This window comes from Notamacropus eugenii, chromosome 2 (genome assembly GCF_028372415.1).
Source record: "Notamacropus eugenii isolate mMacEug1 chromosome 2, mMacEug1.pri_v2, whole genome shotgun sequence".
Lineage (NCBI taxonomy): Eukaryota > Metazoa > Chordata > Mammalia > Diprotodontia > Macropodidae > Notamacropus > Notamacropus eugenii.
Window position 1 is genome coordinate 14,217,925 of NC_092873.1, and position 71,089 is coordinate 14,289,013.

At 44.7% G+C, this 71,089-nt stretch overlaps 3 protein-coding genes across 9 annotated transcripts in view; 1 reads left to right on the plus strand and 2 right to left on the minus strand.

The window, feature by feature from the left end:
* Positions 1-15,291: 15,291 nt before the first annotated feature.
* LOC140522141 (inner centromere protein-like) lies at positions 15,292-33,733 on the minus strand. Of its 4 annotated transcripts, XR_011973226.1 has the most exons (8): positions 33,664-33,733; positions 33,452-33,568; positions 32,621-32,766; positions 29,453-29,516; positions 29,129-29,263; positions 27,390-27,540; positions 22,484-22,577; positions 15,292-17,277 (listed from the first exon to the last, which is right to left on the minus strand). XR_011973226.1 is itself a non-coding variant. In XM_072637244.1 (7 exons), the coding sequence occupies exons 2-7, from the start codon at positions 33,500-33,502 to the stop codon at positions 22,561-22,563; spliced, it is 564 nt and encodes a 187-aa protein (XP_072493345.1). In that variant the 5' UTR covers positions 33,503-33,568; positions 33,664-33,733; the 3' UTR covers positions 22,013-22,560. The 4 variants fall into 4 exon arrangements, 3 of the variants coding, with proteins under 3 accessions (XP_072493345.1, XP_072493344.1, XP_072493343.1); XM_072637244.1 differs by lacking the exon at positions 15,292-17,277 and having other exon boundaries at positions 22,013-22,577; XM_072637243.1 differs by lacking the exons at positions 15,292-17,277; positions 22,484-22,577 and adding an exon at positions 24,470-25,741.
* Positions 33,676-41,735, minus strand: LOC140522144 (inner centromere protein-like). Its single transcript, XM_072637246.1, has 8 exons — positions 40,888-41,735; positions 40,564-40,675; positions 39,271-39,473; positions 38,998-39,049; positions 37,719-37,839; positions 37,499-37,633; positions 33,863-33,972; positions 33,676-33,760 (listed from the first exon to the last, which is right to left on the minus strand). Exons 2-8 carry the CDS (start codon positions 40,665-40,667, stop codon positions 33,739-33,741), a joined length of 747 nt encoding a protein of 248 aa, XP_072493347.1. The 5' UTR covers positions 40,668-40,675; positions 40,888-41,735; the 3' UTR covers positions 33,676-33,738.
* Positions 41,736-70,993: 29,258 nt separating this feature from the next.
* LOC140522154 (inner centromere protein-like) overlaps positions 70,994-71,089 on the plus strand; it is a 14,828-nt gene continuing 14,732 nt past the window's right edge. For 2 of the 4 annotated variants that reach the window (XR_011973231.1, XM_072637262.1), the window contains exon 1: positions 71,045-71,089. This exon is cut by the window's right edge and continues 285 nt beyond it. The gene's annotated coding sequence lies outside the window, so the exon portion shown is untranslated. The other 2 variants (XM_072637263.1, XM_072637264.1) reach the window with 2 other exon arrangements.

A 71,089-nucleotide genomic window follows, 5' to 3' on the forward strand; every position in this document is an offset into this window, starting at 1 on the left:
TTTATGATGTTTTTGGATACAGTCCTAGTAGCGATATTGCTGGGTCAAAGGGTATGCACATTCTTGTAGCCCTTTGGGCATACTTCCAAACCTCTCTCCAGAATGGTTGGATCAGCTCACAGCTCCACCAACAATGAATTAGTGTTCCAACTCTCCCACATACTCTGCAACATTTATCATTTCCCTGTTCTGTCATGTTTGCCAATCCTACAGGTGTGATGCTGTACCTCAGAGTTGCTTTGATTTGCATCTCTCTAATCAAAAGTGATTTAGAGCATTTTTTTCATATGGCTATAGAAAGCTTTAATTTCTTCCTCTGAAAACTATCTGTTCACATCCTTTGACCATTTATCAATTGGGGAATGACTTGTAATTTTGTCAATTTGACTCACTTCTGTATATATTCTTGAAATGACGCATTTATCCCCGACATTCTGTCAAAATCCTTTCCCAGTTTTCTACATCTCTCCGATTTTTGGTGCATTGGGTTTGGTTGTGCCAAACCTTGTCAGTGGAAGGTAATCAAAATTACCCATCTTGCACTTCATACTACTATCTATCTCTTCTTTAGTCAGAGAAATACACTATTCCTTCCTCCATGAATTTCTCCATAGGATCAATCTTTACGCCTAGATTGTGCACAAATTTGGATTTTACTCTTCTATATGATGACAGGCATGGGTCTATGCCTAGTTTCTGCCATAGTCTTTTCCAGTTGTCCCAACCATTTTTGCCAAACAGTGACTTCTTATCCCAGAAGCTGGGTCCTTGGGTTTATCAAACAGTACATTGCTATATTCGTTGTCCACTCTGTCTTGAGTACCTAGCTCATTCCACTACTCTACCCTTCTCTTTCTTACTACGTATCGAGTGATTTTCATATTTGCTGCTTTGAAAGACAACTGGAGATCTGGTAGCGCTAGGCCACATTCCCTGGGATTTCTTGTCATGGATGTTCTGGACCTTTTGTTCTTCCAGATGAATTTTGATACTATTTTTCCAGCTCTAGAAAATAATTATCACACACTTTGATTGATATGGCACTAAATAAGTAAACTAATTGAGGGAAAATTGTCATTTTTATTATATTGCTTTGGCCTACCCACAAGCAACTGATGTTTTGCCTCTTCCTTAGATCTGACTTCATTTGTGTGAAAAGTGTCTTGCAGAGGTGTGCATATACTCAACTCCATCTCAGAAAAAGACATTGAATAAGTCTCAATGATTTCCCTAGAAAAAGATATTGCCAGGGCTGGACGGATGTACCAGTGAATTCCATCAAACGTTTAAAGAACAGTTAATTCCAACACTATGTAGACTCTTTGTCAAAACAGAGGAAGGAGTCTTCCCAAACACTCTTAATGATACTAATATGGCTTTCATACCTAACCCAGGAAGAGGCAAAACAGACAAGGAAAAATATAGACCAATTTCTCTCATGAATATAGATGCGAAAATTTTAAATAAGATTTTAGCAAAAAGAATAGAGCAGGTTATCATGAGAATAATACATTATGATCAGGTGGGATTCATACCAGGAGTGAAGGACTGGTTGAGTATTAGAAAAACTATTAGCATTATCCATCATATCAACAAGAAAACCAACAGATACCACAGGATTATCTCAGTAGATGCTGAAAAAAGTTTTTGACAAAATACAACACCCATTCCTATTAAAAATATTGGAGAGCATAAGAATAAAGGGAACTTTCCATAAAACAATAAGTAGTATCTCCCCAAAGTCTTCAGTAAGCATTGTGTGCAATGGAGATAAGCTAGATGTATTTCCCATAAGATCAGAGGTGAAACAAGGTTGTCAGTTATCACCATTATTATTCAGTATGACACTACAAATATTACCTGTAGCAATAACAGAAGAAAAAGAGAAGCCAAATGGGCAAACGAGACACTAAGTTATCCCTCTTTGCAGATGATACCAAGATATAGGCCGAAAATCCCAGAGATTCAAGCAAAAAACTTCTGGACATAATAAACAAGTTTGGCAAAGTTGCAGGTTACAAAATAAACCCACACAAATCTTCTGCATTTCTATAGAGTAATAAGAAAGCCCAACAACAGGACATAGAAAGAGAAATCCCCTCTCAAGCTGGAGTAGATACGACCAACTCTCTGGCAGTTTACCAACGAAAACAAACTCAGGGACTAAAGGACACAAATCTTGAGAAGTCAGGATAATTTTTTTCAGCTATAGAATCACATTAGGCTGATTATCAGGCTGGGAAAGAAGGGGATCCAGGCTCAGTCCTGGTGCAGGGAAGGAAATACAGCTCAAGATCTCATCTAAGGAAAGGAGCCATGCTCAGGGATCTTACCTCAGGAAAGGGAGCTACTCTAAACATTGGCTGAGACAAAGTGGCCAGGCTCAGCTCTCTAACCCACAGTAGAGAGTCTGGCTCAGCTTATGAATCCAAGAAAATCAACTGGGTTTGGTTCTCTAGGCTAGCTAAGAAATAAAAGGACTGGTCTAAGAATCTAGGACATCTACTCTGTTATTCCTTACATCTGGTACTGGGCTCAAAAATAGCAGCTAAACATGAACAAGTTCTAAGAGGATTGGCAAAAGATATGACTACAAACTCACTGAAGAATTTCCATTTTTCCTCACTTAGTTGTTTGACACATTCATTCTTATCTATTATGGTCAGCATGAGATCTCTCAGAAAACTAACGCGGTCCAAGGTGAACTTTCTCGTCATATTCATGGAAGTGGATGAAATACACAAAGAGAAATTATGACAGTTAGAGACACTGCTTTGGGCTGTTATATAATCTTTCTTTGCTGCCTTTTGATCCTTTCCCCATCCTTGATATAATTCCTGACTGAAGACACTCCAGCACAGACAGCAAAGGCTGAAGAAACTGGAGAGAATATGGCAACTCATTTTTTTGTTAATTCAGCCTGGAGAGGCAGGGAAATGGACTACAGGACCTCTCATGGATTCTCCATACCTTATACTTTGAGTTCCTTGAAGTAGAGTGATCCAGAGCATGAATACCCTGAGACCTAAAATGAATGACCCAATAGGTTCCCTGCTGTCAGGGCCAGATGAGTGGGGAATGCAACCCTCGCAGGGAGGGATCAGGCAGGGCAAGGTGACTCACCTTCACAGTAGTAAATCACCAAGCTAGCAAGCAGCAAAACGACAAGGAAAGGTCTCATCATAAGAAAATAAGGTTCTAAGGTACTGGGCTTCAGGAGGCTGGGAGTGCTTTGGAACTTCCAGAGAGCACAGGGATATGTGTGCCTTGCAAGGCTGCCCAGACCTCCCCTAGGAGTGAGTCATGTGATGTTATGATAAAGCCTGGAGCACACACACACCCCTTCCACCTCTCTCCAACAAGACTCCTGACTTCTCTTAGTGAAGTAATTCCTGAGACTCTCAGTTTCCTCAAAGTGTTCAGGCTAGATGGCAACCTCCCCATCTTTACTTCACGGGACTTGCTCATGAGACTGTGTCTCCTCCAGACATGAAACCCAGGTTGAAGTCAGCTTACATCCAAATGACTTCTTATGGTATCAGTTCTGCAAACGTCTCTTTCTTGGACGTTGGAGGCCAGGTAGTTCCTGGCAATGGGGGTTTGAGGCAATTACCCGTATGCTACTTCAAGGTAGAAGAGGCTGCACAACACCAAACGAAGTCCCAGCTTCTCCTCTGCTAACTGGAGAGTTCTGCCATTTAACCATGTATATTTACAAAATGTCCTTAGAGTCATCTGAATCACCATCCAACGGGTAGTGAAGCTTAATCCCAGTTCCGGAAAAATGCTCGTCACTTTTCTATCAGAGCACCACTAATTTGTCCCCAACTGCATACATCACTGACTTTCTGGATGTTTCTTTTCTCTAATGGGATTCCCAGAAGGATTTCACAAGATCCTGACTCAGGTAGCATCCTCTGTTGCGTATATAGGAACAACAAATGGTTCTAGCTTCCATAATTCTCTGAGGAAAGTAGATTCAAGAACTGGAAGAGAACCTAGAGAATGTCCAATCCAATCCTCAACATCTAACATAAGTAATTGGAAGTACACAGAGCCTCAAAGATTGGTAAGGTCAAATCGATCTGCAAGTCAGGGGGGAAAATTGAACCCATGCTCTGGACCTGAGAGCCAGTAAACTTTCCATTACATCTTACTGCCTCGATTATCTTACCTGCTTTATAGATTTGGAACCCAAAAGGATAAGGGAGCCAAGGAATGAAAGAGTGAAGTGCAAGGACAGACTGGATTCCCCTGTCCCTGATTTCATAGTGTTAACTTTCATGGTTCTCTGTGGTTTATCAAATTTCACTACAAAGAATTCAAGGTTGGAGATAACACGAGAAAAGGATCTATAAGCCAGGTCATGATTCACATTCTGCCATTTGTACCTGGAAGTGAAACAAAGAAACACATTCTTTGTTCCCTGATGTTGAGGGACACGTTCTGCACTCAGAGGCAGGAAAAGTGGTTTTGAATCTACTCTAAAACACTCTTCACTGCAGACTTATCACACTGGCAAGAAGCCTCTCTGAACCTCAGTCAGTCAATCTGTAAGAAAGAAACACGAATATTGGTACTTCCTCCTTTAGAGGGCTCCTGTGAGTGTGAAAAGTGTGTTGGAAATCTGCAAGCACTATCAAATAGGATGGATTTGATGTTGAATTACAGTGATTCTGCTGTACCTTCTCTAGCCTGAAACCAATTTATTCAGTAGCTTGCACGACTTGGGAAAAGTCAATGGCTCCTTGAGCCATAGAGACTTAGCATCATTCTGACACTTTCATGCCACTCTTCTGGATTCCAAGGCCTGCGCATGGGTTTTCAGACTCCCTGATGCTGCTCCCCTGCCCCAGCCTCTGTCCTTGGAGCTTGTTAGCATCTGAGTCTTGCCTGCCCTCCCTTGCACGTGGTGACTGGTACAATATCTGTGACCAATTTTCCTCTTAAAATCCTAAGGTTCACAGTTCTACTCCATTCAAACCAAAGGAGGTGAAATCTTGGACCCTCAGAGTCATGCCTTTCCATTTAGAAGGGAACTTAGGGATTATGAAGTCCCATTACCTGGTTTCAGCAAAGAAGATCTGGGTTGCAGTGCTGGGTGGTGGCCCTGGAGTAAGGAGGAGCACTGCTCTGGTGGTGTTTGTGGCAATAATGGAGAGGAAGTCCTCGTCACAGTTCCAGGGCAGAAAAGAATGTTTGGGATGGTTCACAGATCAAAGCACAGACCAGGAGAGGAATGAACATCTTTTCTTGGATCATCAAAGCTTGGAAGAACTGAAAATTTACAGGTGCCCAGAAATATCTCTGAAAACAGCTGCACAACACCCCTGAAGTGTGGGCCAGGACACCCTTCACACTGGAAGCAGAGACCTAATTTAACAAAGAGCCTCAAAGTCAAGGAAGTGGCTGGGAAAATAAGCAAATAATGGGGAAAAATCGGAATATGAAATCTCACTTAGGTAACAAGAAACATCAAAATATACAACCTGAAGAAGGAAACAAAATCAAACCTCCTAGACCTAAAGTCTCCAAGGAAAGTATGAATTGGCCACAGCACGTGGAACAACTCACAAAGAATATTTCAAGTCAAATAAGAGAAGTAGATGGAAAAGGGAAAAGAAATGAGAGTGATGCAAGAAAATAATGAAAAACAAATCAACAGCTTGCTAAAGGAGACCCCAAAAATAATGAAGAATATAACACTTTAACAAATAGACTAAACAAAATATCAAAAGAAGTCGAAAATACCAACGAGGAAAAGGCATTAAGAAACAGAAATTGCCAAATAGAAAAGGAAGTCCAAAAGCTCATTGAGGAAAATAATTCCTTCAAAATTAAAACGGAGTAGATCGAAGCTAATGACTTTGTGGGAGATCAAGAAATTATGAACAAATAGAAAAGAATGTGAAAATAGAAGAGAATGTGAAACACGTCACTGGAAAAATAACTAGCCTGGAAATTAGATTTAGGACAGATCATTTTAAAATTGTTGCAGTACCTGAAAGACGTGATCAAAAAGGAACCTAGACATCATGTTGTAAGAAATTATTAAGGATAATTACCCTGACACTCTAGAATCAGAGGAGAGCATAGATATTGAAAGAGTCTTCTAATCACATCCTGAGATCCCCAAAGGAAAAGTCCTAGGAATATTGCAACCAAATTCCAGAGTTCCCATATCGAGGAGAAAATATTGCAAGCAGCCAGAAAGAAACACTTCAAAAATTGTGGAAACACATGTAGGATAAGACAAGATTTAGTAGCTTCTACTAAAAGAGATTGGAGGACTTGGAATACGATATTGCAGAGGTCAAAGGAACCAGGATAAAAATCAAGAATTACCTACCTCGCAAAACTGAATATAACACTTCAGCGGGGAAATGAGCTTTCAATGAAATAGAGGACTTTATTTATTTATTTTTAGTTCTCAACATTCACTTCCATCAATTTTAAATTTTCTCCCCCTCTCTGCTCTCTTCCCTCCCAAAGATGGCATGCAATCCAATTTAAGCGAAATAGAGCACTTTCAAACATTCTTGATAAAAAGACCAGAGGTGAGGAGAAACTTTCACTTTCAAATACAAGAATCAAGAGAAGCATGAAAAGGTAAGCAGGAAAGAGAAATCATAAGGGGCTTATTAAAAGTTCAACTGTTTACAGTCCCACATGGAAAGACGCTATTGGTAACTCAGGAGACCTTTCTTAATATTAGGGTAGCTGGATGAAATATACATCCATCCGTAAATCCATCCATCCATACACATACACACACTCACACACTCGCACACACACTCACACACAAACCCGACAATGAATGAGTTGCATATGAAGGTATCGTATCTGCAAAATAAAACTAAGGGGTAAGAGAAGAATGTACTGGGAGAGGGAGAAAGGTAGAGGTAAAATGGGGTAAACTATCTCACAAAAAGAGGAAAGAAACAACTCTTACAATGGAGGGCAAGAAGGGGGAGGTGAAAAGGAATGAGTGTCCCTTACTCTCATCAGATTTAGCTTAGGGAGGTAATATTTGGGTATTGGCACACTCAGTTGGGTATGAAAATCTATCTTACTTTACAGGACAGTAGGGTGGACGTGGATAACAGGAGAGGATGATAGAAGTGAGGAAATGGGAGGAAATGTTAATCAGAAGGGAACACTGTAGAGGAAGGACAGGGTCAAAGGAAGGAAGAGAATAAATGTGAGTGGAATAGGATGGAGGGAAATACAGTTAGCCTTTCCCAACATGATGGTTATGGAAATATTTTGCATGAGTACACATGGATCACCTATATCAAACTGCTTGCCTCCTCAGTGAGGGTGAGTATGGAGGAAGGGAGAGAGAGAGAATGTGGAAGCCAAAATTTGAAAAATAAATGTTAATAATAATTAATAAGGAACATGGAGGAAAGAAATTAAAGTGCCCTGGTGTTATTATGAAAGTAATCTTGAAGAGAACAACCTACTGAAAGAGCCTTGGGCACACTTGGGGGTCTCCAGACTACACTTTGAGAATTGCAGCATGATATCAATCTGACCATATCATTTTCTAACCTGAAGGCAGAAGTGTCAGACATGTAGTACATCAACGCAGAAAAAATTGCACAAATTCTTATTCTCAACCTTATAGGGCATGTACATCCCTGTTCCATATTTTCTCCTTCACCCTGCTTTCAATGGTCTATAACCAGCTTATCTGAGTAGTTTACCTCTTCTCCCAGCTTCTCCTGCTCTGCATAGTCTATATTCTCCTGTTCTGAATGCTGAGGTATGAAGCTTTCCTGGCCACCTTTTCTGTGGCCAGTCTAAAGTATATTGAAGCCTGATTTCATTGCTTTCCTTCGAGTTGCTGTCTGAAAAGTTTTTCATTCATTTTCCCTAAACTCCAATCCCCTTCCTGCTGAGCACTTAGTGTTTCATATCCCAGTGAGATAGATCATCTTTATTGTCCAGCTGTTTTGCCTTTGTATTCCTAGTGACTGTAATTTAGCAAAACTTCTTTGTCTATTTCTTTGTTTAATTCTCGCTTCCTTCCCTCCCTCCCTCCTTCCCCCTTGCCCCCCTGCCCCCCTGCCTTTCTGCCTTCCTGCTTTTATCTTCCTGCCTTTCTTCCTTTTCCTTTCTTTTTAAACTTGCCACCAGAACACAACATTGTGTTAAGTCAAGGAGGAAAGTGGGCAGTGTCACCTCCTACAAGAATTCTATCTTGCCTACTCTCGTACAAGTGCACTGTCCCTGATGCTTACTCTTTATTTAATTTCCAAATCATTTTTTAATTTAATTGTTTTCACACCAAGAGAGCAACAGTTTCTTAAGGGTGGAGACGGCTTTATCTTCAGTGAGTAAATAAATGAAGAAATCAGTGAGTAAATAAATCAAGAGCACAGGCTTTAGCCTTTACACAGTCATTATTAAGTCTGTGACAAATGGGTAAATGATTTCCCTTCTCAGACTCTTTTTTCCACCTCTGAACCTTGAGTCAATACTCTCATTCCTGACCACAGTCTCCCAAAATACCTCACTGCGATCTCCAAGCAATCCCATAAATATAAACTTCATTTTAAAATAGAAGAGTCCCATTGAATACCCAAAGGTTGGTTCTATGTATAGGAGAAGATTAGACTGTTTTGAGGACTGTATTTTTGCATCTGGAGTTGAACTCAAAAGACTTCCTTAACGATAATGGGAAAAAAAACCTTTAAAACTCATGCAGAAATATCACACACTTTTGCACACACACTATTTTTAGTCCTCAAATGAACATCTTACTTCTGCACAACATGAATGGATTTGGATGATAAGCCCTTAGGAGGCATTATCTGAAATACAGAAAAAGAACGACCATATAGGGAGGGTCTGCTTTTGGATAAGTCCCAAATTGACCTCTACTTAGCCATGATGCTGTGCTCCTCTTTGGCATGATTCCCCAATAAAAACACGTAGGTAGGGAAGGGAGAGGCTACTGGAGCAACGATGCATTCTTCTCTCTCTCTCTCTCTCTCTCTCTCTCTCTCTCTCTCTCTCTCTCTCTCTCTCACTCTGTATGTGTGGGTGTGAGAGTACGTGCACTTACCAACGGCCTACTACGTGCCAGATTCTCTGGTAAGCACTTCACAAATACCATCTCATCTTGTTTGATATTCACAATAACCCTAAGAATTAGGCATTATTATGATGCCCATTTTACAGCTGAGGAACTGCAGCAAATAGAGGTGAAGTGACTGGTCCAAGGTCACGTTGCTAGTCAGGATCTGAGGCCAGCTTGGAATTCAGGCCTTCTGGACTCTAGCCTCAGACACTTGCTATCAGTGCGACTGAGCCTCAGTTTTCTTAAATGTAGAGCAGAGATAATAGCATCTACCTCCTACGGTTGTTCTGAGGATTAAATGAGATATTTATCACGTGCTTAGATCATTGTAAGGCACATAGTAGGGGTTATACAAATGTTAGTTCTTCCCTTTCAGGTCTAATTTTGGTACCTCTGACCCTGTCCATAAGGATATATTTACTATTTAAGACTTTTGTGCGTGAGAGAGTGAACGGGAATGAATTCACATTGCTGCTGGGCAATTGATATTGACACATATTAGTAATTGCCTGCTGCTCCATCTTAGAGCTACAAGAACTTGAATGTAGGAAACAGTGGACAAAAAGTCCTGAATGAATATTAATCATTTTATAGCAAGCTTTCGAATCTGGATCCTGGCTCGGGAAAGTTGAGAACTGCTCCCCTCTCCCCCCCGCAATTGATTACAGTTTTTAAACATATCGCATAACAGATCTGGGAACGCTGAGATCAGATGACACCTCACTTCCCCACCAATCACTGCCGTGGAGCCTCTGCAAAGTGAGGAGGACTGGTATACAAGTCAAATAATGAAAGGGGAAAATGCCAAATAACGTTTGAAGACTTCACCTCCCCACTCCTCATGAATCAGCCCAGTGAAGACAGACAATTGCCTCATTCTCTGGCTCCAGCCAACCTGAACCCTCAGGTGAATGTCAATAATGTTCTTTAACAAATCCCACGTAGATGTGTAAGTTGGTTTGGGCTGAAGTTTTCATCTGTTCCTTTCCTAATATGAATGGGGATGTCCCAAAGCATTATTCATTTAGAGAATAATTGTGTACTACACGTAGGAATTAAAATGTGCAAGAGAAGATGAACAATCATTCTTTTAAAGAAAATGACACATGAACTCAGCCATCCTGATGGCTTTCTCTCTCACTTATGCACCAATGCCCTAAGCTTTGAGCTGTTTGTTGGATGATAAACGGATAGCCTCATGTTTCCTATTTTAGTTCTCCTATTTCTTGGGGGAAGTAGATGTAAATCATGACCCTCTTCCTAAGGAGAGCTCAGCTGGTGCAAGATTACTCACTTTCACAGCAGGAGATGGCTGGGGTGATCCTCAGCAGAGCATCAAGGAAAGGTCTCCTGGTGGAGATGTTGGCCCGTGAGTTTAAAGAGGCTCAGAGTGCTTTGGGATTAGCAGAGTTCACAGGGATCTTTGTGTCCTTCAAGGCTGCCCACTCCCTCCCCAAAAGTCAGTCAAGTGATATCATGGCAAATCTTGGCACACCTTCCATTTCTACCCCTGTCCCCATACCCTCTCCTGGCGTCTCTCAATGAAACCCCTCCCCAGGGCCTCCAACCTGGCATGAAACCTCTCCCATGTTCCCTAGCATCTCCTCACTGGCAGGGAAGGGCGTATCCTCAGGGCATGGAGCCCTGGCAGCTGGAGCCCCAGCTCTGTGAGATCCAGTCCTTCCTCTTTCTTGCCAGTTGGTGGTTGTGGTGGGAAACTGGGTGCCTTGGACGCCTTTTCAGAGTTTGGGTGCTTGGAGACAGAACTAAACCTGATGGGAAGTCCTAGGGTTAGAAGAAGAGCTGACTGCAGCTTCTAAGCACTTTACAAGGGACATTCACAAAGCCACTCTGGGAGACATCAACACCTGCTCCAGTTCCTCTGACTTTGACAGCATGTGATATTTCGCTGACCATTTTGGGTACATTTCTCACTGATTCTTCCATCCACAGGGATCATGGAAATATCCTAACATGGGTGGCTTTCTTTAAGGGGCACAGGAAGGTGGAGACCAAAATCCATATTGCCAGTGACTAGGAGATTCCATTGAGAGACCAGATGGCATGATGGATAGAAGGCAAGCCTTGGATTCAGGGGAGATCTGGGTTTGAATGTCAATTCTAAGAGCAGCTATCTGTCCATGGAGTGTCATTTGATCTCACTGAGCCTCACTTTCAAAATAATGATACTTTTCGCGGTCACCTCATGGGATTTGTGTGTGATTCCAAGGAGATAAGGGCTCTCTAAATCATAAGGTAATGTCTGAACACGAGCTAGTATTGTTATTATTATTATTGACTTCTTGTGCCATGGGTAGCATCTTCACCCCTGTTTTGTCAAAATGGAGCCTGTAGGAACACAACTAAGGGACTCAATCCCATTGCACCACCCTTCAGGTAAAGAATCCCCAACTCCTAAATTTACAGTGTGACCTCACATGCTTTCCAATGGTTTGAGAATTGTCAACACGAGAAAGCAATTAACAAGCCCTTATTAAACCTATATTACATGCCAGGCACTGTGCTGGCTGTTCAAAGACACAAAGGCAATAGTATCCATCTTCGAGGAACTTCCATTCTGTCTGACAACAAAAACGCATTCACACACAGGCATATTCAAAATCGATCCAAGAATCTAGCACCTCCCAGGCGGTGGTGTGGAGGTGGGGAGGCGAGGGCAGGTGGGAAAACTGAGTCCTAGGGAAACAAGGAAGTCTGAGAATACAGTTTCTGATCTATATTTTACCCTTGGTGACTGGGAGGGAAAGGGGAAAAGGAGCCCTTGGAGACTGGCACAGATGAAGCATTAGATTCAGGGTCCAAGAAGTTGCTCTCACAGCCAATGAACTCAACAAGCATTGACTTATTGTCTGTTACTTGCCAGATCCTACACAAGGTGCTGGGAATATGAAGACAAAAACAAATAAGCCCCTGCCCTCAAGGAACTTACATTCTACTGGGCAGAAACAACATATACAAAGAAATTGTTCAGTCATATCGCACTCTTCATGACCCTGTTTGGGGTTTTCCTGGCAAAGATATTAGTGTGGTTTGCCGTTTTCTTTTCCAGCTCATTTTACAGAGGAGGAAACTGAGGCAATCAGGGTATAAATGCTAAATATAATCTTCATTTTAATGCAAAATTTTTACTTTCATGAAAAGAGAGAAAGAGAGAAACACACAGAGAAACATAGAGCGAGGGGAGAGAGACAGAGACAGAGAGACGGAGACAGAGCACACTGACAGTGTGGGAATAACATCCTCTCTGGGGTGGTATCTAAGTTCTGCTTTGAAGGAATATGAGGATTCTCTGAACCACAGGTGAAGAGAGCATTCTCAGCACACAACACTACCTGTCTACAAAGGCCTGGAGGCAGGATATGGAATGTCTTGTAGAAGGAACAGCTGGAAGGGAGCATCTGTGAGGGGCAGCAAAGTGAGATGAGTCAGGAAAGGTCAGAAAGGTTGGAAAGATCATGATGGTGAAGGACGCTGTATGCCAGAAAGAGAAATGTGTATTCTGTCTTCGATAAAATAAAGTCACAAAGTTTTGGAGTTGAACACTGACACAGTCAGATGTGTGATTTACCAATATCAATCAGACAGCAATCCTCCTTACACCATGAGCTCCTTGAGAGCAGGGGTTGCTTCTTGGTTTGGTTTTGTTCCCCCTTCCAGCCTCTGTGTTCATCTCAACAACTGGTATGTAAGAGGTACTTCCTAATGCTTGTGGAAGAACGGCTTTAGGAAATCTTAGTTGGTAACTTGATAAAGAAAAGGAAAGACTGGAGGTAAGGAGATGGATTAGGAGGCAGCTGGATGATAATACATTTACTGAAACTCTCTGAGCCTCGGTTTGGTAAAATAGGCAGAATTGGGAATGGCACATTCCGAGATTTCCACTCATGTAACTCACCTGGTAGAGGAGGCTGGGGAGAGTCACAATGAAGGGTCATCAATGTGGCTTGGAGAGACTTGGGATCATGTGTAGTCATTCTATTCCTGGTTTCATTCTGCAAAGGACATGGTAGATGATGGCATCTTAAGGAACTTGGGGTTCCTTCAGAAGGTGCTACCAAACCAGAGCCTTGACCATTCTCCTTGGCAGTTCTTCCTTGGTCCATCTCTGTCTCTTTCTCCCCCTGTCTCTCTCTGTCTCAGTGTTTCTCTTCTCTCTCTTTTGTTAGTAGCTACTAAGAGATAATGTCATCAGGGGGAGGCCTTGGACCTTCTCTCTCTTTAACGTTGACATGTGGGTCCATGAATACGGCCTTCATTCTCTGTCTGTCTTGGTGTTTGTTTATTTTGTCATTGAGGTGAAAGAGATGACTTTGAGACTGCAATCTTGTGGATTTTCAAAGGCCAAAGAAGTGAGCCTCTGGAAATCTGTGAGTAGGCAAGTCCAGCTTCAAAGTCCTAAAGAGGAATGAATGGGACCCATCTCAGAAGTACCTGACACACTCACTCATGTGCCATCCACCTCATTCACCCACCTTCAATCATTTGACAAATGAGGCAGCCTACAAAGGTTCTGTCCCTTGCCCATGCCCAGAAATTTGCAAGGCCAATATTTGAACTCAGCTCTACTCACTCCCAAGGAAGTATTCTTTTTCACTATGATATCCGGCCTCTCTGCACCTACCTGTACTTCTGCAGTTCAGGTCTGTGTTCTGCCTTCCATCCTTCCTTTAGTGCTCAGAATTCTTTACCCAGAATCTCAGCAGTCTCCAGATGGTGAGGACAAGGTTCTGAGTGTCCAGACCTCAGGCCATTGCTCTCTCTTCCACCAAAGACACGGGACACTGGATAAATCCTCAGGACCTAGCCCTCTCCCCTTGATTCCGTAGTTGGAGCCCAAAGGCAGGGAATCTCCATATTTTTTCCTATTGGGGTCTTTCCCTAGAATGAGATACCACGTGATAGTGTCTAGATACTGGCTCTATTTGATCTCTATTCTGAAATTTCCCAAGAGAAACTCCTGAGTGAGGGAAATGAGCCAAAGAGACGCTGTTTTAGAGAACTCGTCCTCAAGATAGTTGCGGATCCATGGAAGCGCAGAGGAGAAATTTAGATAAAGATTTTAAGAAAAAATGGAGGAGAAAGAGAGTTGGTGGTAGGGAGAGGTAATATCACCCCACACAGGTTGTCAGGCTAAGGCCGAATATGACCAGGTTGCAGGCAACAGTCTAGCATGGTAGAAATTCAGAGCAGGTAAAGGGGAATGGTGTGAAACATGGCTAGAAAACTAGACCAGCATGGATATGGAGGGTCTCACATTCAATGGAGACAAGAAGCAGCCACCGAAGATTTTTTGCGCGAAGAGTGTTTTGGTCAGACCTGTGCCTTGGCAAGATCTTTTTATTTATTCAAAGATACAGAGAGGTTTGTTTGCCTCTGAGCCAAGCCTTCACATTTATGAGATTCCCAGGCTTCTTTGCTGAGGGGCGATCAGCTTCTTGGCACATCTTATGCACCCAGAGTGTGTGGGTGCCTCCCACTGATGCAGACGAGGTGCTGGGGGTGTAGGAAAGGGGAAGAAAACAGCAACTGAAGGGACTGACTTGGCAGCTAAAGGGGCAAATCTGCAGGAAGCTGTTTGTAGGGAAGGACTCACCAGCAACGAGTTAAACAGGCTGTGACCTTGTGATATCTCTCCATGAACTTGGATATGACCCAGATTTGTGCAGTTCTACTTTAGGACTGCTGTCCCTAGGTAAGCAAGCTTCGCTGAGCACACACAGACTTAACAGCTCACATGTTATGCATTTCAAGAAATTCTTTGTGGACAAATCCGGAAGTGTCCTAATTAAAAAAGACTGTAATCCATTTGCTGCAAATTTCCAAGCTTCCAAAACAATACCAGGTGACTCCATCCTCTTTCCCCAGGGGTGTTGGGATATTTCCTTTGGCCTAATGCCTAGCAGAGATGGAGAGCTTAATCAATTTTCTGTCTCTCTATCCATCTATCCATCCATCCATCTTTATCAACTATCCATGCATCTATATATCTCTATCATCTACTCATCCACTGACCTATTCCTCCATCTATATCATCTCTTGCCTATCTAGCCAACTATCTACTATTCAAATATCCATCCATCCATCCATCCATCCATCCATCCATCAATCTCTATCTATCTATAATCATCTGGATTCTCCTCCTCCACGTTTTTCTTTTTTTAAATGAGAGAACTTTTTCCATATTGCATTTTAAACATGTATTGATATAGATTGTTTTGACATCCTTGACATTTCCCAAGGTATCCCTTCCCCTTTCTTTTCCTTTTTCAGAGAGCCATCCCTTATGAAAAGAAAGAATAAAAACAAGAGTTCATACAACAAGTCTGATATAAGCAATGTTCACCCCCATAGTCTCCCTCCTTTGTAAAGGACTGAAGCAGGTGCCTTCCCCTATCACTTCATTGGGGCCAAAGTTGCTCAGAATGGGAATCTGAAGGCAGGGACCTGGCACAACATGGAGTCAGTGGGACTGCACTGCTCACTGAGGTTTAAATCCGAGCAAGAGTAGACTGATGGAGCAGGTCCAGCAAAACCACTCAGACACAAGGAGAGCCGGTGGGCTGGAGTTCTGAGCCATGGCTCTTCCCTCTTCCTCCAATCGCTTGCTGACCCAATCTCAGGGTTGTACAAATCTGCAGTTCCTTCCCTTATTTGTTTCTGAAAACTCAAACTCATACTGTGTTTTATGAATAATGTTGATCAAGAGAGCAAATGTCCCAGGTATGGGGTGGAGACTGGAGAGCAGAGTACATGCCAGAAAGATATTGAGGCCAACAGCAGCTGCCAAGCATCAGGAGTTCAGGAAACTCCAGGTAGTGGGAGGAAGGAATGGTGTAAATATATGTGCTCAGTTCCCTCCAGTGGGCACTTATGATACTGAAAGCTGGAAGGAACATTATTCCATCATGTCAGAGCAGTTAGGCACCCCAGGACAGAGAATCCTGCAACTAGAAGGGTCATGTGGACTCTTTTACAGATGAGGAAACTGAGTCATACGGAAATAGAGCCAGGAAATGATATAGCCTACACTTCGACCCTGGCTGTCCTTGCTCTAAATCTAGTGACACTGTGTTCTAGGACGAGAGCCATGACTTCTATCCTTACAGGTACTAGGAACTAGGAAGGATTAGTGCCTTATTTGGGTATGACAGACTTAGTGCCATCAGACCCCTAGAGGTAATCTCAGCAATGCACCCATTTATTGATCATGAGGAATGGGAGAGATGTCCTCTATGAATGGAGAAAAGCCAATGTTGAGAAATTTTTTAAAATAAGGGAAGCAGATGTATATCTTGAAACTCTAGGTGAGTGAAGGTAATTTTGGTTTCCTGGGACAATTCTAGAATAGATAATCATAGAGAGACTTTGGGGACATTGAATCAAGAATGTTCAAGAACCAGCCTGGTGCTCTCTGGAACCTCCTGCACAGGATACATCTGATTAAATTTTTGTGGATCAAAAGTCACTTTTCTCATCTTCAGAACAGGAATAAAAATAACCCACAGGTTTTGAATTGGTATGAGGAAAATGTGAGATAGTATTTGTAAAGTGTTTTGCACAAATATTAAAGTAGAATATAAAGGTTAGCTTTTCATTAAACAGCAGGTTTTCTGAAAAGCATCCGGGATTCTTAGTGGTTTTCCAGTGACTGTTCAATGATGATCCATTAATCATCATTACAATTACAGCCAAGATTGAGATGACACTGAAAGTTTTGTGTGACATTTTCCCTAGGTGATCCTCCTGAGATGCAGTCTTTGGGGTAGGAGCTTTTATTATCCCTGTTTCACCAATGAGGAAGGTGAGGTTCTGACATATCAATGATTGTTTGAGACAGCGTTTGAAGTCAGGTCTTCATGACCCCTGATTCTGGGCTCTCGAGGATTGCTCAAAAGCAGTCACCAGGTCACACACCAGAAACTCTCTAACCCCAGAATTGTATGGGTAAGAAAGCTGATGCGCCAGGAAAATGAGTGACTTGCTGAAGGTCATGCAGCTGGTGAAATCCAGGTCACTTTACCCCAAACTTATTTCTCCTTTCACTCCATCCTGTACCTTTCTCTACCACACTGTTGACATCAGGGTTCAGCACAAGGCTTGGTGTGTAGTAGGTGCTTATTCAAAGCCAGTCAACTGACTGACTGACACCCCTGGCGTTCATGATATATCTAGACAGGCAAAAATGTTAGAAGGAAAAAAAAAGATTAAAAACACTGTCGGGACATGGAAGCACGATGGCAGAGTAGAAAGACAAACATACTCTAGCTCTTCCCCCACAGCCCATAAAAGCACTTGTCAGGAATGACTCGACAAATTCTAGAGCACCAGAAGCCACAGAACGATAGAGTAGAGGAGACTTTCAGCCCAGGGTGACCTGCAAGGCCTATGGGAAAAGGTCTGTCTCGCCAGACTCAGGGGACAGTGCAGCCCAGTCCTGGTCACTAGTTGCCAGGAGGAGCAGAGCTGGCGGAGGCCTCGGGGGAGCAATCCCCAGGGACAGCCCAAATCCCTCAACCCACAGGCGCCAAAGGCCAGTGAGAGGGCTTTTTCAGCTGTCTGAGAAGGGAGCACAGTCCCCTCACAGCTCTTGTGCCAGGCTGAGGCAAGAGAGCCCGCAGCCTGCAGCTCTCACGGCAGGCAGCAGCTGGCATCTGTTGCAGGAGGACCCATTGTAAAGCCTCTGGGGGCACTGACCAGTTGATTTGAACTTCAGGCCTTAGTGGGACCCTACCCTCACCTCAAGCTCCTCGGGGAATTGAGCATCTCATCTGAAACTCGGCCCCCAGGGCTGGCATGGTGTAACTGGAAGCGAGGTATATGTGGAGAGGAAATTCTACCACTCACAGATTCTGGGCACAAAACTTTTCTGGTTGCTCCCAGACCAGTGTGCAGGCTTGCTTGGGCCACCTTGGAGGAACTAAGATCTTACAGGGTCCCACAGTACACCCTACTCTTGAGAAAAAACCCAAAAGTCAAGTATCTGGCTCTGAACTTGTCTCTGAAAGGGAAGAAAAATGAATCTATAGAAGGTGACATCCTTGGTGAACAGATATCTTCTCTCATCTGTTTGGATGAGGAATAACAATGCCTACCATCAGGGAAAGACATAAAAGTCAAGGCTTCTGCATCCCAAACATCCAGAATAAATTTTTAATGGTCTCAGGCCATAGAAGAGCTCAGAAAGGATTTTCAAAATCAAGTAAGAGAGGTGGAGAAAAAATTGGAAAGAGAAATGATAGAGATGCAAGAAAATCATGAGAAGCCAGTCAACAGCTTGCCAAAAGAGACACAAAAGTGCTGAGAAAAATATCATCTTTTAAAACAGGGTGCTAACTCAATTGGCAAAGGAGGTTCAGAAACCCAATGAGGAGAAGAATGCTTGAACAACACAGAATTAGAAAAATGGAAAAGAAGGTTCAAAAGCTCACTGAAAAAATAATTCTTGAAAATTAGAATGGAACAGATGGAAGCTATTGACTTTATGAGAGACCAAGAAATCGCAAATCAAAACCAAAAGAATGAAAACGTGGAAGACAATGTGAAATATTTCACTGGAAAAACAAGTGACCTGGAACATAAATCCAGGAGAGTCAATTTAAAAATCGTTGGACGACCTGAAAGCCATGGTCAAAGAATGAGCCTAGACATCCTTTTTCATGACATTATCCAAGATAACTGACCTGATACTCTAGAAGCAGAGGGCAAAATACATACGGAAAGAATCTACTGATCACCTCCTGAAAGAGATCGATAAAGAGCAACTCCTAGGAACATTGTAACCTAAATTCAGAGTTTGCAGGTGAAGGAGAAAATATTGCAGGCAAGGAGAAAGAAACAATTCAAGTACTGTGGAAATATGATCAGCATAACAGAAGAGTTAGCATTTTCTACATTAAGGGAGTGAAGAGCGTGGAAAGGATATTCCAGACGTCAAAGGAACTAGGATTACATCCAAGAATCATCTACCCAGAAAAACTGAGTATAATACCGTAAGAGGAAAATGGCCTTCCAGTGAAGTAGAGGACTTTCAGATATTCTTGCTGTAAAGAAAATTTGACTTTCAAATACAAGAATCAGGAGAAGTATGAAAAGATAAACAGGAAAGAGAAATCATAAGGGGCTTCCTAAAGCTGATCTTTTTACATTCCTACATGGAAAGACAATATTTGTGACCCTTGAAGCTTTTCTCAGCATCTGGGTACTTGGATGGATTACACACACACAATCACACACAGACACACACACACACAGACAGAGAACACAGCTTGAGTTAAAGAGGAAGAGGTCATATCTGAAAAAAGTAAAATTAAGGGGTGAGAGAGAAATATACTGGAAGAAGAAAGGGAGAAATGGAATGGGGAAAATTATCTCTCATAAAAGAGGCAAGAAAAGCCTTTTCAAAGGAGGGGAAAAGTGAGCATATGAGAGGGAAAAAGTGAAGCTTGCTCTCATCACATTTGGCTCAAGGAAGGAATAAAATGCATGTTCAATTTGGTATGAAAAGATATTTTACATCATAGCAAAGTAGGGGAGAAGGGGATAAGCAGGGTGGGGGAATGATGGAAGGGAGGGCAAATGGAAGGAGGGAGTAATTAGAAGTAAACACTTGGGGAGGAACAAGGTCAAAAGAGAATAGAAGAAATGGGAGGCAGGATAGGATGGAAGGAAATAGAGTTAGTGTTCCACAACATAACTATTATGGAAGAGGGGCAGCTAGTGAATAGAGAACCAGTGCAGGAGTCAGGAGGAAGTGAGTTCAAATTTCACCTCAGACACGTGACACTCACTAGCTGTGTTACCTTGGGTAAATCACTTAATCCCAAAGACCTCATGCTGGGTCATCTCCAGGCATCCCGATGAATATCTGGTCCCTGGATTCAGGGGACTCTGGAGGAAAAGTGAGGCTGGTGACCTGCACAGCCCTCCCTCACTCAAAACAAAGTCAAGTGCAAGTCATGTCATCATTTCTCTGATGGCATGCTGTTCTTTGGCAATGAAGGATGAACACACACACACACACACACACACACACACACACACACACACACACTGGAATTATGTAGGTCATTTGCCAAACTGCACATATATAGCATATTTTCAATTGCTTGCCTTCTCAGTGCTGATGGGTAGGGAGGGAGGAAGGAAGAAAAGTTGGAACTGAAAGTTGGAGGACAAAATGTTGAGTATTATTCTTGCACACAACTGGAAAATAAGAACTACAGGTGGGGTATAGAAATTTATCTTGCGCTACAGGACAAAAGAGAAGATAGGTTCAAGGGAAGTGGAGGAATGTTAGAAGGGAGGGCAGATTGGTGGTAGGGGTAATCAGAATGCTTGGTGTTTTGGGGGGGAGGGGAGAGAGGGGGAGAAAATATGGTAGTCAAGATTTTGTGGAGATGAATGCTGAAAATTTAGTAGAAACTCTGTCAAATCAGGGTGTCCTCTAGACCAAAGAAACACAGATTGTCAAAGGAAAAGAGAAATAATAACTGACTCTGAAAATTAATGTTGGCATCTAGATGAGCACTAGACTAGGAATAACTTACAAAACACAGCTTTTCACTAATAGGAAGAGGCTTAAATCAAGGTATACATTCATGTGTGTGCATGCACATGTGAGCATGTGTGTGAATATGTGTGCATGTGTGTGTATGTGTGTGTGTGTGTGTGTGTGAGAACCCCATGAATCTTAGGAGATTGAGTTGCTTCCCTCACTTTGGCTTAGCTGGATTTCTATTTCAATTCTCTTGAATTCCCTTCCATCTATAATCAAAGAGAACATGAGTCTTGGTTTCTGGTTCTTGAAGGAAGGACGTCTCTGCTTCTCAGGCCAGGTGGAAAAAACTCTGGCCTCAGAATCAGCGAGGCCAGAAATCAAGGTCTTAGCTGGGGAATTTTGGCCCAAATCTCTGTGGGTCTCAGTTTCTTCACAGTCCTTCCCAGCTCTGACATTCGATGTTCTGAACCACTTTGGTGTGTCGTATCCTGCCCAAGGTCACCCAGGTTACAGTAAGTGGTGAGCCCAACAAGGTGTGTGGATATTAGTGATTACCTTGACATGGTTGTGGAGGGTTGACATTGGTCATGGTCCCCACCAGACGGGGAGCTCCTTGAGGGCAGGGAATGTCTTTTGCCTCTCCTCCTATCCCCAGCACAGTGTCTGGCACTAAGTAGCTGCTTAATCAAGCTTGTTGACTAGTCCACTAACTTGACATTCTTTAAACCATTTCTGCTAAGGTCCTGCTCTAACATCCTATCTTCCCTATTACAAGGTTACTCCATCTCAGGTTTGACCTTTTGGTTTTTAAAATTCTTCCCAATAGCTGGACCAGTATTCAAGACGTACCCCAAGGTCAGGAGACTAAAGAAAGAGGAAAAAGATTGCTATATCCCAAGATACTTAGAGCATCTCTTTTCATGGTAGCTTGAAGATGGAATCTAAGGGGCTACTCTCCTACTGGGGAGCGGCTGGACAAATTGTGCTGTATGAGTGTGATGGAATATTGTGTCCCAAGAAATGACTAAATGGCCAGTTTCAGAGGATCCTGGAAAGACCTCAATAAACACACAGAGAGCAAAGTGAGCAGAACCAGAACAGTTTGTATAGGGAACACATTGTAGGGAAAACCAACGTCCAGATGTCCAAGCAAGCAGGGGAAAATTGTGAGTCCAGAAAACTCAAAAGGAAACCGCCATCTCACTTTGATGGGAGGCTGATGAACTCCCAGTGCCAAGAAGGATGTATATTTTTGGGCAGGATCAAGACTGAGGATTTGTTTTGCTGCACTGTGCATGTTTATGAGGAGAGAATTTTTCTTTTCCTTTGTTTGGGACTGGGGGGATGAATGGAAGGGAAGATTATAAATATAGAAGAAAAATCAATTTTAAGAATTATTTCTTTAAAAAGATCCTTCCCAGCCCTTATATTCCACATTCCACATTCTATCACCACTCTGGCTTTTACATTACATAATCTGTATAGCTTGACAAAACAAATATTTGCATCATGTACTTCTGGACTACACTTTCACCCCTGTAAGACCCAACTGTTAGATGTAGACTGAGTCCAGGCTTCATTTCTGCACTTGTCTAGTCCTCACTTAGTTGACCACTTCAGGGGTCCAGCGTCTCGAACAATGAAGCAGGTCTTCTCACCAGCCAACACCCAGTGTTAGGCCTTTGGGTGAGCAATAGCTCTCGATTTCCCTTCTCCAGTACCTGCCTAGGAAAGCCCAAATGGATTCCCAGAGAGTTGGGCATGACTGAACAAGAGGAGTGGGGAACCGTGCGCAAGGATGGGATGGGAACAGAGGAGGTCTCCATAATCCAAAAAAGTGTTCCACTTTTTTAGCTGGGGAGTCAGGGAAGCGTTACCAGATATAGTGAGGCATGACTTGGGCCTTGAAGAAAGAATTCAGTGGTCCAAAGAGTCCAGCTTCTGGGATAAGAACTCATGATTTCCTAAAACCTGCTGGGAAAAAGGGAGAAAAATATGGCAGAAACTAGGCATACACCAATACCTTACACTGCATACAAAGAGAAGTTCAAAATGGGTACATGATTTAGACATAAAGGTTGATGCCATAAGCAAATGAAGAGAGCGTGGAATAGTTCACCTGTCAGATCTACAAAGAAGGGAAGACTTTGTGACCAATCAAGAGAAAGAGAGAATGATAAAATGCAAAATGAATCATTGTGGGTATATGAAATTAAAAGGTTTTTGCTCAGACAAAACCAATGCAACCAAGGGTAGAAGAAGGAAAGCAGAAAGACTGGACACAATTTTCAAAGCCAGTGTTTCTGTTAAAGGCCTCATTTCTCAAATATGCAGAGAAGTGAGTCCAATTTCTAAGAATAGAAGTTATTCCCCAATTAATAAATGGTCAAAGCAATTCAACAGGTAATTTTCAGATTGAATCATTAAAAGCTAACTATAGTCATATGTCAAAGTGCTCTAAATCACTATTGATTAGACAAATACAAATGCAAACAAGTCTGAAGTACCATCTCACACCCATCAGATTGTCATGTGTAACATGACAGAAAAGGAAAATGATGTTAGAGGTGTGGGAAAATTAGAAGAGTAATGCGTTATTGGTGGAATTTTGAACCAATCCCACCATGGTCGAGAACAATTTAGAACTGTGTTCAAAGGCTACGAAACTGTGTATACCTCTTGATCCAGCAATACCACTACTAGGTTTGTATCATAGAAATCATAAAAAATAGTAAAGGACCCACATGGACAAGAATATGTAGAGCAGCACTTTTTGTGGTGGCCAAGAACTGGAGACTGAGGGGATGCCCATCTCTTGGGCAATGGCTGAATAAGTTGTGCTATAAAAATATATCTTCTAAGAAATGATGAGCAGGCAGACTTCAGAAAAAGCTGAACTTACAGAAACTGAGGCTGAGTGAAGTCCGCAGAACCAGAACTCTGTACACAGAGCAGCTGCAGCGTACAATGAACAACTATGATAGACATAGCTCTTCTCAGCAAGGCAAGGATCTAAGACAGTTGCAAGAGACTCAAGATGGAAAATGGTGCCCATGTGCAGAGCAAGAACTAGCGGGTCAGAATGGAGATCAAAGCATGCTATTTTTTGGGAGTATGACTTTGCCCTTTTCTTATGTTTCTTCTTTCATAACATGACTAATGCAGACATGTTTTCATCGTGGAGTCTGCATAACTTATAGGAAAGTGCTTGGCCTCTTGTGGAGGGGGGAGGGGAGAATAAAGTGACTGATAAACAAATGTGGAATTCAAAACCTTATTATCAACAAAGGAATATTTACATGCAGTTGAAAAAGGTAAACTACTATTTCCAGAAAAAGAAAATTGTAAGTCATTAATAACTACTTTTAAAAGAATTTATATGGGATCACAGTTGCAGAGCTAGAAGAGGCTTCAAAGGTCGTCTGATGAAGCCCCCTCCTTTTACATATGGGGAAACAGAGGCCAAGAAGTGAAATGAATTGTTCAAGGACCAAGCAGCAATATGTCTGACACTTTACCACCATGAGCTCATTGGATTCTCACAACCACTTTATGACACATTCTGATGCCCATTTTAGAGATGCAAGAGTTGAGGCTCAGCTTAAGTGACTTGACAGGGTCACACAGCCAGTTTCATCCCCATGGAGACATTGAAATTCAGCTTCGGGTTCCCCACCAGCTCTGGTCCAGGTTACCTCTCAAACACTGATGTGGTGGGAGCAGGTATGCTCTGGGGAGGAATGGAGGGTGATTAACTGGGGAAACACCCAAGACCTTTTAAACACTACTTGGAAATAAATAGTTTCATTCAGATTGATTCTGATTTTGAAAAAAAAAATAACCCCCTCAGGAGAAATCAAAGGGGAGACAAAAATTGCAGGTGTATGTCTGGCCTCTTCCCTTCCCTGCCACATCCACGGGAGTTTGGGGCCCACATGAGAGGCGATGTAAGCATGGTATTGTGCTGAAAACCCAGCAGTGAGGTCAGAGGCTGGGTCCAAGCACCAGCACCGAGTCTGCTCCTTGAAGCAGGGAGGGGAGTCTGGGCCTCATTTTTCTCATTCTTAAGTAGTTGTGATTCTTGTCAAGGATGCAGGTGAAGCCTGCTGTAAGCCACAAAGCACTTCATCATCAGCCTAAAGTACGTTCAGTCTTGTCCAATTCTGTAATCCCATTGGCGGTTCTCCTTGCAGGTATATGGTAGCAGATTTGCCACAGCCTCCTCCAGCTTATTTTCCAGGTGAGGAAACAGAGGCAAGCTGGGCGAAGCGACTTGCGCAGGGTCACTCTACTAGTGAATGTCTGCAGCAAGATGAAGAGAGCCTGGGCTCGAAGTCAGGAAGACCCCAGTTTCCAATCATGTACCAGGTGCATGGAGTGCAGGGCGAGTCAAGGAGCTGCTGCCTGCCTTGATTTCCCCAGCTGAAAAGTGAGGATCACAGCACCGAGTTACCAGGGTTGTGAGGGATAGAATGAAATGACCTTTGCAAGGTGCTCTATCAGCCTTAGAGAGACATGTCATTGTTATAACTATTAGTGGTATGGGCCTTAATCATCCTCCCTGAGCAGGCGTGCATTTCAGAGTTAAGATGCTGCAACCCCCAGATGGGCTCCCATTTGGGCCACACTCTTAAAGAGAAAAGAATTTCTGAACATTTCCCACTGCACCCTGACTGCACACCTGCCCCGATTCTAGGTCTCTTCAACACATCCAGCCCCAACCGGCAGGGTGGCACCAGAGAACACAGTACAGGAATGTCCGGGCTGGGGAGACCAGACAGCATGGGACATGAAATGTCCAGGCTGAGGAGCAGGGCAGCAGAGGAGGTCAAATATCAGCACTGGAGGAACCAGAGAACCCAGGATGTAAAAGGTTCCAGCCAGGAAGGAGACAATGACTGGGACAGGAGGGCCAGGAAAAGGCAGAGCTGGACAGATCCTTGGAAGCCAGGCTGTCAGGGCACAAAGGCATCTCAGAACCTTCTCTTGCTCCTTGACTGCTGCTGAGGGTCAGCTGTTTCACCCCAGTGCCAAGCCCAGGTAGCTGCTGAACTCGGCCACCTGAAACCGACCATTGCCACTCCTCACAGCCCAGGTCATGCTGCAGAGTTTCTTGATCAAGTACCAAGACCTTCCTAAAAGGAACAATGCCACATCATATGCCAGAAAATTTTTATTTATTAACCTAACCTTATCATCTAACCTTTTCTTAACCTAACCTTGTAACACTGGAGTCTGACATCAGCTTCGAACTACCTACCTAGCAAGCTAGCACTTATGTACAGGTGAGGGACTGCTGTCTTGACCATGTGGGCGCTGTGAGCACCATTGTCCCTCGAGCTCACCCACAGCTTTTGGGAGTCTCAGTGAGGTCCGGCTGTGACTGCACAGGATGGCCAAGAGGGGCCTCCCTGCTCCCATCTCAAGGCGTCTGCAGGTCATACGACAGTTCCCTCAAACTCCGGGACTCTGGCAAGTGGTGGGGAATCCCAGAGGGCAGAGCTGGTGCGAGTGTGATAACGTGGTTTACTCTTTTGGAATATGTCCTCGAGGTCCGGACTGAGGATGGTGCCAAAGATCTGGTCAATGTCAGGAGGGCCGTAGTACTGATAGATGGTGGCCTGCCTGAGCTGGAACCCTGGGGCAGGAGAGTCAGGGGTCACATCAGAGCAGGGGTCTCACAAACAGATGCCACCCAAGTCCTAATGACTCTCCTCATCAAGGTTGTTCCAAATATTCCCTTCTCCTCACCCCTTGTAACGCCAGCCCTTGCAGCTGAGAACCTGCCTCCCCTGACCTCAGGCCCCAGGCTCTCAGGAAATTCCCTTTCTCTCCAGATACCTCAATCCCATCCCTTCCTCTCTTCTTCCTGAAGGAACCTCCTAAGAGCCCACCCTGCAGCATGTCTCCTCCTGGCCTTCCCTCCCTCCACTGAATTCCTTTCACATGTCAGATGTTCAGCACCCCCTTCACATACAACTGTCCCCAATAACCTCTTCAGTGCCAAAGGGAGCAATCTTATCTCTGCAGCTGATGGTTCCCGGGCCACCTGCCCCTCGCCTGCTTCTCCTCTTTCCTAATTGACTTCTCATCAGCCCTCTGGATCAAGGATCCTTCTTGGGCCCCATTCTGCTTTCTCTCTCTACTGTTTCCTCTCGTGAAGTGGATCACTTCCAGAGCTATGCATCCATATAGCTTTCTGCTCTCTCCTGAGTGTCAGCCCCAGATCATCCACTGCCAGCTGGCTCTTTCAAAAAGGATGTCTCAAAGGCACCTCCAGTTCTCTATATCTGACATGCAGAATTCTCTCCCCTAACGGACACCTCCACCTTGTTGTGGAGAGCACTGCCCACCTGGCTCACAATCTCAGCATTACCCCAGACTCCTCACTCTTTTTCCACGCACATGGCCCATCGAGGGCCAACCAGACCTTACACTATCTGAACTGGATCTGACCCAGTTATTGATGCTGCCTCGCCCACCACAGCAGTTCACACAGCCCTCCGCGACTTCACCTGCACACTGCCCTCCCTGTGGATCTCCCCCACCCATCCTCCACAAGGCTACACGGGAATTTTTCCAAAGCCCAGCAGGACGGACCACATCCCTTCCCTGCTTAGCCTCTAGATCAAATGGAAGTTTCCACTGACATTGAAAGGCCAAGCTTTACAACTTGCTATCAGCCTACATTTCTAGCCTTTTAAACATTGCTCCCCTTAGTACACCTCACTCCAATCTCATGAGGGGTGTCATTTGTCATTCAGGGAGACGGTCTTCACTTACCAGTGGCCCAAGCAGGAATGGGCCTGCCGGGCTGGAACTCATCATCTGTGGAGTCATCACTACACAGGTCCATTCCATCACTGTCTGGGATGATCTTGAGGCTCCCCTTGGGGCTCTGGGGGGTCATTTCAGAAGAGTTGCCAACTGGAGACTGAAGAAGAAAGGAGACCTCTTTATCTCTTCCTGGCCCCTTGGGGTCCCAGAGCTGAAAGAAGCTGGGAGATGATTCAGTGCAAACCCACCCACACCCCATCTGACTGATGAAGAGACTGAGGTCCTGAGTGGCCACAGGCCAGGAAGAACACTCTCATTATGTCTCCACCTCTATGTGGATCCGTTTCTCGATGTGTCAAATGTGGATAAGTCACACGCAGCTTCCAGCTGGGAGTCTCAGAGGAAAGGATGTGAACACAGAAAGAAATCCCTGTTTATGTGGAGGAAATCTTGTGTCTGGCAGGGTCCAAAGAGTTCTTTTCTGGGAAGGTGTGCACTGACCCCACAGGGTTTGTGGGGCATCTTCAACTCCTTATAGACCAAGGACCTGATCACTGAGAGCAATGGGGAAGGGCGGTGGAGATGGCCACATCTTGATGTGTGTAGCTAAACCCTAGATAACACTCCTGAGGGCCAGGACCTCTTGGACTTGACCCTCTGCTGACCGAAAAAAGCCAAACATCAGGAAACTGCTGGCAGACAGAGCTGAGGCAAGCCTGCAGAGCTTGGTTAAGCTTTGGGCTGACAGGCGGCCAAGGGGTCCCCACACTGGGCTCCCCTTGGAGAGTTCTCCCTAGGCTTTCTTTCCCTTCTCCTCTGTAGAGGTCACAGAATGTGGAGGAGGTTCAGAGTTTGAACCAAGTGGGACCTTGTGGGGTCATTGAGGTCATCCCACTGCCCCACGTTGCAAAAGAGAACTCTGGGTGCTAGTAATTGAAGAGTTCACACAGGAAATGGTGCATGCTATAGGCTGAACCCCAACGTGGTGTCCTGTTTGGTCCTTAGCCCCCACTGCTCTCAGATACAGCCTTGGGCTACGTTGCACAATGCTGGCGGTGCCAGCCCACTGAGCCCTAGTTCAGTGTTGAGAAGATGGAATTAAATAGGCATTCATGTCAATGTCAAAATATGGTTTCAGACAATCCAAATTTGCAAGGGCGAAGTGTGGAGAGTCATAAGGTCATGTGAAAAGGCCCCAGGACGTTCAAGGGACAGGAAGTTCAGGGTAGGTCAGCAGTGACACAGCATCCCAGAAAGACAGGGAGAGGCAGGTGGGCAGGGCTTCCAAAAACAAAGAGGTGGCCCTGGTGCCTCTAGCCTCTGCTCCCTCTGAGGCCCAGGCTACACCCCATCGTACAATATTGAAAACCAGACAGTCTGCAGAAAAGGGCAATCCAATGCCAAAGGACGTGGGACTGCTGAGCCAGGACAAGAGGAGACTTAATTTGTGTCCTCACGTCCACGTGTGGTGGGCACCTGGCTGAGACAACAGAGGATAGAACCAGGGCCAAAGTGGGGAGGTCCCCTGGGCACATCCTGACATTCAGAACTCTCCCAAAATGCAATGGGCTGGCTGATCAATTGATGGGCTCCCTGGTCTTGAGAGATCTTGAAGCGGAGGCCAAGGGACCTCTTATCCTGAGCACTGGAAGAAGACCGAGCGTGGACCTGGCTAGTGGCCTAACAGCCCCCTAGGAGCCTGCCTTTCTACGTTTCTGGGCAGTGAGATGCAGAAGGGGCCTCACCTGCACGTGCGTGGTCTCCTCCAACCATCTGTCAGGGGCTCCAGCAGCGGCTGCCACCACCTTGGCCTCCTTGGCCTTCTTCTCCTGCTCCTTCTGCAGCTTCTTTGGCTCCTGCTCTTGGCGCTGATCTTGCTCCTGGGGCCACAACAACATTGCGTCAGCCCAGACAACTGCCCAAGGTGCTGCCCCTCATCCCTGCCCTGTTCCAGGAAAACCCAAAGAGCCCAGGGGCAGCAGCCTCTGAAGGGACCATTGGAGGAGGAGGTAAGGGCTGGGGCTGTAGCTAAGACCAAGGCCCACCCCAGGTCCTGCCCAGTGCCTCACCCTCTTCTGCTCCTCTTCCAGTTCCTTCAGTAATCTCTCCTTGTGGAGCTGCAGAGCTCGCTCCCTGAAAACCAAGAGTCCTTCCTCAGCAGTCACCAGCAGGAAGGGGGCCAGAGGGTTGGTCCTGACTCAAATCCCTCCCTGCGGCCCCTCCTGCCACTTTGCCCAGGTCTTAACTACTCTTCACCTACTCATGACAATGGGACAGGGGAAAGAGTATCAGGAGGAAAGTCAGGAAAGCCTAAGGTCCCAGATGGCAGGGCCTGCTTTGTTTCTGTCTTTGTACCCCCAGAGAACTGAGACAGTCTCTTGTACATAGTAGGCACTCAAGAAATGCTCAAGGAATTGAACTCTCTTTTCTGTTCCACTTTAATCCAAGAACATTCCCAAACACTGATGCAGGAGCTGGGAATCAGTACTGCCTCCCACTAAAACAGACACCCACCATAGGCCTCTGAGTCAAGAGCTTAGAAAACTAATGGAATGATGAATATAGGAGACGCAAAACTATACATGTAAATATCAGGATGTGATTTCATATCTGGACCAGTAATGTCATCACAGCAGGGAACCTGATGCAGAAACTGCCGCATCCGTGGAGACAGAGCCATACGTTTCAAATGAAAAGTCCACCTGTCATGGTCCAAAACGTTAAAAGGATTTGTAGCTGCCATCAGATCCCAGAATGCTACAGGGCCTCCTTAGTGAGTCAAAGGATCGGTCAAGAGATTCGCTCAAAAACTGAGTATAATTATGCTGCAGAGGAACAAAAGGGGTCTTGAGCAGAATAGAGCACTTTCCAACACCCTGATGAAAAGCTCAGAGCTGAGGAAAAACTTTGAAATTCCAACACGGGAGTCAAGAGAAAGCGGGAAAGGCAAGAAACAAGTGGTTGCCTACTGAGGTGTGTGACGGGCCTGGGGATGCCTCTGCCAGCAGCGCCACTGTTACAGGGAAGGCCAAGACTAGCGCCCAGTCACAAAAGATGGAACGAGAAGAGATGGCACACAGTTGGGGCAATTCTCACTTAAGTAGACTAGTAACTCAGAAAAAGTGCAAAGGACACAGAAGATTCAGTGCCAGACCATCATTGTCCTACAGAAGTCTCACTGTAAAGGTCAACACTTGATGCCCGCAGGAAGTGGAAAGGCAGCAGCCAAAAATACAGAGTGATCCGTAAAATTCCACGAAGGACCAGGACAGAGGTGAAATACGAGCAGGGCTGCCTCAGACCACCCCGGAAAACAAGCTGATATTGCATGGGGCTGGAGTGTCCAAGTAAGTGCACTGTCCTGAAAGCGTGAAAGGCTGCAACTAGGACAGCAAAGAGATGAAAACATAGAAAAGGTCTGCCGATTTCTCTGGTAAGCTGGGTTGCTTGTCATTCTTTAAATTCCCAGGCCCTGGTATGCTACCTGAGCATATAGAAGGGCTCTCAGCCACACTGAGAAGCCACAGCTACCTGGGCAGAGCTGGAACCCCACCAGCGTGGAGGAAGCATCTCCACCAAAGAAGGAACACACCAACTGGGGAGGGGCTGATCAAACTGGTCTATGGGTGTAACAGAATATTAGTATGCAGCAAGAAATGAAGCTCTGGTACCGAGAAAAGTCCAAGGAGAAGAGCAGGCATGAGGACAGAAGAGTGTGAGCCAAGAATCATATGGAAGGGGAGATGGACTGAACAGCCGCCCCAGCCCCTCTTGTTCCTGCACCTCAGCCCATTTGCGGTAGGGAGGTGGAGGGCACAGTGCTGCCCACCTGAGGTCAGGGCAGCCCACCTCCCTTGTCACAGGACGGAATACTATGGGAGAGCAGACAACGCCTGTCAAAGACATTAATAAAACCTATTTTCAAAATACAGAATTAAAAACAAACCGTTGCTCGTGCTCAAATCTGCTTCCAACAAATTCAACTTGTGTCTCAAATCGTCAAAGTCTCAGTTTCCTCATCTGCAAAATGGGGATGATCCCTGCAAATACACACCTCTCAAAATTGTTGTGATATTGGACAGAAGTGAAGGAGATTGTCCCACACAGCGGGACAGTCACCCCAAGGAAGGAAAAAGACCTTGACTTAGCATCTGCTCTGGGTTGAGTGCGAGGGATAAAGAGCTTGCTCATGTTCTAAGAAGTAAGGAGACATGGCCCATCGAAAGGAAGGAAAACAGCTAGTCCCAGAAGGGCAAAGGACAAAGAAGAAAAGCAGGATGTGTCTGGGGAATCGTGCTCCATGATCCCAAGCTCCCCAATGTGAAAATCCATCCTCTCCATGGCCCTGCCTGCCAGTGATGCCAACATGATCTCAGGCTCCCAAGGTGGTCAGGAACTACGAGGAGAGTTCAGCACGACCCTGTGAGTCTCCCGACAGGGCCCATCTAGCACCCACACCTTTTAGGAAAAGAAACTGAGTCTTGGAGAGGGCAAGGGACATTCTCAATGACCGGTTGAAAGTAAATAATGGAGCCAGCATGTGGCCTGGAGTAACCCCACGTACCTCCCTGCCCAAGAGGCCTTCTCACAGATGTCGGGTATCTGCAGGGAGCTCACTCACATTCACATCCTCTCTCTCTCTCTGTCTCTCTCTCTCTCTTTCTCTCTCTCTCTCTCTCTCTCACACACACACACACACACGCACACGAATACAATCTCTCACACTCAGCCGCACATAGTCGCACACACACAATCTCTCACAGACTCACACAATTTCACACACATTCCAATCACACACAGTCTCCTCATTCACACGCACACACAATCTCAGACCCAGAAACAGCCACACACACAAGAACACACAGTTACACAAATATGAAGACACAACCAAACACACGCACACAGGCACACAGTGACATGCACACACACAAAATCTCAGATGACCAGTCATAAACACGCAAACATTCATGCACAGACAGGCACAGATTCATGCACACATACAGTCACACATAGAGTCGCACAGAAGCACACACAGTCAAACACATGTACACACACATGCACCCACATAATCACACACAGGAACCCACACTCATGCACACAGTCACACACACGCACACACGGCCACACTTCTGCACCCACACGCACACACAGAAACATCCACAGACGCGCACACACACACAGACATGAGCAGAGAGGCAGGGGAGGCACAGCTGCTCAGGGGGCAGACAGGCCCTCACCACTCAGCCTGCAGCCTCTCCTCCTCCCTCTTCCTCTGCATCTCCCTCTCCAGCGCCAGCTGCCTCTCCCGCTGCCTCCGCTGCACCGCGTTTCTTAGGGCTTCTGCCACCTTCCTCTGCCGCTTCTGCTCCCGCTCCTCCTCCTGCTGCAGGTGGAAAGGAGAGGGATCCCGTCAGGGAGGTGGGGAGGGACGGGCCACATGGGCCTCCGAGCACAGACAACTCACTGAGCAGGAGGAGGACTGGTGTGGGCACGGATCAGGCTGTTCTAGCTCGCCCTCAGTATCCCCGCTGCTCTCAACAGTCTTTAAGACCCCCTCAGCTCTAAAATCAATGGTTGTACAAGAACCATCCATGCTGGCTCCAGATTGGGCCCATGCTTCTGACTGACTACAGAATGAATATTCTGCACCTGGCACAGTCCTCCTCCTCGCCCCAATAACACACCAGGCAGTGAGGGGCATCAGGTATCCCAGAATGGACGGTGAACAACTGTCCCCAGTCTTTCTCTCTTAGGTTCCTCTCTGTTGTGGGGCTGGGCCCTGACAACAAGAATGATGAAGATCACATTTCAGTTGTGTTTGGCTTATCTCCTCAGGTCCTTACCAACACTTCTACTAGGCAAATATAAATTTGCAGAAGAGGAAACTGAGGCAGGCAACAGTTAAAGGAGCTAACCAAGGTGGCACAGCTGGATCTGAACTAAGGTCCTCTTGCCTCGAGGCTCAGCACACAGGGGCACACAGTTGGCTGCCCACAAGTAAGTGGGGCCGAAGGACCAGAGGCTGGCCAGCTCCACTCCTCCCTCCATGGTGGCCCATCTGCACTCACCTGCTGGAGTCTCGTCTGCCTCCAGGCTTCTTCCTCCTGCTTCAGCATCATCTCAGCCTCCTCCAGCTTCCTGGCAGTTTTCTTGCTGGCCTTCTTAGCCAGCGGCTTCTGCTTTGCCTGAGAGACCCCGAGCCAGGAGGTCAGGGGTCAAGACCCTGCCCTGTCCCACCCAGCATCTTGCCAGGGGCCCAGGCTCTGGGGCTGCCTCTGACCTCCAACTTCTGCTCAGTGCGTTTCTTCTTCTCTACCTCCAGCTGTTCTGCCTGCTTGCGGGCCTTCAGGGCCTTCTACAGGTGCTCTTCCCGTTTCCTGGGGGAACAAGGAGCAATGGACCCATTCTTGGGCTTGGCGAGCCCCCTCAGTCCTCCCCACCATACCGCCCGCCCATGCCTCCAGAAGGTGCTCACTCACATCTTCATCTCCTCCAGGCGCTGGTGCTGGTCCTCCTCCACCTTCTGCTTTCTTAGGAGCTCAGCCTCCTCCTTCTTTTTCAGGTTTTCCAGCTGCTGCAGTTCCTTCTCCTGAGGACAAGAAGGGCATCGCAGCTGTGAGGCAGATGGGGAGACCGCCAGGGGCCAGAAGAGGTCAGAATGCCCAGACTCTCTTCTCCCCACCCCCTTTCCCTGGAAGGCCCACCTTCCCCCCATTCGATATGCAGAGAGCATGAGAAGGGCTGTGTCACAGACAGGACCTGAACCAAGCTCTGAAGGCAGCTGTCTCTTCTCTGCCCATGCTCTAACAACCGTTCTTGACATCAGTGAGTCAAAGGAAGGGAAGCTGAGGGCATGGGGGGTGGCTGGTGTCCTGCCAGGGTAGACTCCCAGGGCTTGGTCAGCCACTAACTGGCCAGGTGGCTGTACACCACTGCTTCCCCTCTCTGAGATCCAAAATTCATCATCTGTCAAATGGGCTCATTGACCTTCCGTTCCATGGAGGCAGTATAGAAACCAAGGCTCGGAGGCTTTCCTGGCTCCTTTTGATAGTCAACATCAGGGCCTCACTGATCCAAAGAGGCAAGGGGCTGATCCAAGGCCTCACGTACAAGACACGGTGAGCTGGGCTTCACACCCATCAAAAGCTGTGAGGTGCAGCCAAATGATCGATACCATCGGACCCCAGGATACCTGAGCCCACCAGCTCGAGGAGAGTGCAGCCCCCACAAGAACACCTCGCACACCCCTTGGCCACCTGTCCGGAAAGAAGCCTTGGACCCAGTGTGCTGGGAGAGAACCTCGAGGGTCTTCTTGGCCTGCCAGATCTAGATACCCCTCCAGGGGAAAGACTGAGTCAGGCTTCAGAAATTCATCACATGGGGACTGAAGAAAAAGGAGAACGGAGGAGGACAGTGACTAGCTCTACTCTGCCCAGCCTCAGAATGCACACCCAGAAGGGGTCAAAATCTGCAGGAAACCAACGGGACAGCAGAATGGAGCCTTCTAACTCAATCCAATGTACAGGGATTTGAGGTCCACTGCACTCAAGCATCATGCTGGCAACCATAGACACAGGCCATGCCTTGTGAACTAGTGAGCTCCCTGCTGCTCTGAGGTGTTCCAGTAAAGGCTAGACAGATGACCCCATCAGGATGCTGTGGACGGTACACCTCCCTCTCACAGAACGAGGGTTGACATAACTTCCGAAGCTCACCACACAGACGCTACCCAAGGGATCAATCCCCACTGAGTTCCAGCTCCCTCCTCGCACTGCCCTTTCTGCTGTCAACCAGAGGCAAAATCTCCCGATTCGTGCAGCTGGCTCAGCGTGGACTAAGAAGTGGGAGAGTGGGAAGCATGACAATGGAGAGAATAGTGGGAGACAGCATTTTCAGGATGACTGATACAACTGCGTTTGCTTGGTTCAAAAATTCAGGTGTCAGCCAATGTTCATCAAATCGAATAGACAAAAGTCCTTCAAATGGATGAAACCAAAGTCCTTTCTGAAAAGATTCGGCCCAGAAATGCTTTAAGCAGCAGCTCCTGAAGAACGTTTAACTGACAAACTTGGGGGCTTTGGGGAGCAGCCAAGTCTCGTGAGAATTCCCAGCTTGGTACCTCCCTCCACCACTCTCTATCGACATTTCTTCACCAGCTAAAGCAAGGGCCCAGAGCACTGCAGATCCCGTGACCTGCCTGGGAGTCCACAATCTCTTGAAGGTAACAACACTCTGATCCCTCCCTAAACAGAGACTTTGGGATGAACTGCCTTCCCTGGAATGCCATGACTCCCAAGTTCAGTAGGTCATTGTGGGACAAAGCTCTCCTCAGAGGAGAGCCAGGACACCACAACTCTGGCCAGAAATGCTACCCCGTTCCCCAAGGCTTCAAGGTAAGGAACTCCTCATTCCCAGAAGGAGGAAAATATAGTCTCCTTGAGTACTAATCACCTGCTGGGCTCTTTCTGGTCTCTAGAACATAAATGGAAAAGGCTGCTCCCCTTGGAGGAAGCATGCGAATATTCCAAGACAGAATCAGCTGCTTGGCCTGGACCTTGGGCATGGCCCTGAACTCTTAAGAAGTAGCCAAGAAGGCCAGGAAGAATCTCACCCCAGGAACCCAGATTTAGGTAAGTGGGAGAACTCTCCCAAATAACCCCCAGACCCCTTACAGAAAACTCCTGCCCTTAGGATGTGGGGATCCTGGGGGCAGTACCCCTAGCTGGGCACAGTGAAGTAGGCGAGACTGTGCAGTCCTCAGCACAAAGTTACAGATGCAGCTGCCCTGCTCCCCCAGGCTCCTTTCCTGATTCCCACAGGCTGATGATGGTGATGGGCCTTTCTCTGCCAAAGACTCAGGTTCCCTTCTCCTTCATCACTCAAGGTCTGTCTCATGGCTCTACCCCCACTTCAATTCCAAAAGGCAAGTCATTTCCACAACTTTAAAATCAACTGACCAGAAAGTTTGTGGAATGCCCCTGGGAGCAGGAACCAGCCCCAACAGTGGTGTGCTCCTTAGACCAAACTCAAAGGACAGGTACAAGCTCCTTAAGAAGGATCTCTCAGAGACTCTGGGAATTAGGAATGAGACTTTGAAAACATAGTTTTTCTCACTAACAGGAGCTGAAAAGGTCAATACTAGCATTCTAAAGTGGGGAGCACCATCGCCTACCATCGAGCCAGGGTACGCGGGAAAATCGGGGGCAAGGTAGACCAGGGGGCCATTTGTTTCTTTGCTGGCAAGAGCCCAGGACTGAGGCCTCAGGATCCAGGAGGGTCAGGCGCTGGGTCGTGGCTGCCCACAGTGCAAAGGGAATGCCCGTGTTGGGCCATCTGTGCTGGGCCAGCAACCCGGGACAAGCCCTGCAAGGACTTGCTGGGTGACCCTGAACCAGCGACTCGACCTCCTGGGGCTCCCTTCCCCTGGGAGTTACTCTGCTGACACACTCACAAAGTTCACGTGTAAAACAAGGGATTCTAGCACTTCAGGAAGTAGTGGTCCAGTAGGGAGGGTGGGGATGGGTGGCTATACTACTAAGATGATAGGTGGGTGGATTACTCAGGACAAAAGTGCCCTGTGAAAGGAGAAAAGGAGGAAAACCTGGCATTAAGTCTTCTCGCTGCCTCACACACCCCTGCCAGGCACACAGCCAGAGGCCTTGGGCAGCCCTGAACTTGAAGCCAGTCCTCCAGGCTGCTCCAGGGCAGGGCGGCTGCCTGCCTGCCCAACCTCTGACCCAGCCATTTCCTCTAAAACCTCGGGCAAGCTAAGCAGAGTAATCTGAGTTTCCCTTGATGTTCATGCACACTATGGGGCTGACACACCACTGAAGAAAACTCATCTCCTAAGACGATTCTTTATACAACCCACATGGAACGTTCAATTGAGCCTCAGCTCTTAGTCAGGACCTAGAGTGCCAGGATTAAACCTGCATCCTCTCTACACTCAAACCACACCTCTGGCTCACGTACAGGCACTGCTTGGACTATTTTTACCCCAGTTCTCTGAGAAGGTCACCAACGCAAAACTGCACTCCCAGCTGTCCCGTGGAAGTCCCAGGCACAGGCCAAGCAGAGAAGTTCATCTGGTGGCTACCCCTGGCCCCGGTGCTGACCTCGGCATCCAGATGGTGGACAGTGTTGCTTTTCATGAACGACTTCATGACACTGGGGCGGCTGGCGGAGGTCAGCGTCACGAGCATCTGCTTCTTTCGCACTGTCTGTAGGAACATTCGTACGGGCTGCACCACCTGCCCAGGGAGATAAGGAGGAAGGCGTGGGCATGGCGCCAGCCTAGCAGCAGCCAGGATGGGGAGTGTGCCTCACCTGCCTTACCTTGCGGCCGGGGCAGACAGGTAAGGCTGTCTTGGTGCAAGGAGGAGTGAGAGCCTCATCGTCCATGTGGTGCCATTTCTCAGCCGCCTTATTGACAGCTTGCTTGTAGCTCCACCTCCGCCTGTGGGGGCAGAATCAGCACCCATGGGTGCCCTGGGACAGATGACAGCAGCCCCCTGCCACAGCAGAAGCAGCCAGACTCTGACAGGTGGAGTCTCAGCCTTCCTCCTCCCTCCACATCCTAGACCTGGCACACTTTAACAATCACAGGCCCAGGCACTCACTCCTGGAGGGCTCTATCTTGGCCTGGGGAGGGACAAAGGTCAAGTCCCCACTGCCCTCAGAGAACGCACAATCTTACAGGAACACCAGATGCCAACAGCCAGGATGAGAATAACACACACACACTGCTACGGAATCATATGTGTCTGATTAAATCAAATACAACTTTCCTAAGCACCTCCTCCATCAAAAAGCCTTGTTCTAGGTTCTGAGGCTCCAGCAGTAAAGATTGAACAAGTTCTGCTATCAGAGGCTCACATCCTACTGGGAATGTCCACAGGGAGGGGTGTTTGTGTGTGTGTGTGTGTGTGTGTGTGTGTGTAGGTCACCTATACATGGTAGACGAGATTATATGGGGAGGGAGGGAGAGAGGACACCTCCCTCTCCACTGGAGGCCAAAATTCTTCCTGGAGCCACCCACCAAGGCCACAAGGAGCGTTTACTCAGGATCCACCACCACTTTGTCACCAACTGAGCATCAAGAAAGCTTGAGAGGCCTTCCAATTCACCCATTTGACAGAGAAGGAAACTGAGGCCCAGAAACGTCATCTGCCCAAAGTCACACCAATATGTTTGAGGTCTTATCATCCAGAGAACTTAGGGAATGGCCTCCTCCTTTCCTTTCACCTGCCCCACTAAGCAGACTCTTCTTAAAGGCTGATTCTGAGAAGGAAGTTATTTTGGACGCCTTAGCTGGGTGTCAGCATGAGTTGTGCAAGGACCATATTAAGGATCTCTGGAATGCCTTGGGGACCCCAAGCTCATCTGGATGGCGGCTTTTCCCCAAAAGCCTAGCTTGCCTTGGAGGTTCTGAAAGAGGCTGAGTCAAAGCGTCCAGAGGGCAGACCTCCCAGCAGTGCCGGGATGTTTTGCTCACTGAGGCACACAGTGGCACTTTAGCAGCACTGAATTCGTGGATCCCTTGGCCAGCTCTGGGACCATCCTGTGTGGTCTCTCCCTGCCACTTGTGCTCACAGATACCTGCGGCTCCTCCTACCTGATGCTCTGAGGAAGCTTCCTGGGCGCCTCACCTTGGTCCATCGTGCTCTCTACGGAGAGAAGAAGACAATGGAGACCCACCCTTCCTCCGAACCTTTCACCCCCGATATCTTGTTAGATCCCTGTTGCAGATTTAGGGCACAGAGGGAACCAAGCCACAGCAGTAGAACTGGCCCAAAGAGAGGACCTGTGCTAGCCTTGCTCACCACCAGGCACTTCTCGGCACTCTGCTGATCGCTGACGCCAATCTCCACGACGGGTACGAGCTTACCTGAGCATGGCAGGTTCCCTGACATTCTGGGGAACTCCGTAGGGGTGGCAGGCAGCGAGGGGACCGCTGCTGCTTGGCTTTGGGTCCCACAAGAGACGGAGCCGTTCTCAGCCACCCCCGGGACCAGCTTCTCCAAGCTCTCTTTGACCGCAAGTAGCTGCTGGTGGTGCTGACTGCTCTTGGGCCTCCTGGGGCCAGACCCCCTGCAGGAAGCAGAAAATAGGGTCTTGACACCACGGCCCTAGGCATCGCCAATCTGGGAGGCTCTGTCTCTCAGTCTACAAACCTATGCCTGGCAAACAAAGAAAATCCCGAATATGTTCCCTGCCCTTAAGGAACTCACAGTGGATAGAGCACTGGCCTGGAATCAGGAAGGCCTGAGTTCAAATTCAGCCTCAGACACTGACTAGCTAGGGGACCATGGGCAAGTCATTTTGCCTGCGTACCTCAGTTTCTTCGTCTGTGAAAATGAGAGTCTTGGACTCCAGGACCTCCAAGGTCCCTTCTGGTTTCCAATCTGGGTCCTAGACTCTCTGCAGGGCCTGCACGTCGGCACCAAACTCTCCCCTGCCCTGCCCTTGCTGCTTGCCTGGGTCTCCTCTCCCCTCAACATCTCCTACTTCCCTCCATGTTTCCCACAGCACCAAACACAGTGTTGAGAGTACTACCATCATCACTGGACCATCATTTGAATGGATGGGACCTTGGAAGCCTTCTGGCCCAGCTCCCACTATTTACAGAGGCCTAGGGAGCTAGCACAGACTAGGAGGGCTGGAGATAGATGCTGACACCAAACTCAGGCCTGTCTCCATTGTTCTGCCTTGCCCACTTAGCCTGGGGGAAGCCAGATACTGATGGAGCATAGGAAGGGCAAGTCCAGAAGACTGGTCACATCCCTTTAGAACATAAGATCCAGTCCACAGAGAAGAGAGTTTCTCATTCTCTGGGCTCCATACAATGCCTGGCATAGAGGGAGGCAAGAAGGGAGAGAAGGATGGAAGGAGTAAGAAAGGAAAAGAAGAAAAGAAAGAGGAGGTGAGGGAAGGAAGGAAAACAGGCCAAAATGGCAGAGGTTGGAGCAAGAGTGTAATGGGACACATGCTTGTCCTTGTTTGTTTGTGCTTTCTCAGTTCCTGTGACTCTGCCTTGCAACAGGGTCCAGATTCCCCATACGGTTCCTAAATTATTTTAAATAATGGTTTCTGTCCCCAATCCCTCAGGTCACTCAATTTTGCCCAATGCCCCTTGCCCTGGGCTGCTGCACCCATGCGGGTCCCTTGGCCCCAGGCTAACCTGGAAAAAGTGCTCAAACCCTCCTTCTCCTGCATCTGCTGCAGCCACACCGTCTCATTTCTGTGGGCCTCCAGGACTCTCCCAGAGCCTATGGTGGTCCCCATGGTGCCATCTGCAATTTCAGAGCAGAAGGGAAGGTCAAAATGAGAATTCCCAGGTCACCTGCTGAGAAAAATCATCTGAAGCAGGCTCCAGGGTTGCTCAGGGGAAGGGGACCAGGTCCAGGCTTTAAGATCACTCCCATCCCTCCACCCTGAATGCACTAGCCATTGGGAGCATCTTCAGATGCCAAGAATGTCTTCACTGCAGCAGCAATCTGGATACCTTCGTATTTTCTGATGCTGATGCATCTCACTGGCTCCCTTTCCAGTCTCTGCACTCCATCTCTCTGGAGGTCGTAGGTGTTTCGACGACATTGGAAAGGCAGCAGTGATCTCAGAAAGGCTAAATGGTTGCAAGGAATCAAATCAACAGTTCAAAGTCAAGTGTACTCATTCTGGGTACTATGTTTCAGTCCATGCCCCACACTGGTTACCACTTCCTTGTGTTATCTACCATGTAAGAACCTAAATGCCCCATGAAGGCTGGCACCAGCTTGGCTTGCTTGTATCTGCCACGCTAAGCCCAGGGCCAGGCACAGAGAAAGCATTCCCTTCCTTCCTAATTGTCATCTGAATATTCTCAAGCTGTTAGAAGTTCCAACAAGTGCCATTTGATCTTTGTGTCTTGGCAGCAAGCTGGGAGGTCAGCACCTAGCAGCACGCTGGGCAGGAAGAAAGTGATTAATAGGAGCCTTGGCGCCTGGCTGGCGGGCCACAGGGACCAGTGAGTGTACATCTGTGGTCCCAGGGTGAGGCAAGGAAGAGAGAACTGACTTGAAGAGAGAGGCCCAGAAGTCAAACCTCTCTCAGACATGGGTCAGACATCACAGGCTGGTGCCCCTTAAACTGAGCCAGGATCGGGAGGCAGGGGCAAACAGGGAACGAAGGTGGAGTGCCGGCCCAGCAACTACCTGGCATTCTTCTCCCTCAGATGCTTTACACCCCAAATGCAGTAAGGAATTGGTTGGGTACTTAGGCAACCCAGCCCAGGGAGGCCATGGGGCATCAGAAGGAGCTCGCATGCTCATTTCATACTGCTGTCCTGAGGACGCAGAAGCCCCAGGAACCCAACATCCTCCCTCTGATGGCTTACCATTCCACAAAGCAACCTCGGGCCAGCACCCCACTGCTCACCAATGTCAACATGACCCCTCTTCATGTTGATCAGTTCCCTTCAATTCAACACCCTGGGAGCTAGAGGGGATGCAAATCCCCAGCAGATCCATTCCCCACAGGAAGAATCCATATCCCAAGGAGGAAACCAGAGGAAAGGGATAAAGTAGGATGAAGGCAGGCAAGGCAACCAAAACCTGTCCCTCATGACTCACATCAACACAAGCCCCAACTGCAGGTCTTCAGGTCTCCTCAGCAAAGTGAGCCCTGAATTCCAGAAGGGAACAGGGCAGCCAGGCAGAAATTGGGGAGTACAGATAGGAAGAGCCAGGCCCATACACCCACTCCAAGCTCCACTGGGAACAAAATCCCTGCCTGGCAAAGAGGCTTTGGGATCTCAGGTCCATTACTATTGATGGGAATAATCATTTTCAAAAGTGCTTTCAATTCTGCAAAGTGCCTTACCTATACTATTTCCCTTAATCCTCACCACCTTGGGAATCAGGTGCTATGACTGTTCCCATTTGACAGTTGCGGAAAATGAGGCACACAGAAGTTCAGTGATTAGCCCGGGCTCACACAGCCAGTAAGTGCCCAGATCCAGAGTTCCAGCCACTAAGCCACCAGCTGAGGAAATATGCTACCAGGCTCCCCAGAGGAGAAAGCACCAACATGGGACCTAGAGTCTTCCCCTACGGAAGGCCACAAACACCGTGACGGGTGATGAGGAAAGAGGTCAAGCCTTTGCGGTGCTGGCTGCCCCAGTGCGTTCGAAGCTGAGGCAGCGTCAGGTATTCAAAGCCCTCAAGGTACAAAGATGAAAGAGCCAACCTGACCATTGCCTTCACCAGAACATAGCTCATGGTCCACCAGGGGAGCTCTGAGACAGACACACACAGCAGTGTAACCCGCACGACAGTGCAAGGAGCCAGGCCAGTCAGGGAGATTTGGGGGACAGAGAGTCGTCTTAGACTTTGGGATCTCTTATCCAACTGAGAGGTCCCTGGGACAAAGGGGTTGTCCAAGTGCCTTCTATGGGAGGCTTTTGATCAGAAGAAAAGAAAAGCAGCCAAGAATCCACAGTCCCAGCCTTGCCTCCCCTACGAGATGAACCCCAAGTCAGACTGATGTTTCCCCTCACCCCCACTCCTGCTTACCTAGGGGTCTGCCACCACACCAGCAAGTCACCCTTTGGACACCTGCGCCCCAGGTTTGGCCCATTTCTTCACGACCGGAGTCACCAAGCAAACTTCCACAGCAACTGTCCCTTGTGAAGTAACGCAGCCTGTTGGAGTTGCAGAATTCCATGGCAGTTAGGGAGAGAAGGACCAGTGGGGGAGGGGATGGGTGGGGCACTGAGGTCTAGAGGGATGTCTTTGGAGCTAGACAACTGAGGCATTCAATCCGGCTCCTTTGGCCATTTTACGACAAATGTGCCTCAGGGAAATCGTTTCCCCATCCCTGTGCCTCATTTTCCTCATCTGTAAAGCAAAGGGAAAGGATAACTCCTCCTGCAGGTGCTAGAGCCCCAACCTCCTCAGGCATTCAATTTATAAAATACCCCGAAAACAACTTTCTTGCCACCAAAGTTCTTGCTTCAATACGCCAAATGCTTCCAAATTGGAAACATAAGAATTGCCCGAAGGAATTACATTAAGGGATGCTGGTTACCTTGTGTTTTCCTTCTGCACCCTAAGAATGCTGGCAATGTTTCATCTGACTGACAGTTGAAACCTATACATTACTCTCTCCATTCAGAATAGGAGTTCCTTGAGATCAGGGACTACTTGGCACAGAACTTTGTACCTAGTAAGAGCTTAATACATGTTATTCATTCATTCATTCATTCATTCATTCATTCATTCATTCATTCATTCTCCTTACAAGGACTCTTTTCTTTCCTTTGTACCTCAGTACTTAGAGTGCCTGATATACAGTCAGCACTTAATAAATACTTGTTGCCTTATTATCTTTGCCTTGCCATAATCTTGGAACAAAATATATCTTGAGTTGTTCGTAAAACTACTCTTGTGAGTTGTTTCCATTCTACCCCTGTATCCACCGTCTAATACTCGTGTCTTTTTTCCTTATGATTCTTCAGTCTTTTCCTTCCTCTTGCCTCCTTAAGTCTTTTGCACTTTTTGTGACCTCACAGCTTAGCACAGTGCCTGATAAACAGAAGGTGCTTAATAAATGATAATTTTTTGATTATCCCACGCTTACACATAGCTTCACATGCCACAAATCCTTCATGGCCCCCTGTACTCAATTTGGCATTTTTAATGCTTCTATTAGACTTATTAGCTGTAAAATACCTGTCGTGTGAGCATTTGTATGATAGTCACCTATTCTATTGTCTTAAGCATTTAATAAATTGATATTTCTATGAATGCTGGAGCCAGTTCTTTGCTAGATTTTCTATTTTCCTCAAAGCACAAGACCGTGCCCTGCACAGCCCTGTAGTTGGACCAATACTCATTGAAAAAAATGGATCTTTTATGGATTTCCGTCTCATCCCCAAGCCTAGGAATTTGTCTGGTCATTCAGTTGGACCCTTGGAGGAAGAAGCCCAGGAAATATAGATATGACTGCCAGAATATTCCCGTGGTTTGCCAATGAGAAACCTGAGGTACAGACAGCTAAAGTGACTTCTACCCACCACGTAGCCCATTATGAATGCTCATTGTTTGCAGCCTCCAGCCCTTAGAGAACAATCAAGTGGCATGCTATAAACGTCATTCCAACAATTGTACCCTTTCACTCACTTGGTCCTTTTTGATTCTATTAAGTACCACCACCTAATCTCAGACAGAGCTAAGTAAGTATGAGGACACATTCAGGAAAGAACTGCATTTGCTTTATCGAGGGGAAGCTTTGCAGTGGATGCTCAGGATCACAGGCAACGTTGAGGCTTAGGTTCCACAGTGAGTGGGCCCTTGGTTGACAAGATGTGCATTTGGTTCCAACAAGCTTCTAGGAGGCAACATTTTTTTTAGTGGTCTTCCATTTTTCCTAAAAAGAGACAGAAACATGTGACTGTGGTTCAGCCCTTTCTTTGAGAATTGAGTTAGCACAAATGCTTACATCCTTGTTACTCCAGCCTTTCCACAGAAAACAGGGATCTGAGCAGCCAGAGATTACGGATCCAACGTTAATTCAATATTCAGTGTTCAGGGAGCTCGTTCAGGGAGAGGAGGAAGGACGGAGAATTTGGCAAAATCCAAGAACAAATGACACATCTTTTTTTTTCTTTTTATACTAATTTTATTAACTTTCTATTCACTAAGATAGAACTTAGATTTCTTTCTCCTACCTCACCTCTACGTCCCTCTTCCCTCCCTTGGACGGCAAACAATTTTATATAGGATGTATACATAAAATCCTATTAAACACATTTTCATTAAAGTCGTGCTGTGTAGAAGAATTATAACGAATGGGAGAAACCACAGAACAAACCAAAACGTAATACACAGAAAAAAATGATCTGCTATATTCTGCTATTGAATTCCCTAGTTCTTTCTCTAATATGGAAGGCATTTTTCCTTAGAAGATGATTGGGAATTTTTTTAAGTCCTCGCATTGCTACGAAGTTGCAAGCGTACCAGAAAAATCTCTCTCCCACTGTGGTCATTGGTGTGCATAATGTTCTCCTGGTTCTGCTCCTTTCACTCAGCATCAGATCACATAAGTCTTTCCAGGTCTCTCTGAAGTCTTCCTGTTCATCATTTCTTATAGCACAATAGTGTTTCATTACATTGGTGTTCCAACTCTCCCACATCCTCACCAACATTTATCGTCCCCTTGTTCTATCATGTTTGCCAATCTGAGAGATGTGATGTGATATCTCAGAGTTATTTTCGTTTGCATCTCTCTAGTCGAAAGTGATTTAGAGCATTTTTTTTAAAATTTAATTATTTAATTTTTTCATGTTCTATAATCACTACAAAAAACTTAGATGTTTAAACCGCCACCAATCCCTCACCACCCCCCTCCCTCCCCAAGACGTCATACAATTCTATATAGGATCTACATATACTTTCCTATTGAATCCGTTTTCACTATAGTCATGCTGTGTAGACGAACTACAATAAATGGAAGAAATCATATAGCAAATCAAAATATAATGCACACACAGACACATATACAAACATGATCTGCTACATTCTGTAAATGCATTTCATAGTTCTTTCTCTGAGTGTGGAATGCATTTTGTCTTAGAAAACCACGGGGAATTATTTTTTTTTTAAGTTCTTGCGTTATTATGAAGTTCCAAGTCTACCAGAAAAGCTCTCACACACTGTGGATGTTGCTGTGCACAAAGTTCTCCTGGTTCTCCTCCTTTCTCCCATCATCAGATCCTATAAGTCCTACCAGCCCTCTCTGAAGTCTTCTTGTTCATCATTTCTTATGGCACAATCGTACTACATGACATTTATATACCACAACTTATTCAGCCATTCCCAAATTGAGGAGCATCACCTTGATTTCCAGTTCTTGGCAACTTCAAGGAGCATTGCTAGAAATATTTTGGTACATGTGGGACCCTTTCCCATTTTTATGATGTTTTGGGGATACAGTCCTAGTAGCGATATTGCTGAGTCAAAGGGTGTGCACATTTTTGTAGCCCTTTGGGCATAGTTCCAAATTGCTCTGCAGAATGGTTGGATGAGCTCACAGCTCCACCACCAAAGTATTGGTGTTCCAACTCTCCTACATCCTCTCCAACATTTACTGCCTCCTTGTTCTGTCATTTTTGCCAATCTGATAGATGTGATGTCGTACCTCAGAGCTGTTTTGATTTGCATCTCTCTAATGAAAAGTGATTTAGAACATTTTTTCATATGGCTATAGACACCTTTAATTGCTTCCTCTGAAAACTATCTGTTCATATCCTTTCACCATTTATCAACTGGGGAATGACTTGTATTTTTGTAACAATTTGACTCAGATCTCTATATATTCTCGAAATGAGACATTTATCCTGGACATTCTGTCAAAATTCTGTAAAAATTCTTTCCCGATTTTCGACATCTCTCCGATTTTTGGTTGCATTGGGATTGGTTGTGCAAAACCTTGTCAGTTGAAGGTAATCAAAATTACCCATCTTGCACTTCATACTACTATCTATCTCTTCTTTAGTCAGGGAAATACTCTATTCCTTGCTCCATCAATTTGTCCATAAGATCAATCTTTATACCTGGATTGTGTACCCATTTGGATTTTACTCTTCTATATGATGTCACGCATGGGTCTATGCCTAGTTTCGGCCATACTGTTATCCAGTTGTCCCAGCAGTTTTTGACAAACAGTGGCTTCTTATCCCAGAAGCTGGGTCCTTGGGTTTATCAAACAGTACATTGCTATATTCACTGTCTACTCTGCCTTGAGTACCTAGCTCATTCCGCTTCTCTACCCTTCTCTTTCTTACTAAGTACCGAGTGGTTTTCATAATTGCTACTTTCAAATACACTTGGAGATCTGGAAGCGCTAGGCCACATACCCTAGGATTTCTTGTCATGGATATTCTGGAACTTTTGTTTTCCAGATGAATTTTGATACTATTTTTCCAGCTTTAGAAAATAATTATCTCATACTTTAATTGGTATGGCACTAAATAAGTAAACCAATCTAGGCAAAATTGTCCCTTTTATTACATTGCTTTGGCCTACCCACAAGCAAGTGATGTTTTGCCTCTTACTCAGATCTGACTTTATTTGTGTGAAAAGTGTCTTGCAGATGTGTTCGTATACTTAACTCCAACTCAGAAAAAGAAATTGAAAAGCCATCAATGATCTCCCTAGGAAAAAGTCTCCAGGGCTGAACGGATTTACCAGTGAATTCTATCAAACATCTAAAGAACAGTTAATTCCAATACAACATAGACTATTTGTGAAAATAGAGGAAGGAGTCCTCCAATATCCTTTTAATGATACAAATATGGTTTTGATACCTAAACCAGGAAGAGACAAATCAGAGAAAGAAAAATACACACCAATTTCTCTCATGAATATAGATGCGAAAATGTTAAATAAGATTTAACAAAAGCAATACAGCAACTTATCTCGAGAATAATACATTATGATCAGGTAGGATTCATACCAGCAGTGCAGGGCTGGTTCAATATTAGAAAAACTATCAGCATTATCCATCATATCAACAAGAAAAATAACAGAAACCACAGGATTATCTCAATAGATGCAGAACAAAGTTTTTGACAAAATACAACACCTACTCCTATTAAAAATATTGGAGAGCATATGAAAAAAGGGAACTTTCCATAAAACAATAAGTAGTATCTGCCTAAAATCTTCGGTAAGCATTGAGTGCAATGGAGATAAGCTAGATGCATTTCCAAAAAGATAATGGGTGAAACAAGGTTGTCAGTTATCACCATTATTATTCAGTATGACACTAGAAATATGATCTATCGCAATAAGAGAAGGAAAAGAGAAGAAAGGAGAAACTACGTTATCACTCTTTGCAGATCATATGATGATAAACGTAGAAAATCCCAGAGATTCGAGCAAAAAACTTCTTGACAGAACAAGCAAGTTTGGCAAAGTTGCTAGTTACAAAATAAACCCACATAAATCTTCTGCATTTCTATAGAGTAGTACCAAACCCCAATAGCACGAGATAGAAAGAGAAATTCTCTTTAAAGATAGGGTAGACACTCCCAACTATCTGGCAGTTTACCTGCCAAGACAACCTCAAGGACTAAAGGACAGAAATCTTGAGAAGTCAGGATAATTTTTTCCAACTCTGGAATCATATTAGGCTGATTGTCAGACTGGGAATGAAGGCGATCCAGGCTCAGTCCTGGTCCAAGGAAGGAAATACAGCTCACGATCTCATCTAAGGAAAGGAGCCATGCTCAGGGAATCTTGCCTCAGGAAAGGGAACTACTCTAAACATTGGCTGAGACAAAGTGGCCAGGCTCAACTTTCTAACCCACAGAAAAAAATCTGGCTCAGATAATGAATCCAAGAAAATAAACTGCTTTTGGTTCTGTAGTCTAGCTAAGGAATAAAAGGACTGGTCTAAGAATCTAGGATGTCTACTCCCTTATTCCTTACATCTGGTACTGCGCTCAAAAATAGCAGCTAAATATGAACAAGTTGTAACAGGATTATCAAGAGATACTACTACAAAGTCATTGAAGAATTTCAGTTGTTCCTCAATTAGTACTTTCACACATTCATTTTTCTCTATTATGGTCAGCATGAGATCTCTCAGAAAACGAATTAAGTCCAAGGTGAACTTTCTCACCATATCCATGGAAAAGGCTGAAATACACAAAGAGAAAATATGACAGTTAGAGATACCGCTTTAGGCTGTTATATAATCTTCACGTCTTGGTTTTAATCCATTCTCCATCCTTGATATAATTCCTGACTGAAGACACTACAGCACAGACAGCAAAGGCTGAAGAAACTGGAGAGAATACGACAGCTCATTTTTTTTGTTAGTTCGGCCTGGAGAGGCAGGGGAATGGGCTATAGGACCTCTCATGGATTCTCTATACCTTATAGTTGGAGTTCCTTGAAGTAGGGTGATCCAGAGCATGAATACCCTGAGACCTAAAATGAATGGCCCGATAGGTTCCCTGGTGCCAGGGGCAAATGAGTGGGGAATGCAACCCTCTCAGGGAGGGATCAGGCAGGGCAAGGTGACTCACCTTCGCAGTAGTAAATTACCAAGCTAGCTAGCAGCAAAACAAAAAGGAAAGGTCTCACCATAAGAAAATGAGGTTCTAAGGTACTGGGCTTCAGGAAGCTAGGAGTGCTTTGGAACTTCCGGAGAGCACAGGGATATGTGTGCCCTGCAAGGCTGCCCAGGCCTCCCCTAGGAGTGAGTCATGTGATGTTACGATAAAGCCTTGCACACACACACCCCTTCCACCTCTCTCCAACCTGATCCCTGACATCTCTTAGTGAACTAATCTCTGACAGTCTCACTTTCCTCAAAGCTTTCAGGCTAGATTGGAACCTCTCCATCTTTACTTCATGGGACATGCTCATTGAAGTGTGTCTCCTCCAGACATGAAACCCAGGCTGAAGTCAGCTTGCATCCAAGTGACTTCTTATGGTGTTAGTTCTGCAAACGTCTCTGCCTTGGACGTTTAAGGCCAGGTAGTTCATGGCAATGGGGGTTTGAGGCAATTACCCGTATGCTACTTCGAGGTAGAAGAGGCTGCACAACACCAAACGAAGTCCCATTTTCTCCTCTACTAACTGGAGAGTTCTGCCATTTAACCATGTATATTTACAAAATGTCCTTAGAGTCACCTGAATCACCATCCAACGGGTAGTGAAACTTAATCTCAGTTACGGAAAAATGCTCTTCACTTTTGTGTCAGAACAACAGTGATTTGTCCCCAACTGCATACATCATTTTCTTTCTGGATGTTTCTATTCTCTAATGGGATTCCCAGAAGGATTTCACAAGATCCTGACTCAGGTAGGATTCTCTGTTGGGTATATAGGAACAACAAACGGTTCTAGGTTCCACAATTCTCTAAGGATCTTAGATTTAAAAATTGGAAGAGACCCTAGAGAGTATCTAATGCAATCCTCAACATCTAACATAACTAATTGGAAGTATGGGGAACCTCAGTGTCTGGTAAGGTCAAACTGTTCTCTAAGCCAGGGGTGAAATTTAAACCCATGCTCTGGACCTGAGAGCCAGGAATCTTTCCATCACTTCTTACTGCCTCTGTTATCTTACCTGTTTTATAGATTTCGAACCCAAAAGGAAAAAGGAGCCAAGGAGCAAAAGAGTGAATTGCAAGGACAGAGACTGGATTCCCCTGTCCCTGAGTTCATAGCGTGAACTTTCATGGTTCTTTGTGGTTTGTCAAATTTCACTGCAAAGGATTCGATTGGAGAAAACATGATGAAAGAATCTACAAGCCAAGTCATGATTCACATTCTGCCATTTGTACACATTCTTTGTTCCCTGATGTTGAGGGACACGTTCTGCACTCAGAGGCAGGAAAAGTGGTTTTCAATCTACTGTAAAACACTCTTCACTGCAGACTTATCACATTGGCAAGAAGCCTCTCTGAATCTCAGTCAGCCAATCGGTAAGAAAGAAACACTAACATTGGTACTTCCTCCTTTAGAGGGCTCTTGTGAGCGTGGAAAGTGTTCTGGAAATCTGCAAGCACTGTAAAATAGGATGGATTTGATGTTGAGTTACAGAGATTCTGCTGTACCTTCTCTAGCCTGAAACCGATTTATTCAGTAGCTTGCACGACTTGGGAAAAGTCAGTGGCTCCTTGAACCATAGAGACTTAGGATTATTCTGACAACTTCATGCCACTCTTTTGGATTCCAAGGTCTGAGCATGGGTTTTCAGACTCCCTGATGCTGCTCCCCTGCCCCAGCCTGTGTCCTTGGAGCTTGTTAGCATCTGAGTCTTGCCTGCCCTCCCTTGCACACGGTGACTAGTACGATATCTGTGACCAATTTTCCTCTCAAAATCCTAAGGTTCACAGTTCTACTCCACTCAAACCAAAGGAGGTGAAATCATAGACTCTCAGAGTGATACCTTTCCATTTAGAAGGGAACTTAGGGGTTATGAAGTCCAATTCCCTTGTTTCAGCAAAGAAGATCTGGGTTGCAGTCCTGGGTAGTGGCCCTGGAGTAAGGAGGAACGCTGCTCTGGTGGTGCTTGTGGCAAGAATGGAGAGGAAATCCTCCTCACAGTTCCAGGACAGAAAACAAAGTTTGGGATTGCTCACAGATCAAAGCACACACCAGGAGAGGAATGAATATCTTTTCTTGGATCGTCAAACCTTGGAAGAACTGAAGATTTACAGGTCCCTAGAAATATCTCTGAAAACAGGTGCACAATAGCCCTGAAGTGTGGGGCCGGACACCTTCACACTGGAAGCAGAGACCTAATTTAACAAAGAGCCTCAAGATCAAGGAAGTGGCTGGGAAAATAAGCAAATAAAGGTGAAACGTGGGAATATGTAATCTGACTTGGGTGACAAGAAACATCAAAATACGGAACGTGAAGAAGGAAACAAAGTCAAAGCTCCTAGACCCAAAGTCTCCAAGAAAAGTGTGAATTGGCCACAGGACATGGAACAGCTCACAAAGAATATTTCAAGTCAAGTAAGAGAAGGAGATGGAAAAGGGAAACGAAATGAGAGTGATGCAAGAAAATCTTGAAAAACAAACCAACAGCTTGCTAAAGGAGACCTAACAAATAATGAAGAATATCACACCTTCAGAAATAGACTAAAAGAAATATCAAAAGAAGTTGAAGATACCAATGAGGAAAATGCATTAAGAAGCAGAAATTGCCAAATAGGAAAGGAAGTCCAAAAGCTCACTGAAGAAAATAATTGATTCAAAACTACATTGGAATAGATCGAAGCTAATGACTTTATGGGAGATCAAGAAATTATGAACAAATACAAAAGCATGGGAAAATAGAAGACAATGTGAAATACTTCACTGGAAAAATAACTAACCTCGAAATTATATTCAGGTGAGATCATTTTAAAATTATTGGACTACCTGAAAGACATGATCAAAAAAGAACAGAGATAGCATATGTTAAGAAATTATAAAGGAAAGCTACCCTGATATTCTAGAATCAGAGAAGAACGTAGATATTGAAAGAATCTTCTAACCCCATCCTGAGATCCCCAAAGGAAAAGTCCTACTAATATTGCAACCAAATTCCAGAGTTCCCATATCGAGGAGAAAATATTGCAAGCAGCCAGAAAGAAACACTTCAAAAATTGCGGAAACACAATTAGGACAACAGAAGATTCAGCAGCTTCTATGTAAACAGATTGGAGGACTTGGAATATGATATTCCAGAGGTCAAAGGAACCAGGATTAAAATCAAGAATTACCTACCTAACAAAACTGAATATAACACTTCAGGGGGAAAAATGGGCATTCAATGAAATAGAGGACTTTTTCATTTTTTTTAATTTTAGTTTTCAACATTCACTTCCATAAATTTTAAATTTTCTCCTCTCTGCCCTCGTCCCTCCCAAACATGGCATGCAATCCGATTTAGGCGAAATAGAGCACTTTCAAACATTCTTGATAAAAAAGACCGGAGGTGAGGAGAAACTTTCACTTTCAAATACAAGAATCAAGAGAAGCATGAGAAGGTAAGCAGGAAAGAGAAATTATAAGATGCTTATTTAAAGTTGAACTGTTTACATTCTCACATGGAAAGACGATATCCGTAACGCATGAGACTTTTCTTAGTATTAGGGTAGTTGGATGAAATATACACCCATCCGTCCATCCATCCATCCATCCACACACAGACACGCACACACACACAAACACACACACACACACACACACACACAGACACACCCGACAAAGAGTGAGTTGAATATGAAGGTATGATTTCTACAAAAAAAATTAAGGGGTGAGAGAGGAATGCACTGAGAGAAGGAGAAAGGGAGAGGTGGAATGGCGTAAACTATCTCACGAACAGAGGCAAGAAACAACTCTTACAATGGAGGGCAAGAGGGGGGAGGTGAGAAGGAATGAGTGTCCCTTACTCTCATCAGATTTAGCTTAGAGAGGTAATACTTGGGTATGGGCACACTCAGTTGGGTATGAAAATCTGTCTTACTTTACAGGCCAGTGGGGTGGATGTGGATAACAGGAGAGGATGATAGAAGTGAGGAAATGGGAGGAAGGATTAATCAGAAGGGAACACTGTAGAGGAGGGACAGGGTCAAAGGAAAGAATAGAATAAATGTGAGCGGGGTAGGATGGCGGGAAATAGAGTTACCAACATGATGGTTATGGAAATATTTTGCATGACTACACATGGATCACCTATATCAAACTGCTTGCCCCTCAATGAGGTCAGTGAGTATGGAGGAAGGGAGTGAGAGAGAATGCGGAAGTCAAAAATTGAAAAATAAATGTTAATAATAATGAATGAGGAAAATGGAGGAAAGAAATTAAAGTGCTCTGGTGTTATTATGAAAGTAATCTTGAAGAAAACAACCCACTGAAAGGGCTTTGGGCACACTTGGGGGTCTCCAGACTACACTTTGAGAATTGCAGCATGATACAAACCGGACCATATCATTATCTAACCTGAAGGCAGAAGTGTCAGACATGTAGTACATCAATGCAGCAAAAATTGCATAAATTCTTATTCTCAATCTTATGGGGAATGTACATCCCTGTTCTGTATTTTCTCCTTCACCCTGCTTTGAATGGTCTATAGCCCGCTTGTCTGACTAGTTTACCTCTTCTCCCAACTTCTCCTGCTGTGCGTAATCTACATTCTCCTGTTCTGAATGCTGAGTTATGAAGCTTTTCTTGAATAAACACCTTTTTGTGGCCACTCTGAAGCATATTGAAGCCTGATTTCATTGCCTTCCTTCTAGTTGCTGTCTCAGAGGCTTTTCATTCATTTTCCCTAAACTCCAATCCTCTTCCTGCTGAGGACTTAGTGTTTCATTTCCCAGTGAGATTGATCATCTTTATTTTCTACCTCATTTGGCTTTTTGTTCCTACTAACTGTAATTTAGCAAAACTACTTTGTGTATTTCTTTGTTTGCTCCTTGCTTCCTTCCATCCTACCGTCCTCCCCTCCCTTCCTCCTTCCTTCCTGCCTTTCTGCCTTCCTGCTTTCCTGTCTTCCTGCCTTGCTTCCTTTTCCTTTTTTAAACTTACCTCCAGAACACAACATTGTGTTAAGTCAAGGAGGAAAGTGGGCAGTGACACCTCCTATGAGAATTCTATCCTGCCTACTCTGGTCCAAGTGCACTGTCCCTAATACTTACTCTTTATTTAATTTCTACATCATTTTTTAATTTCATTGTTTTCACACCAAGAGAACAACAGTTTCTTAAGGGTGGGGACTGCTTATTCTTCTTTTTGTATCCCCAATAACTTGTACATGGAATACACTCTATAGGGACTTATGGAACTGACTTGAAGAGGGTAGGCAAGCTCTTGGCTCCAGAGGAGAAGTAGCAGTGATCAGGACCATGGACAGATCAAGGGGCTAACAGTAAGGTACTTGAGGACAAGGACTGTTTGCATTTTGGCTCTGTGGTCCCAGTGCCTAGCACATCAGAAGTATTTTAGAAATGTTTGTTGAATCAGTGAGTAAATACATCCAGAGAGCAGGCTTTAGTCTTTACATGGTCAATATTAACTCTGTGACCAATGGGTGAATGATTTCCCTTCTCAGACTCTTTTTTCCACCTCTGAACCTTGAGTAGGTATTCTCATCCCTGACCACTGTCTCCCGAAATACCTCACTGAGATTTCCAGGCAATCCCATGAATACAAACTTCATTTTAAAATAGCATAGTCCCATCAAATATCAAAAGGCTGATTCTACATATAGGAGATGGTCAGACTGTTTGGAGGATTGTATTTTTGCATCTGGAGTTGAACTCAAAAGACTTCCTTTAAAATAATGGGAAAAAACCTTTAAAACTCATGCAGAAATATCACACACTTTTTCATACACACTATTTTTAGTTCTCGAATGAACAGTTTACTTCTACACAACATGAATGGATTTGGAGTATAAGCCCTTATGAGGCATTATCTGAACTACAGAAAAAAAGTACCATATAGGGAGGGTCTGCTTTTGGACAAGTCCCAAATGGTTCTCTAGTTAGCAATGACGCTGTCTTCGTATTTGGCACAATTCCCACATAAAAACACATAAGGAGAGAAGGGAGAGGCTACTGGAGCAATGATGCATGCTTCTCTGTGTGTGTGTGTGTGTGTGTGAGTGTGTGTGTGTGTGTATGCGTGTGTGTGAGAGTACGTGCACTTCCTAACCTCCTACTACGTGCCAGATTCTGTGCTAAGCACTTCACAAATATCATCTCATCTTGTCTGATACTCACAATAACCCTGAGAATTCGGCATTTTGCAGTTGAGGAAATGAGGCAAATAGAAGTGAAGTGACTGGTCCAAGGTCACATTGCTAGTCAGGATCTGAGGCCAGCTTTGAATTCAGGCCTTCTTGACTCTAGCCTCAGACACTTACTTTCTGTGCGACCCTGCCTCAGTTTGCTTAAATGTAGAGTAGAGATAACGGCATCTACCCCCTAGGGTTGTTATGAGGATTAAATGAGATATTTATAATGTGCTTAGCTCATTGTATGGCATATAGTAGGGGCTACACGAATGTTAGTTCTTCCCTTTCAGGTCTAATTTTGGCACCTCCATAAGGATATATTTACTATTTAGGATTTTGGTGCCTGAGAGAGTGAATGCAAATGATTTGACATTGCTGCTGGTCAATTTATTTTGACACACATTCGCGATCGCCTGCTGGTCCATCTTACAGCTACAAGACACCTGAATATAGGAAATACTGGACAAAAAGTCCTGAATGAATATTAATCATTTTATAGCAAGCTTTCGAATCTCGATACTGGCTCAGGAAAGTCGAGAATTCCCTCCCCCCCCCCCACCCCCAATTCATTACAATATTTAAACATCTCACATGACAGATCTGGGAATACTGAGATCAGACAACACCTCACTTCCCCACCAATTACTGCCCTGGAGCCTCTGCAAAGTGAGGAGGACTGGTAGACAAGTCAAATAAGGAAAGAGGAAAATCCCAAATAACGTTTGAAGACTTCACCTCCCCACTCCTCATGAATCAGCCCAGTGAAAATAGACAATTGCCTCATTCTCTGGCTCCAGCCAACCTGAACCCTCAGATGAATGTCAATAATGTTCTTTAAGAAATCCCACCTAGATGTGTAAGTTGGTTTGGGCTGAGGTTTTCATCTGTTCCTTTCCTAATATGAATGGGGATGTCCCAAAGTGTAAGGGGCCCAGGGGGGGTGCAAGTCCCATGACCAAGGCTATAGCAGAGGCAAAGCCTGTTCCCGTGGTACTTGTGCTTACTCAAATACTGGCAGAAGCTCGGCATGACCCTGGAACCTGATGTTCCTGCAGATACTGGTGTTCTGTACAGTAAAGTTACAATTGGGCCTGGGAACCCAGGAACTAGCTTCAGGAAGAAGATAAGCTTCGATACTTACTTCAGGTGTAAGGACGTGGGATAGACATGAGATGGTGAAGTAATGGGATGAGCTCAGTCTGCATATAATTATGGTTACAGCCTTTATAAACCCTGACTCTCAGTTGAATGAATGGAGTTGGTTCTCATCTTGTCTCCCACCTCCTTCAATGCTCACGGTTTGCTCCACCCAGACTGACAGGTACTGCTGGTTAGAGACCTGTTGGCCAGGGGAACCCCAGGGAGCTCAGGCCCTGACCCCGAACACCAAAGCATTATGCATTTAGGGAATTCTAACAGTAGCCATCTCTCCATGGAGTGTCATTTGACTTCACTGAGCCTCACTTTCCAGATAATGATACATTTCACCGTCACCTCATGGAATTTGTGTGTGATTCCAAGGAGATAAGGGCTCTCTAAATCTTAAGGTAATGTATGAACACGAGCTAGTATTGTTATCGTTATTATTAACATCTTGTGCCATGGGTAGCATCTTCACCCGATTTTTTCAAAATGGAGCCTGTAGGAACACAGCTAAGGGACTCAATCCCATTATACCACCCTTCAGGTAAAGAATCCCCAACTCCTAAATTCACAGTGTGAACTCGCATGCTTCCCAGTGGTTTGAGAATCGACAACAAGAAAGATCAACATTTGTGGGAGAAAACAATTAACAAGCCCTTATTAAACCTATATTACGTGCCAGGCACTGTGCTGGCTGTACAAAGACACGAAGGCAACAGTATCCATCTTCAAGGAACTTCCATTCTGTCAGACAACACAAACACATTCACACATAGGCATATTCAAAATCGATCCAAGAATCAAGCACCTCCCGGCTAGTGGTGTGGAGGTGGGGAGGTGGGGGCAGGTGGGAAAGCTGAGTCCTAGGGAAACAAGGAATTCTGAGAATACAGTCTCTAGTTTCTGATCTATATTCTGCCTTTGGTGACTGGGAGGGAAAGGGGGGAAGGAGTCCTTGGAGACTGGCACAGATGAAGCATTAGATTCAGGGTCCGAGAAGTTGCTCTCACAGCCTTGTGACCCAAGCCAATGAACTCAACAAGCACTGACTTATTGTCTGTTACTTGCCAGATCCTACACAAGGTGCTGGGAATATGAAGACAAAAACAAATCAGCCCCTGCCCTCAAGGAACTTACATTCTACTTGGCAGTAACAACAGATACAAAGAAATTGTTCAGTAATATCTCACTCTTCATGACACTCTTTGGGGTTTCCTTGCATCCTTTCGTGATGGTGAAGGACTTTGGATGCCAGAAAGAGAAATGTGTATTGAGTCCTCGATGAAATAAAGTCACAAGGTTTTGAAGTTGAACACTGACACGGTCAGATGTGTGATTTACCAATATCAATCAGACAACAATCCTCCTTACACCATGAGCTCCTTGAGAGCAGGGGTTGCTTCTTGGTTTGGTTTTGTTTCCCCTTCCAACCTCTGTGCTCATCTCAACAACTGGTATGTAACAGGTACTTGCTAATGCTTGTGGAATGACGGCTTTAGGAAATCCTAGTTGGTAACTTGATAAAGAAAAGGAAAGACAGGATGTAAGGAGATGCATTCGGAGGCAGCTGGATGATAATACGTTTACTGCAACTCTCTGAGCCTCAGTTTGGTAAAATAGGCAGAATTGGGAATGGCACATTCCGAGACTTCCACTCATGTAACTCACCTGGTAGAGGAGGCTGGGGAGAGTCATAATGAAGTGTCATCAATGTGGCTTGGAGAGACTTAGGATCATGTGGAGTCATTCTATTCCTGGTTTCATTCTACAAAGTACATGGTAGATGAGGGCGTCCTAAAGAACTTGGGGTTCCTTCAGAAGGTGCTGCCAAACCAGAGCTTTTGCCATTCTCCTTGGCAGTTCTTCCTTGGTCCATCTCTGTCTCTTTCTCCTCCTTTCTCTCTCTGTCTCAGTATTTCTCTTCTCTCTCTTTTGTTAGTAGCTAGTAAGAGATAATGTCATCAGCGGCAGGCCTTGGACCTTCTCCCTCTTTAAGGTTGACATGTGGGTCTATGAATACGTCCTTCATTCTCCGTCTGTCTTGGTGTTTTTTTGTTTTGCCTTTGAGTAGAAAGAGATTACTTTGAGGCACCAATCTTGTGGGTTTTGGAAGGCCAAAGAAATGAGCCTCTGGAAATCTGTGAGGAGGGAAGTCCAGCTTCAAGGTCCTAAAGAGGAGAGAATGGTACCCATCTCAGAAGTAGCTGAGACACTCACTCATGTGCCATCCACCTCATTCACCCACCTTCAATCATTTGACAAATGAGGTAGCCTACAAAGGTTCTATCCCTTGCCCACATCCAGAGATTAGCATGGCCAATATTTGAACTCAGCTCTACTCACTCCCAAGCAAGTATTCTTTTCCACTATGACATCCAGCCTCTCTGACCCTACTTGTACCTCTGCAGTTCAGGTCTGTGTGTTGCCTTCCATCCTTCCCTTAGTGCTCAGAATTCTTTACCAGAATCTCAGAAATCTCCAGAGTATGAGGACAAGGTTCTGAGTATCCACACTTCAAGCCATTGCTCCTTCTTCCACCAAAGACATGGGACATTGGAAAAATCCTCAGGGCCCAGCCCTCTCCCCTTGATTCCCTAGCTGGAGCCCAAAGGCAGGGAATCTGCATATTTTGTCCTATTTGAGTTCCATAGAATGAGATGCCACGTGATGGTGTAGTTCTTGCATGGCCTTTATACCCTTGCCTGACCTTTGAACAGAGCCAGAACTTTGGACATTTTAGAGGCTCCGGACTGACCCTCTTCTCCTCAGGGTCTTTAGGCTGGGTTTTAAGTTCTCTGTGTCCATGGCACCTACTCACTGGGGTGTACGTCCTCAGGGCATGAATACCTGGTTCAAGTCAGCTGGGTCCTCAGTTCTTCCTCCCGTAAGATGGTGCTGTGAGTCTGGGATACTTTAGAACCTCATCCCCTCTCCCAAGCAGGTGTAAGGAGGGACTCACAGAAGAGGGAGGAGAGTTTTCTTGATCATTTGTGGACTATTTATTATAAATGAGAGATACAGTGCAGAGTAGATAGAGGGTCAGCCATACCGAAAAAGACCTGGATTGAAGCTCCCCTTCTGCCCCAAATTGACTGTATGATCCTAGAGAAGCAGTTTACACTCTTAGGGCAAAAGGTAGCTCAATAAGTTGAGACAAGGTCACAACCTGCATTGGTAAAGGGACTTCCTCACTTGGGGTTTGTTGTACTAATAAAATCCCAGATCTAGTCCCTTTTCCTATTCACGGGCCATGATGAATCTTTTATGTATTTTCTGCATTGTCTAAAGGGTGTATCATTACTCTGAAAATTGCTTCAAGAGCCATGGGGACCCAATTTTGACATTTGTGAAGACCTAGACACTGGCTATAATTGATCTCTACTCTGACACAAGAAGAATTCCTGAGTGAGGTAAATGAGCCAAAGAGATGCTGCTTTAGAGAACTGATCCTCAAGGTTGCTCTCGATCCATGGAAGCCCAGAGGAGAAATTTAGATAAAGATTTCCAGAAAAAATGGAGGAGAAAGAGAGTTGGTGGTAGGGAAAGCTAGTGTCACTACATACGGGTTGTCAGGCTGAATGTGATCAGGTTGCAGGCAATAGTCTAGTCTGGTAGAAATGTAGAGCATGTAAAGGGGAATGATGTGAAATACGGCTAGAAAAGTATACTAGTGTGGAGGGTCTTACGTTCAGGTGCAAGAGAGACAAAAAGCAGCCACTGAAAATTTTTTGGCCAGGAGAATGTTGTGGTGAGACCTGTGCCTTGGAAAGATCTTTTTATTAAGTCAAAGAGACAAAGAGGTTTGTTTGCCTCTGAGCCAAACCTTAACATTTAAGAGATTCCCAGGTTTCTTTGCTGAGGTGGGATAAGCTACTTGGTACATGGTTTGCACCCAGGCGTCATTGGTTCGTGTGTGGGTGCCTCCCACTGATGCAGACGAGGTGCTGGGGGTGTAGGAAAAAGGAAGAAAATAGCAAGTGATGGGATTGACTTTGTTGCATTAGGGGGAAATCTGCAGGAAGCTGTTTGTAGGGAAGGACTCACCAACAAGGAGATAAACAGGCTGTGACCTTGTGATTTCTCTCCACGAACTTGGATACGGCCCAGACTTGTGCAGTTAAATTTATGACTGCTGTCACTAGATAAGCAGGCTCCATTGAGCACACACAGAGACTTAACAGTTGAAATGTTATGCACTTATAGAAATTCTTTGTGTGCAAATCCAGGAGTGTCCTAATTACAAATGATTCTAATCCATTTACTGAAGATTTCCAAGCCTCCAACACAAACGAGCTGACTCCATCTTCTTTCCCCAGAGGTGTTGGGGCATTTCCTTACAAACAGACTGTAACTCCGCATTAGGTCAAGCTGTCCCTACATTCCAAGAGGGTGCCCAGGGAAAGGTCCAACTAGGCAGTGGTTATTCTGAGATGATCATTTCTTTTTTAATGCCTCCATTCGCGTGATAACGGACATCCCTTCATCTGGCTGGTGCACATGGCTGGCCCCTGGCAAGGGGGAGGAGTAAGTGATGTAAGTCTTATCGTCACTGCTCCCCATAATTCAGCCTTTATCAAACACTGAATTAAATTAAATATTTAATTGATTTTTAAATTTTGAAAATTTTATTTTCATTTTATTTTCAATGGAGTTGTTATTTAATTTAATTTTAATTTTTAAAGCAAACCTTTATTAAGGGAGAGGTTCTGTACTAGATACAGGAGATTCAAAGGGGAAAAAAAAGAACTCGTCATTTAGAACCAGCCTTTGGAGTCTATTGGTGGTTTCACTTCCCTCTTAGGGACTCTCACATTGGAAATGGCACACACAGATATGACTCACGGCCAAGGGTAGTTGGAGGGCTTCTCCCTAGTGTCTCCTGCATTATAGAATCAAGTGGAGTCCAGATTCATCTCAGAAGCATCTAGATCCCAAAGAGATTTTTTGTTTATGAATCTCTTTTTATTAACTTTTATGGCCTAAGAAGAATGTACAAGATTGCAATATGTAAAAGAATTATCTCTCTGTCACTCTGGTACAATTTCATCTATAAGAGGCCCTGTTTGAAACATAATATTCGCTTATATTTATTTATTTTTATCTAAGATATGAACGTATGTTTAAATATAATAATGAAACGTTTGTAATATCCCCATTGGGGTTGAGAAATTTTGGCAGTTTCTCTCTACCATATGAACTCAGAAAGGAGCTACCTCTCCCTAACCAAACCCACCAGAAATCTCCACTCATTTCCACTTGTGTTCCCTGACTTGAATGAATTTCTTTTTTTGTCATTTAACTTTTAGTTTATTTGAAGTTATCCTAATATTTCCTTGTTTTTTAAAATATATTTATTTATTTTAAATTTTCAACATTTATTTCCACAGAATTTTGAGATGCAAATTTTCTCCCCATCTCTCCCATCCTCCCAACCCAAAACACCAAGAATTCTAATTACCCCTAACATGAATCTGCTCTCCCTTCTAACATCCCTCCCTTCCCTTAGCCCCATCTTCTCTTTTGTCCTGTAGGGCAAGATAAATTTCTATGCCCCATTAACTGTATTTCTTATTTCCCAGTTGTATGCAAGAATAAAACTCAACAGTTTTTCCTATAACTTTGAGTTCCAAGTTCACTTCCTTCCTCCCTCCCCACCCATCCCCATTGGAAAAGCAGGCAATTCAATATAGGCTATATATGTGTAGTTTTGCAAATGACTTCCATAATAGGCATGTTGTGTAGGACTAACTTTGTTTCCCTCCATCCTAACCTGCGCCCCATTTCTTCTATTCTCTCTTTTGACCTTGTCCCTCTCCAAGAGTGTTGACTTCTAATTTCTCCCTCCTTCTAGTGCACTGCCTTCCATCATCCACCCTACCCTGCTTATCCCTTTCTGCCCCACTTTCCTGTACTGTAACATAGATTTTCACACCAAAATGAGTGTGCAATTTATTCCTTCCTTGAGTCCAATGTGATGAGAGTAAGCTTCACGTTTTCCCTCTCACCTCCCCACTTTTTCCCTCCATTAAAAAGTCTTTTTCTTGCCTCTTTTATGAGAGATAATTTGCTGCATTCCATTTCTCCCTTTCTCCTCCCAATATATTCCTCTCTCACCCCTTAATTTCATTTTTTAAGAAATGATCCCATCCTATTCAACTCACCCTCTGCGCTCTCTCTGTCTCTGTCTCTCTGTCTCTGTCTCTCTCTCTCTGTCTCTCTCTGTGTGTGTCTCTCTCCATGTGTATTTGTGTTTCTCTGTGTGTGTGTGTGTGTGTGTGTGTGTGTGTGTGTGTGTGTGTGTGTGTGTAATCCCTCCAACTCCCTAGATACTGAGAAAAGTTTCAGGAGTTACAAATATTATCTTTCCATGTAGGAATGTAAACTTTAGTAAGTCCCTTGTGAATTCTCTTTGCTGTTTACCTTTTTATGCTTCTCTTCATTCTTGTGTTTGAAAGTCAAATTTTCTTTTCAGCTCTGGTCTGTTCATCAAGAATGCTTCAAAGTCCTCTATTTCATTGAAAGACCATTTTTTCCCCTGAAGTATTATACTCAGTTTTGCTGGGTAGGTGGTTCTTGGTTTTAGTCCTAGTTCCTTTGACTTCTGGAATATCTTATTCCATGCCCTTCAATCCCTTAATGTAGAAGATGCTAGAGCTTGTGTTATCTTGATTGTATTTCCACAGCATTAGAATTCTTTCTTTCTGGCTGCTTGCAATATTTTCTCCTTGACCTTGGAAGGCTGGAATGTGGCTACAATGTTCCTAGGAGTTTCCCTTTTCGGATCTCTTTCAGGAGGTGACAGGTGGATTCTTTCAATATTTATTTTGCCCTCTAGTTCTAGAATATCTGGACAGTTTTCCTTGATAATTTCACAAAAATGATGTCTAGGCTTTTTTTTTTGATCATGGCTTTCAGGTAGTCCTGTATTTTTTAAATTGTCTCTCCTGGATCTGTGTTCCAGGTCAGTTGTTCTTCCACTGAGATATTTCACATTATCTTCCATTTTTTCATTCTTGTGGTTTTGTTTTCTGATTTCTTGGTTTCTCATAAAGTCATTAGCTTTCATCTGTTCCTTTCTAATTTTTTAAAGAACTGTTTTCTTCAGTGAGCTTTTGGGCCTCCTTTTCCATTTCGCTAATTCTCCTTTTTAAACCATTCTTCTCCTCATTGGCTTTTTAAACCTCTTTTGCCAATTGAGTTAGCCTATTTTTTTTAATTTATTTTTTTATTTTTTAATGTTTAACAATCACTGCCATACAATTGTGATTTTATCCCTCCCACCTACCCCCCACTCCCCCCTTCCCTCCCCACAACTGCATACAATTCTGTATAGATTCTACATATATTTTCCTTTTGAGTATATTTTCACTATAGTCATGCTATGTAGTGAGACTAAGATAAATGAAAGAAATCGTATAACAAATCAGAACATGATACACAAACACATACACATACACAAACATGATCTGTTACATTATGTGAGTGACTTCCATATTTCTCTCTCTGAGTGTGGAAGGCATTTTGCCTTGAGAACCACCATTGGGATTTTTTTTTTTTTGGAAGAAGTTCTTGTGTTATTACAAAAATCTAAGTCTACCGGAAAAACTCTCACACACTGTGGTCGTTGCTGTGCATAAAGTTGTCCTGGTTCTGCTCCTTTCACTCAGCATCAGGTCATATAAGTCCTTCCAGGCCTCTCTGACGTCTTCTTGTTCATCATTTCTTATGGCACAATAGTACTCCATTACATTCATATACCATAATTTATTCAGCCATTCCCCAGTTGATGGACATCTAACCAATAGTGATTTAGAGCATTTTTTCATATGATTATAGATAGCTTTAATTTCTTCCTCTGAAAATTGCCTGTTCATATTCTTTGACCATTTATCAATTGGGCAATGACTCGTATGATTATACATTTGGGTCAGTTCTCTATATATTCTAGAAATGAGGCCTTTATCCCCAAGCTTAGCTGTAAAAATTCTTTCCCAATTTACTACATCCCTCCGGATTTTGGTTGCATTGGGTTTGGGATTCCTTGAATACTTGTTTTGCCCTCTGGTTCTAAAATATCAGGGCAGTTTTCCTTGATAATTTCATGAAAGATGATATCTAGGCTCTTTTTCTGATCATGGCTTTCAGGGAGTCCCATAATTTTTAAATTGTCTCTCCTGGATCTATTTTCCAGGTCAGTTGTTTTTCCAATGAAATATTTCACATTTTCTTCCTTTTTTTCATTCTTGTGGTTTTGCTTTGTGAGTTCTTGGTTTCCCATAAAGTCATTAGCCTCCATCTGTTCCATTCTAATTTTGAAAGAACTATTTTCTTCAGTGAGCTTTTGAACCTTCTTTTCCATTTGGCTAATTCTCCTTTTTAAAGCATTCTTCTCCTCATTGGCTTTTTGAACCTCTTTTGCCAATTGAGTTAGCCTATTTTTCAAGGTGTTATTTTCTTCCTTTAGCAAGCTGTTGACATAATTTTTATTCTTTTCTTGCATCTCTCTCATTTCTCTTCCGAGTTTTTCCTCCACCTCTCTAACTTGATTTTCAAAATCCTTTTTGAGCTCTTCCATGGCCTGCACCCATGGAATACTTATTCTGGATGTTTGGGATACAGAAGCCTTGACTTCTCTGTCTTTCCCTGATGGTAAGCATTGTTCTTCCTCATCTGAAAGGAAGGGAGGAGATATCTGTTCACCAAGAAAGTAACCTTCTATGTGCTTATTTTTCCCCCCCTTTTCTGGGCATTTTCCCAGCCAGTGACTTGACTTCTGAGTGTCCTCTCCACACCCACCTTGTCTCCAGATCTGCCGAGCTAGAGCTTGGGAGCTGAGATTCAAATGCTGCTTCCCAGCCTCAGGGCTTTGGGTGTGGGCAGAACTGCTATTCAGTGTGAGATCAAGTTTAGGTGCTGGGGTGGGGGCAGGGACGCCACTCTGGGCTTAGTTCCCTCAGGGGGTTTATGTGGAAACCTTCAACAATCGAACCGCCCCCCTGCCTGCCTTGGGAGCCCTTGTACGCTACTGCCTCCACTGCTGCCTCCGGAGAGTGCCCAAGCCATGCAGACACCCCACTCCCCTCTTGGTGAGCCAAAAAGACCCTCTCACTGACCTCTGGCACCTGTGGGTGGAGGAACCTGCGCGGCCGCTGGAGATTCTGTCCCTGAAGCCAGCTTGGATCTACTCCTCGTGGTGCAGCTGTGGCCAAGGCAGGGGTGGGCTCTGCTCCAGGTCGGGGTGTGGTGGACCTTTGGTGTCAGTTTTTCGAGTCTCTCTGGAACAGAAATCTCCTCTGCTCTGTTGTTCTGTGGCTTCTGCTGCTCCCGAATTTGTTGGGAGTTCTTTTTTACAGGTATTTTAGGGGCTGTGGGTTAGAAGCTAGCATATGTATATGTTTCTACTCAGCTATCTTAACTCCTCCCCCCTGATCCTGTGAATCTTGCTGCCAGGTATCAGCCCACAAAATTTAGAGCTGAAGGGAAACTCAAAATAAAGCACTGCAAAGCCAAAAGCCTGTGTAATCCCAGCCGAAGTCTCTGATTGTGAAGGGTAGCTAAGGCAGTGCTGTGCATATAGCTCCAGGTGTGGAATCAGAAGGATCTGAGTTCAAACCCAACCTCAGATATTTGCTAGTTGTGACCCTGAGCAAGTCACTTCTTGCTGGCTCAGTTTCTTACTCTGTAAAATGAGCTGGAGAAGTGTGAGAGACAGGAAAAGGTCAGTTTCCACAGAAGTTATTATTAGTTGATGAAGTCAGTGAGAATAAGTCAGATATTAAGAAGGCCAGTAGACTGCAAATGGACTCAACCAATCAGGACACAGACAGTGGCTTTCAGAAAATTACGAAGTTTTTAACAAATGAACCAAATCTTACGGTTAGCTGAAACCAGCCAGGGAAAACACCCTAGAGGTCCCTGGAGAAAGCTTTTCTTCACTGCACTTGCTTAATAAACCCCATGTATATAAGCAGACACATCCCACGTAAAGTTATCCCTCCATTTTCTGATCATGAGTCCTATGTTAAAATATGTTTGACAGGGGGAAGTCACACTAAGAGGGGTTACATAATGGATATATAGAGAAGATGATGACTTAATGGAGAACAGGCCAATCTGTCTCCTGATAGGAGTTTCTGTCCTGAATTAACAGTATAAAGCCAACGTTGCTTCTCTATCTGTGGCTTCCTAATCTTGAAAAGAGGGTGAGGATCCACTTTGGCCAAAGTGTTCAGTTCCTCTGAATACTCTTGCAATAAATTTTCATTGCTACCTTATTAGGGTCAAACGTGACTCCAACAAGAAGTAAATTGCAAAATGCACCAGTATCTGCCAAGGAAACCCCAAATGAATTCCCGGAGAGTTGGACATGACTGAACAAGAGAAGTGGGAGACGTTGTGCATGGACAGGATGGGAACAAAGGAGGGCCTCTTACTCCACAAAAGTGTTCCACTTTTTCAGGTAAGGAATCAGGGAAGCCTTCACGATGTAGTGAGATATGACCTGGGCCTTGAAGAAAAAATTCAATGGCCCAAAGACTCCAGCTTCTGGAAAAAGAACTCACTATTTCCTCAAAACTGCTGGGAAAATGGTAAAAATTATGGCAAAAACTAGGCATAGACCAATATCTTACACTGCATACAAAGAGAAGTTCAAAATGGGTACATGATTTAGACATAAAGGCTGACACCAGAAGCAAATTAAAAGAGCATGGAATACTTCACCTGTCAGATCTGTGGAGAAGGGAAGCCTTTGGGCCCAAAAAAGAGACAGAGAGAATTATGAAATGCAAAATGGATAATTTTGATTACATGAAATTAATAGGTTTTAGCAGAAACAAAACCAATGCAACCAAGAGGAGAAGGAAAGCAGAAAGACTGGGCACCATTTTGACAGCCAGTGTTTCTGTTAAAGGCTCCATTTCTCAAATATACAGAGAAGTGAGTCCAGTTTCCAAGAATGCAAGTCATTCCCCAATTAATAAATGGTCAAAGCCTATCAACAGGCAATTGTCAGATTAAATAATTAAAAGCTATCTATAGTCATATGTCAAAATGCTCTAAATCACTATTGATTAGAGAAATGGAAATTAAAACAAATCTGAGGCACCATCACATTGTCATGGCTAACATAACAGAAAAGGAAAATGATAAATGTTAGAGATGTGGGAAAATTAGAATACTAATGCATTATTGGTGGAGTTGTGAAGTAATTCCTCCATTGTGGAGAACAATTTGGAGCTATGCTCAAAGGCTACCAAACTGTGCGTACCTTTTGATCCAACAATACCATTACTACGTCTGTATCACAGAGATCGTAAAAAAAGCGTACAGGATCCACATGTATAAAAATATTTCCAGCAGCTTTTTTTGTGGTGTCCAAGAATTGGAGACTGAGGGGATGCCCATCTCTTGAGGAATGGCTGATCAAGGTCTGGTATATGAATGTAATGGAATACTATTATGCTCTAAGAAATGATGAGCAGGCAGACTTCAGAAAAACCTGGACTTACAGGAACTGAGGCTGAGTGAAATCAGGAGAACCAGAACTCTGTACAGAGAGCAGCCACAGTGTACAACGAACAGCTATGATAGACATAGCTCTTCTCAGCAACGCAAGGATCTGAGACAATTGCAAGAGACTCAAGATGGAAAATGGTGTCCACGCGCAGAGCAAGAACAAGCGGGTCAGAATGGAGATCAAAGCATGCTATTTGTGGGTGTGTGACTTTGCCCTTTGCTTATGTTTCTTCTTCCACAACATGACTAATGCAGACATGTTTACATCGTTGTACCTGTATAACTTATGCGAGACTGCTTGGCCTCTTGTCTAGCGGGGAGGGGAGGGCAAGGGGATGGATAAAAAAATTTGGAATTCAAAACCTTATTACCAAAAACGGAATATTTACATGCAGTTGAAAAAGGTAAACTACTATTTCCAGAAAAAGAAAATTGCAAGTCATTAATAACTACTTTTAAAAAATTTAATGGGATCACATTTGCAGAGCTAGAAGAGGCTTCAAAGGTCATCTGATGGAGCCCCCTCCTTTTACATATGGGGAAACAGAGGCCAAGAAGTGAAATGAATTGTTCAAGGACACAAGCAGCAATATGTCTGGCACTTCATCAACATGAGCTCATTGGATTCTCACAACCACTTTATGACACATTCTGATGCCCATTTTAGAGATGGAAGAGTTGAGGCTCAGCTTAAGTGACTTACCAGAGTCACACACCCAGCGTCGTCCCCATGGGGGCATTGAAATTCAGCCTTGCATTCCCCATCGGCTGTGGCCCAGGCTACCTCACAAACACCAATGTGGAGGGAGCAGGTATGCTCTGGGGAGGGATGGAGGGTGATGAACAGGCCTTTTGAACACTTCTTGGAAAGAGCTAGTTTCGTTGAAATTGATTCTGCATTTAAAAACAAATAACCCCCAAAGGAGAAAGGAGAGGAGAGACAAAAGTTGCAGGGGTACGTCTGGCCTCTTCCTTTCCCTGCCACATCCACGGGCATTTTGTGCCCACATGAGAAGCAATGTAAGAATGGTATTGTGCTGAAAACCCAGCAGTGAGGTCAGAGGATGAGTCCAAGCTCCAGCACCATGTCTGGACCTTGAAGCGGTGAGGGGAGTCTGGGCTTCATTTTTCTCACCCTAAAGTGGTTGTGATTGTTGTCAAGGATACAGGTGAAGCCTGCTGTAAGCCACAAAGCACTCCATCATCACCCTAAAGTATGTTCAGTCTTGTCCAATTCTGTAACCCTATTTGCGGTTTTCTTGGCAGATATATTGAAGCAGCTTTGCCACGGCCTCCTCGAGCTCATGTCACATATGAGGAAACAGAGACAAACGGGGCGAAGCGACTTGCCCAGGGTCACTCAACTAGTGAATGTCTGCAGCAAGGTGACGAGAACCTGGGCTCGAAATCAAGAAGACCCCAGTTCCAGTCCTGCCTTAGACATGTACCAGGTGCATAGAGTGCAGGGCGAGTCAATGAGCTGCTGCCTATCTTGGTTTCCCCAGTTGAAAAATGAGGATAACAGCATTTAGTTACCAGGCTTTCATGATGGGCTGTGTGGTGGGTAGAAGTCACTTTTGCCGTCTGTACCTCAGGTTTCTCATTGTCAAACCAGGGGAATATTCTGGCAGTCATATCTGTATTTCCTGGGATTCTTCCTCAAAGCGTCCAATTGAATGACCAGAGAAACTCCTAGGTTTGGGGATGAGACTGAAATCCATAAAAGATCCATTTTTTTTCAATGAGTATTGGTCCAACTACAGGTATGGGCAGGGCACGGTCTTGTGCTTTGAGGAAGATAGAAAATCTAGCAAAGAACTGGCTCCAGTAGTCATAGAAATATCCATTTATTAAATGCATAAGACAATAGCATAGGTGACTATCATACAAATGCTCACATGACAGGTGTGTTAGAGCTGGTAAGTCTAATAAAAGTGTAGACCGCCTTCTTCAAAATGCCAAATTGAGTACAGAGGATCATGAAGGATTTGTGGCATGTGAGGCTATGTGTAAGCATGGGATAATCAATCAGTAAACAATTATTAAGCACCTTCTGCTTACCAGGCACTGGGCTAAGCTCTGAGGATACAAAAAGGGCAAAGGATTTAAGACGTCAATAGAAAGGAAAACACTGAAGAATCATAAGGAAAAAAGACATGACTATTGGATCGTGGACACAGGGGAGAATGGGAGCAAATCAGAAGAATAGTCTTAGGAACAACTCAAGATACATTTTGTTCCAAGATCGTAGCAAGGCAAACACAGTAAGGCAACATTTATTAAGTGCTGACTGTATACCAGGCACTGTAAGTCCTGGGGTACAAAGGAAAGAGAGTGTCCTTCTCTGCGGAATGAATGAATAACATTTATTAAGCTCTTACTAGGTGCAAACTACTGTGCCAAGTAGTCCCTGCTCTCAAGGAACTTCTATTCTAAATGGAGAGAGCAATGTATAGGTTTCAACTGTCAGTCAGATGAAACATTCCCAGCATTCTTAGGGTGCAGGAGGAAAACATAAGGTAACCAGCATCCCTTAATGTAATTCCTTCAGATAATTCTTATGTTTCCAATTTGGAAGCATTTGGCATATTGAAGCAAGAACTTTGGTGACAAGAAAGTTATTTTCTGGGTATTTCATAGATTGAATGTCTGAAGAGGTTGGGGCTCTAGCACCTGCAGGAGCAGTTACTCTTGCCCTTTGTTTTACAGATGAGAAAATTGAGGCACAGGGATGGGTACATGATTTGCTTGAGCCACAT

Excerpts from the sequence above, each read along its gene's own strand:
- LOC140522141 (XM_072637242.1), bottom strand. The coding sequence starts at position 33,502 with ATGATGCTGAAGCAGGAGGAAGAAGCCTGGAGGCAGACGAGACTCCAG. Across the intron at positions 29,517-32,620 it reads GAGAGGCTGCAGGCTGAGTG|GGAGCGAGCTCTGCAGCTCC; the intron begins GTGAGGGCCTGT and ends CTTGGTTTTCAG. Across the intron at positions 29,264-29,452 it reads TGGAAGAGGAGCAGAAGAGG|GAGCAAGATCAGCGCCAAGA; the intron begins GTGAGGCACTGG and ends TTGTGGCCCCAG.
- LOC140522144 (XM_072637246.1), bottom strand. The coding sequence starts at position 40,667 with ATGGGGACCACCATAGGCTCTGGGAGAGTCCTGGAGGCCCACAGAAAT. Across the intron at positions 37,840-38,997 it reads AAGCTTCCTCAGAGCATCAG|GCGGAGGTGGAGCTACAAGC; the intron begins GTAGGAGGAGCC and ends CTGCCCCCACAG. Across the intron at positions 37,634-37,718 it reads CTGTCTGCCCCGGCCGCAAG|GTGGTGCAGCCCGTACGAAT; the intron begins GTAAGGCAGGTG and ends CTCCCTGGGCAG.